The 62,091-nt window shown below is 48.1% G+C and overlaps 2 protein-coding genes across 4 annotated transcripts; one reads left to right on the plus strand and one right to left on the minus strand.

Moving 5' to 3' along the window:
- Window positions 1–457: 457 nt before the first annotated feature.
- MAFF (MAF bZIP transcription factor F) lies at window positions 458–10,265 on the plus strand. Of its 2 annotated transcripts, none has more exons than XM_074950134.1 (3): window positions 458–702; window positions 6,603–6,672; window positions 7,291–10,265. In XM_074950134.1, exons 2-3 carry the CDS (start codon window positions 6,637–6,639, stop codon window positions 7,702–7,704), a joined length of 450 nt encoding a protein of 149 aa, XP_074806235.1. In that variant the 5' UTR covers window positions 458–702; window positions 6,603–6,636; the 3' UTR covers window positions 7,705–10,265. The 2 variants fall into 2 exon arrangements, with proteins under 2 accessions (XP_074806235.1, XP_074806242.1); XM_074950141.1 differs by lacking the exon at window positions 458–702 and adding an exon at window positions 2,350–2,429.
- Window positions 10,266–17,168: 6,903 nt separating this feature from the next.
- TMEM184B (transmembrane protein 184B) lies at window positions 17,169–41,371 on the minus strand. Of its 2 annotated transcripts, XM_074941563.1 has the most exons (10): window positions 41,258–41,371; window positions 38,938–39,195; window positions 32,121–32,286; window positions 28,536–28,626; window positions 27,839–27,914; window positions 24,099–24,190; window positions 23,561–23,730; window positions 22,503–22,697; window positions 21,524–21,547; window positions 17,169–19,533 (listed from the first exon to the last, which is right to left on the minus strand). In XM_074941563.1, the coding sequence occupies exons 2-10, from the start codon at window positions 39,136–39,138 to the stop codon at window positions 19,292–19,294; spliced, it is 1,257 nt and encodes a 418-aa protein (XP_074797664.1). In that variant the 5' UTR covers window positions 39,139–39,195; window positions 41,258–41,371; the 3' UTR covers window positions 17,169–19,291. The 2 variants fall into 2 exon arrangements, with proteins under 2 accessions (XP_074797664.1, XP_074797665.1); XM_074941564.1 differs by lacking the exon at window positions 21,524–21,547.
- Between the last annotated feature and the right edge of the window lie 20,720 nt (window positions 41,372–62,091).

The following is a 62,091-nucleotide window of genomic DNA, read 5'->3' on the forward strand; positions in this document are numbered from 1 at the left end:
TAAATGGTTTGCCCAAGTGCGACAAGGTGGGTTTACCCAAGTGCGACAAGGTGAGGTAATGCTGTTAAGTTTCGCTTTTCTTTTTCTTCATGTTGTGGAGTTTCCATTTTGGATGGTAACATTCGATATCTTCCATTGTTGTATGCAGTGCAGTGCAGCCCTGCTGGTGCCAGGCTATTAGAGAGACAAGGCGGTTGAGGTAATATTGCCCAAATGACAAAGCCAGGACTACCACCTGCATCTTCTGATTCCCAGTGCTATGCTTTAACAACACAATCATCTCTCCCTAGAAAAGTACACATATCATTATTAATTATTAATGCCAAAAGTCATAATGGTTATTGATACACAGAAGAACAAAGGGACTTGGCCCTTTAAGAGTAATGCCCAGCACCAAGATGGCCGCTTCCTGTCGCTTCCAACGCTTGTGCTGTGCCCTTCGCTAAGATGGGGAGAGAGGGAGGGGAAACAATGATGTCATCGCATGACTGTGTTTTTATGAATGAAAAGAATCCTGTGAGTGAGTAATTCCAGGAAACTCATATTACAACTCAGCAGATCTCAGCCCAGAGTCCAGCTCCTCGCCAGACAACAACTTCAAACAAGCAGGTTACAGAGCAAAACCATAAAGAAAAAGGATCTCCAAGGGGATAAAGAAGGGAGGAGAGCACCAACAAAGACTCGAACCAACGCACACACGCAGTAAGTGAGAACTCTACTTATCTCTTTCCCACCCCTCCATAGGAGGGATGTTTACAGTCTTCAAAGAGCTTGGGGTGGAGTGTTTATGTTCCTGGCTGTGTATGTGTGCATCTCACCAGTGTGGGCTTTTTGTTTTCCTTGTGCCCAGAGAAGGATAAAAAGCCTGAATGATACAGCTCTTCTCTGTGGCGCGTTTATTTTAGGAGTGCGTGTGTACAGCTAAAGGGAGGGTTGATGTCAACTGAAATCAAGGCGGGTGAGAGTGTGGCTGGTGAAGGACATGGTTTTATCAGGTTGGGATATTAGGGGTTTATCTTCAGAGAAGCGTGTGGGGAGAGGTGCACTGGAGAGGATCAGAGTGTTCAAAATGCTCAAAAGCACAGAGTGTCTCTGTGAGTGTGCATTCATGTCTGTTTTATACACACCCATTGCTGAGCTTAGACAGCTGTGAAGGCAGGAAATCTCTCAATAACAGAGAAATTACTCATGGCGCAAATTAACTGTGTGTGGGGCATGTATGTGTGTGAGTGAAAGAGACGTACAACTGAGGCGCTGATCTATTGAGAATCCGCTGGCACATTTAATAAGACTAGAGATGTTAGCCCTTCTATCCTGGCCAAATCTAGGATTGCCATCTGTCCAGGTTTTCACAGGATGACCCCTTTTTTAAGGTAGTTGTCCTGGGAAATCGGTATGGGTGCTCAGTACACACTGCCCACTGTCCAGTTTTATGGGCTCAGGATCATCCCAGATATCCCATTTTTTTGTACCTCAGAGATACACAATCACAGCCAAATGCCACCTGGGGTAAACCACAAGGACCCCATCTTGTGTTCTTTGCTTCATCTTGAGCTCCCATTGACTTCATTGGTAGTGTTAGCTATGCAACAGTTGCAAAATTTAGCCCCTAAATTCCCTTTGAGGTTTCGGTTGGATAGATATTGTTCTTCGTTTGCCTTCTGTCCTGAATTATTGTGTAGTACTGTGCACTGTTGAGCAGCTGCTGTGTTTGAGCCCAGAGGTGACTGCATTTCAGTGGCAGGCGAAGTGATCATCCCTGTGTAAACAGCATAGCTTGGAAATGAATTTACAGAGCACTTTGAATTCTAGGGATAAAAGGCACTAGTTACATTTGCCAGCAGATGCCATACAAGTACCAGGCTTATTTCTTATTCTAAGGATATCTAGGGGTGAAATGACACTGTCACACATGCCAACATGTGATGACTTGTGGGCAAATGCTGCATTTTTAATGACTACCACTGAGTATACATTAAGCATAGGTCATACTTGTGTGGATATGTGTGTACTGTTTCTTTAAATCTCTAGCAGGAAGCCAGGCAGGAAGGGCAGGGGAAAGTTCGAGGCAGAAATTCTATAGGGAAGCAGAGAGAGTAGCTTAGGGTTAATACTTACTTCATGTTCAATGTTAGAATTAAGCGACTCATTATCACATGACAACTATTATATCAGATGCCACACAAATACTTGGAGGTAAGGTTGCTAGGCTGTGAATCCTGCTAATACAACCCATAAAAAGCAAGGAAATAGCAGTTAAGGCAGTCACACCCTCCCACTTCACTACACTCATTAGTTCCTCTTCTGAACCTCACTACCCCCTTCTACCACCCACAGGTCATACACTGGTATCTCCATCCTCCTCCAGTGTTTGGGACGCCGCTTAGCACCCAACATAATCAACATTGCTGGGATCTGCCTCGACTGAGGTAGGTTGGGGAGGGATTCCCTTTGGAATTCTCCCTCTCCCACAACACTGAATGGAGGTTTCTCCAGACAGATGCCTCCTTTCAGGTGCAGCTATTGCTCACCCTTCAAAACCTGGTGCAGAGTGAGGGGAAAAGGTCCAGTTTTCCCCTACTAGGACAGCCTAGTGCACTGTCCCAATGGGGAATCACTGCTAGAATTAGATGCTACTCGCAATAGTTTTACCCCATCCCCACACATTTGCCACCATTGCCACCTCCTCCCACGCAGTGTCAACCAGCTTATCTGCCTACTTCTAGTACATCCATCACAATGGTATCGAGGCACCTTTAGGTGCCAGGTCTCTTCTCTCCCCATCAAATCACAGAATTACAACCCTCCCGCCACCTCCAGATGGTAGTAAGGGAAGAGAAGACACTACCTAGGAAACCTCCTTTCCTCTTGGGGGGGGGACCTTTTTTATTTTTACTTTTTATTGCCTTATTCTAAGACCAGTGGAGCTACATGCGACAATGCTGGGCATGAATCAACACAGTGAGCCCAGTCTTGTTCCCAGTGGAGTCAATGGAAGTTTTGCCCCCGAGTTCAATGGGAGCAGCGTCCAGCTAAGTGGGGTTGCTGCTGGAACCATGAATATTGGAGCATGGGAGTTTGGCAGCTAAGTACCTTGGAGGGCTAGGCCTGAATTCCCTGTCCCTTGTGTGTGTTAAATCACGCCCCTAAAGCAGGGCGGACAGGAGGTAATTTATAGTCATTCCAAGATGTGGGAAAAGTCAGGGACTGAAAAACACTGATCAGCTAAATATGGCGTTTAATGTTCTGCGTTAGCGTGTGAGGCACAATGTAGCTGAGTTAATGCCACTGGGGTACCCAGATAATTGAATTTCCTGACATTTGTGCACGAGGTATCTTAGCTTTAACATCTCACCCAAGCTTCTTAAAGTAGCAGAAGACTGACTCTGGACAGACTCTGATATCCACGGGTGGGGGCCTGCTCCTGGTCTCTGATTCCATCTTCGCCAGATCAGGGAAGTTCTACCCCTGTCTCCAACTCCACAGTCTCCTGTCTCTGACAGTGGCATCTCAAGTTGCGCGTCTCAAGTGACTATTCTTGTGAATCTGAACTAAAGTCCTTTCACTTGTGACAATGGCAGACTGAGCCCGGACGAGCATTTCCGTACTCAGCTGCAATGAACTCAGGTTACATGAGGCTCTGATTTTTTTGTCTTAGTTACTGTAACCTCTTACAGTTTGGCCTCTGCCTCTAACAGTGCCTGCCCCCTCCAGACAATCAAATATTGCACTGTCCACCTCTCCTGTTGCTCTGACCATGTCACCCCATCCATGACCCCCATTTTTAGTGTATCTCTTATTGTATCTGATGCCAGCTCCTCACCCACATATCTAGGGGCCCTGCATACTCCACCCCCTGCTTCCAATTCTGCTCTTATTTCCCCTTCGTTCTCCCTCACTCCCTATACTTCTCCCAACCCTCTCTTCCTTAGGGCTCCTTCTCATGCTCTTGTCTCTCCACCTTCCCTTGTTCTGCTCCCTGCGGTTGGAGCAGTCTGCCTCTTCTCAACCATCAGGCAGCCTCTCTCTGCCTTCAAGGCCACCTCTTCCAACACCACCTCCTCTTTCTCTTATCACTAGCCCTCACACCCTCGCTTACCTGGTCTGTCGCCCCTGTCCTGTCTAGCTTACACTGGAAGCTCATTGGGACAGAGAACATGTCGTGCTGGGTGAATTCACAGCGCTGTATGGCTGCTGTTTCATGATAATCATGGTCACATTTCAGCCTTGCAAACCTTCCCCTCCCTGCCACCCTGCCGCAGGGGGAGAATTACGAGAAGGGGGCATGTATAGCCTTGGTGACCTTGCTGCTCTCTATGCTGAATCACAGTGAGATGGCTTTTCTCCCTCCCACACTCCTGCTGCCTCCCTCACTCCTGCTCCTCCTCCTCTGGGACTCTCCAGACATGTGATTCACTCAGCCACAGAGCAGAGGAGTCTTTGCCACCTACCTGTTCTGCGCCAGCCTCCAGCATGGGAGGGTGGGGCAGAAAGCATGGGGTGTCCATGAAATGAGGTGATTCCTGGCTCTGACACTGTTTCGTTTCTTTCGGTGTGTGTTTGAGGATGGGCTTTGTCAGAGCACCTGGCTTCATGGCTCTGCTCACGTTTCACAGGCAGGGCAGGTGGCAAACTTGTGCATGATTGTGCAGGTACATCTGGGCACATCCTTGTTCTGTATTAGACCCACGTGCATGTAGGTGGGACAAAAAAAGTGTCCGTATTTCTAGTGCCTTCTATCCCAAATGCTTTCTAGACAGGGCTCGCTCTGCCCCCCCCCGAGATGGAAGGTGGCTACTCTGCGGCAGTTTAGGGCAGGTAATGAGAATGATACCGCTCAGCCAGGTGGAAATCTGGATGGTGTTTCTACATGCAGGCCTACGTGAGTGCGTTGGCAGGAGTTGCCTGTATTTGTATTCTCATGGGGGAGGGGGGGGTGTCACAGTCTCACTCTGGTCCCCAGAAGAGGTCCCTGCCTGCCACAGGGCAGTCAGAGCAGCCCCTGAGGGAGCTGTCCCATTCCTGATGTGCCCTGGCAGTTGTTCCTAGCTCAGAACTGCCTCCTCCATCCCCTGTGGCATCTACATGAACTCCTGGGGTGACGTCCTGCTTGCTGCCAGGGCTCCGGTTGGCATTCAGGAGTGAAAGGGACATGCCTCAGTCCCCTACCACCTCCAGTGCTGGGCCCTTGTGGAGAGTGTTCTCCATGAGCCTGGTTTGCCCAGGTCGTGGGCTCAGTCGAGTATCATGTCTGGGCATGTCTCAGCAGAATAAAGCGAGTGACTCCTTCCCTCTGTGGCTGGCCTGTCCGTGGGAAAGACCCGTGGCTCACCTCTGCCAGCTCAGTCCCCAGGGGGTGGGGGAAGACGGCTCAGAAAGACACGTGCACCCTGAATGGCTCTTGAGGGGGACTAGGGAGGCTGAAAGAGCCCTTTGCGCTGCTTGTGACAGGGACTCCTCTGAAATCCTCTAACTCTAGGGCACAGGACTGGGGTATTTCAGACAAGTTTGTAAGTTTTGAATGGCCACCTGGTCTCCCCCACTCCTCCTGGCCAGACTCAAACATTGATTTTGGGTCCCCGGCTTGGGTCCCCTGGTGCTTGATCTTTTAGTGGGGCTGCCCTTCAGTTTTGTGGGGGCCTGTGCCACAGCAACACGCACAGCTCCCCCAGTGGATCCCTTCTCTTATGCCTGCCCCCGTCCCCCAAACCTGCCTGCATCCATCTGACTCTTGCCTTTGCCCCCGGCCCTCCCTCTCCTACACTCGTCTGTGGGGCTCTGTCAATCTGTCAGCAAAGCTTTCCTTCCCAACCCGAGATCCAGGGAGGGAGTTTAATCTCTTCCAGGGCCCACTGAGCCAGACAGGGCAGGCCAGGTGCCTACAGGTGAGAGGGGGGCCTGGAAGAACAGAGTCCCCAGGCAGTTTCCTGGGTTACGCCACAACCCTACCAGCCAAACACCCCTTTCCCCGGCCTCCCTGCTGATCTCTGGTCCTGCTGCCTGTGTTGCTTTTACTTTCCCTTTAGCCCTCCTTTCCAGGCAGGGACATTTCAATGACACTCCCACCAGCTGCCTCCCTACCACGGTTCCTGTCAGTCAGGAAACTTCTTGCCCTCCTGCAGTTTCTGGTGAAGGCAGGGCCCATCTATTTCATGGACGGATGGCGTGGGGCAGAGGGGAACCTGTCTATAACCTGCATTGGTGGGTGGGTGGGGGCTCTCAGAGGGAGCCCTGGGTTCTGGCTGCTGCTGGTCATTTGGGGGAAATAAGGGAGAGGAAGGAATTTTGGAATGTTTTGCTTTTAAAATGAAATAACCGATTAATTCAGTGCTGGGTCTCTGTGCTTCCCTAACCCCCATCTCTCTAGCGGGACAGAGGATGCACCCACACCCCCGTGAACATGTCCTTCTTGGGGAAGGGACCAAGTGATTTATGTTCCAGGCTTGTGGGGCTGGGGCAAGAAATGCTGGGTAGCAAAGAAAGGATGTGGGGGGAATTTGTAGGGCCAGGCTGTCTTCTCCCCTTCCCCTACTAAGGGAGCCTGAGGCATGAAATGAACAGGGATGGAGGGAAGTGACATGTTGCCTCTGGCTTGTTTGCAGGGTCCTCGTTTGGGGAGCACGACTGCAGGAGACAATGTCTACAGACAGTTTATCGAGCAAGGCCCTGAAGGTACGAGTGAGTTCGCACCGAAGAGCACAGCCAGCATCACCTCCTCTCTCCCTGCTCCCCCATCCCCATTCCCTCCATTCCTCAGGAGCAGCGGAAGGGCCCTAAAAGTGGGGGGGACACTGGCACCTGAACCATGGCCCCGACCCCCACACCACCCCTTCCCCGAGGCCCTGCCCCCACGCCGCCCCTTCTCCCCAAAGCCCCGCCCATGCCCCGCCCCTTCTCCCTGAAGCCCCACCCTCACCTTGCCCCTTCTTCCCGAGACCCCGCCCTCGTGCTGGCACTTCTCCCCGAGCCCCTGCCCTCACGCCGCCCCTTCTCCCCAAAGCCCTGCCCCCACACTGCGACTTCCCCCAAGGCCTCGCTCCTGTGCTGCCTCTCTTCCCCCCCAAGACCTCAGCCCCCTGTTCGCTCCTCTCTGCCCATCCCCCCATCACTCACCCTTACAGCCAGTAAAAATGGGGAGGGCATAGCCCTCCCACTTTTAAAAGTGATGGGCCATGGCCCCCTTGTCCCCCCTTCCAGCACCCCTGCCCACCTTGTACTCTCTTCTGTTCCCCCACCCCTTCCCCTCTCTCCAACGCACTCTTTGCTCACCCGCTGTCCTCTCGTGGCCAGATCAAGCGCGAGCTGGGGGAGAACACGCCCCACCTGTCGGACGAGGAGCTGATGGGGCTGTCAGTGCGGGAACTGAATCACCACCTGCGGGGCCTCTCCAAGGAGGAGGTGGCGCGGCTGAAGCAGCGCCGGCGCACGCTGAAGAACCGCGGTTACGCGGCCAGCTGCCGGGTCAAGCGGGTCTGCCAGAAGGAGGAGCTGCAGAAGCAGAAGACGGAGCTGGAGCGGGAGGTGGACAAGCTGGCCCGTGAGAACGCTGCCATGCGCCTGGAGCTGGACGCCCTGCGGGGCAAGTACGAGGCGCTGCAGGGGTTTGCCCGCACAGTCGCTGCCCATGGCTCTGCCGCCAAGGTGGCCACCGCCAGCGTCATCACCATCGTCAAATCTGGCACCAACCAGGCCACATACTCCTAGTGCCCACCCAACCCCTCCACGAACTGCGTCCTCCCTCCATGGCTGGGCCCAGCTCTTTACCCAGAATGGACAGCGGCTGCCCTGGCTTCTCCCACAATCCCTGCAGGAGACAGAATTGACTTGAAGACCTTAAAACAAGTGGTCCCTCGATTTCTCCCCACTGCTCCCATCTTCCTTGAACCAAGCAGTAGTTCAGCCCCCCCCCATAACTTGGCAAGCTGGGTGAAAATGTGACAACAGGAATCTCCTAGCTTAAATATTCCCTCCCCGACCAATTATGTACTGTTATAAAAAGTTTCCTCCTAGCTACTCCTGCTCATCGGTGCCTCCTCCCCGTATTTACACAAGGGGCTCAGAGACTGCTCCCATTTGTTATTGGTGGGGGTACAGCTCCCACTGATGCCAAGATCTGTGAGATTGTGCAGGGGGAGAGAATCAGGAGGCAGGCCAAGGACCTGTTCTGCTTTGTCAAGCACAGAGCAGGGGATGGGATACCCATCCAGAGAATAGCCAGGAGTTGCCAAAACCCTGCTGCCCTCTTTCCCTAACTCTGGCCCCTCTATTTCAGATTTTCTGTTGTGGCCTCCTGTGAGGGAGATAAACTGCAACCCTCCCTGCCCCCTTGTCAGTTGCATTCCGGGGGTCTTCACTTCCCCAAGCTGCTACAGAAACCCCTGGATCTCCTCCCCACACCTTTTTAGGAAGGCCCCGAAACAACTGCTATTGAGAGCAAATCGCAGAGGCTCTGCTAGCTGAGTTAAGCCTGTCCTCCAGGGATTGGGCATTAAGGGGAGCTAGGGTAGTGCTGGGGGAAAGAGAGGTTGCAGTTTAATGGAGAGGGGGGGGAAAAAGAGAGGACAAGCCTGTACGTGATGGAGAGACAACAGGCTCTCTGTAGCACGTGTCAGGACTGGCTCAGCTCCTGGCCATTACAACTCAGCTCTGGGCTAGACATCAGGGTGATGAGCACACTAGAAATACAAAGACTCAGCTGCAGGGGTGAATTTAAGTTTAGCAGGGGGGCTAAATTTCCAAGATCTCCTGCACGGCAAGGAAGTGGGTTTTGAGAGAGAGACCAGGATGGGAAAAAAAGAGGGAGAGAGAGAAGAGAGAGAGAGAGAGAGAGAGAGAGAAGGAAAGAGAGGGAGAGCAGAAACACTAGAAAGAGGAACAAAGCAAGTGAGGCAGATGGATAGAGAAGTAGCAGCAGCACTAGCTTTGAAATACAGGAGGGAGGAGAGACTGTTTCAATCACGTTTTGTGACCGCAGCATTTAGAAGACCTGAAAAGAACAAAGGAGGCACAGCGCGTTTCGGTCCTGGTTACGTAACTGGGAGCTGGCACAATTGCCAAATGAGCTGCAGAGATAAGCCACGCAGAAGGAAGTTGTAGGATCAATCTGGTTTTTGCTGGGCGGGCTCCATTCATACAAAAACCAGCACAGCCTGAAAAGGCAGATGGAGCCAGTAACCAGTTGAAATGGGTTGGCCGCTCACATTTGATTCTTTAGCTTTAAAGATGGAATTTTAGGGGTGGGGGGAGAGAGATGGGGGAGGAGAGCAGTGTTCTTTTATCTCTGTTTACACACATGCTCACACCCTTTCCTTCCAATGGTGACATTTCCTCCATGGCATGGTGGGACTCTTCAAAAGGCCAGCAGGAAGGAAATAAACACAGCTGTAGTGGAGATAAAATTACTAGTTACATGACAGTAGCACCTGGACATCCCCACCGAGACTGGCACCTTGTTGTGCTAGGCACTGTACAAACAGAGGGAGAGCAGGCTCCTGCCCCCAAGAGCATACCCTCTGGTGGGGGGGGGGAAGGGAGGGAGAAACAGAGGCACACAGGTGAAGTGACTAGCCCAATGTTACCCAGCAGGTTGGGGGCATGCCTGGGAATTGACAAGCCAGGTCTCCTGACTCCCAGTTTGGTGCCCTTTCCCCGGAACCAGGCTGGCTCAACCCCTTAGCTGAGGGAAAGCGGGAAGGTGGAGAGCCCAGGTGGTGGCTCAGGGAGCGGGGGATAGTTCCCCGCTCCCTATCAGTCACGGGCACCTTTTCCAGTATCATTCAAATAGGAGTTTGGGCACAGGAGGGAAGTGGATTCATAAATAAACACAGACAGCATAGAGGTCAGTAAAGGTAATGCCGGGCAGTCGCCATTCCGGCATCTGCTAGGTTAGGTAATTAACCCCTTCATTTCCCCCACATCGGGTTGGTGGGCCCTGCAGCTTGCCCTGCCACCCACCACAGTGCCGCAGCCAGCTCCAGAGAGGTGTGGCCAAACTTTCCCCTCCCCGCCTCAGTGTACTTTGTGAGAGGTTCCATGGTTAGCCTCTCCCTTCCCCTTCCCCACCTTTGGTTTATTTATTGCACGAATGTAAGTTATTTTCACGTCCTCTTTGCCATTCTGCCTCTCGGCACAGCCAGGATGTTGGTACAGAGCCGTACTTTATATTTTATATATGCAAATCACATTTTATCTTATACTTATATAGAGCAAAAAAAAGGTATTTATTTTCTGACGTACAGTAAGTGATCTACCCGACTCCTCTGTATTTTGTAACTTTACAAATAAAGCAAGTTTTTTTCCACAGCGAGGGTGTGAGTTTATTAAGCTGTAAAACAGATCTCTGGGCTTATCAAACTGAATAAGTATTGCCAACTCTTGTGGTGCTCTCAGTTGGCTGTTTTTCGCAAAGCCCCGCTTGTTGGAGTCAAGAGCTTGCGTGGAAAATATCATTTTCATTAAAGAAGTAAGTTACTAGCCCTGCCAGTTGACCAGAAAAGGTTTGGTACATGAACCAGCTGCACCCAAAGTGCTCAGAACCTAGAAGGTGAATAAGAAGAACTCGGGTTCTGTGCAATCACATGATTTGGGGGTCTGAGGTCTTTTAAAACACTTGGGTTGTAGATACTAGTGAATGTGGATCCTAGTGGCAGGAGTCAGAGTGACTGGCCTCAGGGTGGACTTCACTTTTATACACAGGACAGGTCCAACATGGAGGCAGCAACACAAATGCACACAATGCCTAGACAACATGTCTCAGCCCTAAGGTTACCACCTGGCTGGTATTCAACCAGCCTGGTCATTTTTTTTTTTTTTTTTTTATGGATTTGCCATTTCCCAGAAAAATAATTTAATCTGTCCTTTTTTTTTTTTTTTTTTTAAATGTGGGTCTAAAGATTTGCATTATCATTGCAATACACTGGGATAGCTAATGTTAAAAGTTTCTGTGTCTGGCTAAAGATGCGGCAGTGTTCCCACTTCTGCAGTTTAAGTCATAACAGATCAAAACTGGTGAAAATACAGCAGCTGTCCGCCCATCAACATGCAAGCACACCGCACGTGTGTGCGAGAGAGGGTTTGAGTCACGCGAGAGTGAGGAGACTGGTATGTAATCAATCTCTCTAGACCAGCGGTTCTCAACCCGTGTGGCCCAATTAGCTCAATGCTGCGGCCCAGCTGTGTGGTAGGTCTGGGTTCCCAGCTGCCTGATCGCCCAGCGTGGCAGGGGTCCAGGGCTGCCAGCCGTCCCAGGGTGTCCAAGGTCTGGGGCTGCCGCCCGACCCTGTAAAGTGAGCTGTAGCTCACGAAAGCTCATGCTCAAATAAATTGGTTAGTCTCTAAGGTGCCACAAGTACCCCTTTTCTTTTTGTGAATACAGACTAACACGGCTGTTACTCTGAAAACCTGTACAGTTTGAGGTCCAGAGCTGCCGGGCTGCCCCATGGGGTTGGGGCTGCTGCCTGGCCCTGTGGGGTCAAGGTCCAGCCTGCCACCCGGCCCCACAGAGAGGGACTGGGTCCCTGCCACCGTGCCCAGGGCTCCACTCCAGGCCCCACTCTGTGGAGGGGTCTCTGGGCAGGAGGCGCTGGGCATAGGGGTCCACCTGTGAGGGGAGGGGTGCACTGTGGTTCTCAACCTGAGGTCCAGCAGCCCACAATGATAAATAGGTTAAGAACCACTGCTCTACACACTGTAAGTGGCAGCTGAAGCGGGATGAGGGCATGTGGCAGAGTTGCCTTGGGGATTGGGGTTGCGGCAGGCTTGCCTTTTGTGTGTGGATGTGGGGGGGTGCCTTTTTTAATTTAAAAGTGGTAACCCTACTCAGCCCTGTCCTGCAGCAGCCACCCCTAGGGGCAAGACAACAATTTGGTCTCCTTGCCCCATTCAGTGCCCTTGCCTTCCTGCTGATTGTGCCAATGAAGGGGGCAATTAGTGCCAAGGGCTGCCAGGGTTCTCATCCTGCTAGGGATGGGCTGGAGCCTGATTGCAGCTAGGTAGCCTCTGGAAAATACAAGCAGGTCGCAACAACTTTCAGTAGTTTTTGAGGTGGAAGGATCTGGATACTAAGACCAGTGTGGCTGGTGTACATAGAGTCATGGGGGCTGTAGGGAGGGAAACACTGTGGGGTCCATTCTGCTGCCTACACAGGAGTCTTGCAGCCAGGAGACTACACTGCCTTACTAATTGACTAAAGGGTGGGGGGTGGGGATGGGAGAGGGCCCTTCGTGATGGGGAACCTACAAGGAGCTAGGAGGCCCCTGTGGCAGGAATGCAGCATGCAGCAGGAAAAGCAGGTCCACGGTGGAATTCCAGGAATGTTACCTAGAGGTCAATGACTGCTTGGTAGTAGGTCCCACCTGCTCCACATTCCACAGAGCTGCCATCACCACAGGAAAACAAGGATCCTCTTAACCTACATGGACAAACATGTGATGACTTTTGCTTGCCAGAGCCCAGGTGGGATGGATTACTACAGAGCTTTGCAATGTGCACGGGTAAGTTCCCAGCCTCCAGGCAATGTTGAATCCATACACCTGTTCTGCATTTGACATCCAGTCTCCATCTGCTTCCCACTGCAGCAGCCTCTAGTGCACTCCTGCCAGAATTCATGTTCTCAGCCCCGACCAGCCTACCAGGATCCCTCCTCTAGTGTAGTCTCACTATTGGTTGGGGCTGCTCCAATAAGTAGCATCTTGTTTCTTTGGGGATGCGTCCATACGAAGTAGAGAGGGGGCCCCCTGTAACCCAGCTACCACATTTATCACCAATTTCATGCTGGCTAGAAGCGCATGGCAAAAATACATCAGTAAGCCTATAACCAGAGTGCATAGGATTTTAAACTAAACTCAGTTAACCTACTGTAATACGTTGCACTTATATTTCCCTTTTCCCATAAACAGATAATCTCAAAGCATTTCGCATTATCATCCATTGTACGAACAGGGAAATGGAGGCATAGGAAGGTTAAGGCCTACATTTCCACATAGAAGTGTAGGACTGGAAGGGCTCTCGAGAGGTCATCTAATCCAGTCCCCTGCACTCATGGCAGGACTAGAAGTACTATCTAGAGAAACCATGATTTGAGGACTTCAATAGCTCAGGCATAGGTTAGAGGTTTCTCACAGGAGTGGGTGGGTGAGATTCTGTGGCCTGCATTGTGCAGGAGGTCAGACTAGACGATCATAATGGTCCCTTCTGACCTTAAAGTCTATGATTCTATGAAGTCACCATTAAATATATTGCAAGCAACACAGAGAAACTGACCGATTCATACCTAATCTCCTCATACTTATACACAACTAGAAAATATTCCCATTAGGTTTGATTTGGTTTTTAATGCAGAAAAGACCTGCAGAAGGAATCAATCAGCTGTTTGTGACACCTTACAGACCATGCAGGCTAGAGATAGTATTTAATAAGGTTAATGAAAAGGGAGAGGCAGGTTAGAGCTGAAGTATTGTTACTCCTGTGAAGCCACAGTTATAGAGGATTAATTTAATAACTACACCTAATGTTGCTTGGTACCTGAATTTAATTAAGGGCCAAATTCTGCTCGCAGTTATATGAGTGCATATCTGGAGTAAGTGCATGGGGATCAGTCCTTATCTACAAGGATGTGCCTGAGAGCAGACTTTGGCTGTATGTGAAAATGGCTGTAGGGATTGGACCATGTATCTGCACTAGTCATACGCGTCTCAAGGGCAAAGAGAGGTCTGGCCTCTGGTATAGCACAGAAAGCTGGGTGCCGCCCAAAGATCCCACCCTTGGCATGCCCCTCACAAGGGGCTTTCACACAATCCTCCCCTCCCCCAGAGACACACATTACCCCACAGGGGGTAAGGAGGAGGCAGGGCCATGGATCTGACCCCCCGCTGTGCCAGCCTCCCTGGAGTGTAATTCAGCTCACTGCTACCTCTGGGACAGTGCTGCAGCTCTGCACTGCCCCCCATAGGGCCCAGTGCCTTGAACGCACGATGGAGCCCTTGGTACATAAGCAATTTGACAGCAGCCACCCGCCTGAGGACAGTAAGATGCTGTATTCTAGACCATCCCTGACAGGCGTTTGTCTAACCTGCTCTTAAAAATCTCCAATGGACAGAGATTTCACAGTCTCCCTAGGCAATTTATTCCAGTGCTTAACCACCCTGACAGTTAGGAAGTTTTTCCTAATGTCCAAACTAAACCACTCTTGCTCCAATTTAAACCCATTGCTTCTTGTCCTATCCTCCGAGGTTAAGAAGAACAATTTTTCACCCTCCTCCTTGTAACAACCTTTTACGTACTTGAAAACTGTTATCATGTCCCCTCTCAGTCTTCTCCTCTCCAGACTAAACAAACCCAGTTTTTTCAATCTTCCCTCATAGGTCATGTTTTCTAGACCTTTAACCATTTTTGTTGCTCCTCTCTGGACCTTCTCCAACTTGTCCACATCTTTCCTTGGACACAAAACTCCAATTGAAGCCTAATCAGTGTGGAGTACAGCAAAATAATTACTTCTCATGTCTTGCTTACAACACTCCTGCTAATACATCCCAGAATGATGTTTACTTTTTTTTGCAACAGTGTTACACTGTTCACTCATATTTAGCTTGTGATTCACTATGCCCCCCAGATCCCTTTCCACAGTACTCCTTCCTAGGCAGTCATTTCCCATTTTGTATGTGTGCAACTGATTGTTCCTTCCTAAGTGCAGTACTTTGCATTTGTCCTTATTGAATTTCATCCTATTTACTTCAGATCATTTCTCCAGTTTGTCCAGATCATTTTGAATTTCAATCCTATCCTCAAAGCACTTGCAGCCCCTCCCAGCTTGGTATTGCCTGCAAACTTGTTAAGTGTACTCTCTATGCCATTATCTAAATCACTGATGAAGATATTGAACAGAAGTGGACCCAGGACCAATCCCTGCAGGACCCCACTCGATATGCCCTTCCAGCTTGCACCCACCTTATAGTAAGCCTCATCTAGGTTGTATTTCCCTAGTTTGTTTATGAGGTCATGCGAGACAGTACCAAAAGCCTTACTAAGTCAAGATATACCACATCTACCACTTCCCCCCTATCCACAAGGCTCATTACCCTGTCAAAGAAAATTATTAGGTTGGTTTGACATGATTTGTTCTTGACAAATCCATGCCAACATGTCCACTAATTTTGGGAGCCAGGTCTGGCAGCATGATTCTCAGAAGGGCTGACCTCCTGCAGCCCCCAATGCCTTAAATAGGACCTGTGGGTGCTCAGGATATCTGAAAATCAGATTCCACCTGTCTCACATTGGGCACCCAAAATTAGGGTCCATTTCTATTCCAAATGATTTGCCCAAGGAAACACCAGTCCCAGTGGCAGAGCCAGGAATAGAAAGGAGGTCTTCTACCATCCAGCCCTGTGCTCAGCTTGCTGAGGTACCGCTACTCTTCAGCGCTTGTGTTTAGACACACACACATCCCCATCACTTCTGGGTGCTGTCAGGACGAAGTGGAGATGGATGGATGCAGAGAGTGGTGAAGAGCTTTTGTCTTACGAAAGAGACTGACAGGATAGGAACTACCGACTGAGGCCATATCTACATCAGAGAGCTTACAGCTGTACCTCTGCAGCTGCGCCACTGTAAGATTGCTCGTGTAGCTGCTCTATGCCGGCAGGAGAGAGCTCTCCTGTTGACATAATAAAATCACCTCCATGAGTGGTGGTAGCTATATTGGTGGGAGCAGCTCTTCTGTCACCATAGCACTGTTCACACCGGTGCTTCTGCCAGTGTAACTTATGTCACCCGGGGTGTGGTTTTTTCACAACCCCAGAGCAACACAAGTTACACCGACAAAAGCGGGAGCGTAGACATGGCCTGAGTGGCTCAGGCCGCTGCGAGGGGCAAAAAGAGGTCTCAAGACCAGGGCAGGGAATGAAGGGGGAAAGTGGGGGGGAGGGAGGGGTGATTCCACACACCATGAGGCAGAGGCAGTTTAAGTACAATCTATATTATCTATATATTTTTATTTGTCATTGTATTTGCTTGTTTCTGCAGAGTATTATAACATCACAAAGACCAAAATAGAGAGCGGCTTGTTGCTGAGCTCACATCAGTTATACACGATAAGTACAAAACTAGGTGACTCTGTCTTATTTATCATACATTTTCCCCCCAGTCATTTATATACAAAGAACTACTCTATATGGAAAAATAATAAACAAATCCCATGGGTATGTTACATGGTAAAAAAGGGAAGGGGAGAGAGAGCAGGAGAGGGAGAGGGCAGCATTGAGGGCCTACTGGTGGGGCTGTCCTGGGTGCTAGGGTTCTGGGCTACCATTAGCTGGATACATGTGATCACTGGGCCAATTAGCCTAGACCTCCAGCACTGAGTTTTATTGAGTATTGTTTCTTATTAGCCAGCCAGTCATTGTCACGTTCCGGCACTTGCCCATCTTGAAGGAGAGCAGCAAGCTTTGCAGAGAGGTTTTCGTGTGGTGCTAAAAACAGATATATGGCAGCTGGCTGTGAGGCGGCTCAATTGTGTACCAAATTCCTTGGTTTTTCCAAAGGCGGCTAGTCCCAAAAGGGTTATACTTTAAACCACTAAGCACAGGAAGCTTCAAGAATATCCAGATCCTAAACACAGCATATGCAGCATCCGCTTTAAAATAAAACAAAATAAAAAACTACCCGTCCCCAAAGCTGGAACATCTCAGGGTCAAGGGCACCGCCCCAGGCCACTCCAAACTTCAACCACTTCCCTCCACCCAAGGGATGGACATCAGGAGACTCACCACAAATAAATTAAAGTGGGATGGGGGGTTGGGGACATGTGGCAGCTGGAAAAAGAGGGACCGGACAGCCCCGCAGAAACAGAGGCGGGGATGTGTGCGCCCAAAAAAGAGTTAATATAAGTAAGGAGAGAGATGAGGGGTGGCTGTGAAGTGAAGGTCGTTAGAAAGAAGGCCTGTGTGAACTTCAGCCCTGCGTCACAGTAGGATTGCAGGTGGAGAAAGGCCTGATAATTAGTGGTGTTTTTTTCAGTTTAGCAATGACTGATTTAAAAAAAAAAAAGCAGCACACTATATTGCATGGGATTAAAGTTGAGGGGAACCTAGTAGTTACAGAAGCCCATTTGCTTTTAGACCTCCTGTTCCTATCTCCCACCCCCTCAGAGAACCCACCCACCCCACATTGTCCCCAGGCCCTTTGGCAGCTTTGTGGTAGGGGAGCGGAAGGTGTTGCACTGAACAGACCCACCTCTCCTCTAGCATATTCTCAATAGCAAAAAGGGGAGCGCAAACCACCCCTGCACTGACATCCCAAAGAGAAACAGGCTCGCCTCCAGCCCGCATCCATTCTCCCCCAACCAGACAGGCCTCTGAATTGGTCGTTTCCGAGGGTGCTGCTGCTGGGGTCTTTGCGTGTGAAAATTAAGGCACAGACGAGAAAGGGAAGCCACATGCAAAAGAAGTCAAGCCCTAGTTCCTCCCATCAGGCCTCTCCAGCTGAGGGGCTAGACACACCATAACAGAGCGGGTGCTTGCTGACCCCAACTAGCCAAGGGGCCTCAAGCCATAATAGCAGCTTAGAACTTGTCCTAGCGATAGCGGAAGGAATGAACAGAGGCCCAGCTGGGAGAAAAGCAGCAGCTTAATGTTAACCTCCTGGTTTCAGTTCCCTTTCGGTGGGCTGTTTTAATGCAGGCACATGTAACCACAGCAGCAGGGAAGTCCAATAAGATGCATTTCTTGGTGCCTGGCAAGATTTTTGGCTCTTCCGGGGGACTTTTTCTCCTCACTCTGCTGGACCTTTAAGGCCAGAGTCACAGCCCACTGAAGTTAATGGAAAGAATATCATTGACTTCAATGGCCTTTGGTTCAAGCCTTTACTGCATCAGTTACGACAAGGATTATAGCGTGTGCAGTGGCAGCTTCACCCTGAGGGATCATGGGAAACCCAGATGCATGACAGACTGGCCGCAGTGTGTAAACAACTCCAACCAGTCAAGTTAAGCCCTGAACAACAAAGAGGAAGATGAGGAGGGAGTATTTAACATCCCATCCTAGCAGCAACATGCCTTCAATTCACAAGGCAAATCAATGGACAAGATTGGCAGAAGGCTACCTGTAAGAAGAGTGGGGAAGGTGCATGTTCTGGAATTTAACTGGAAGATACAGCTCTGGAAAGAAGAGATGGGGTGTCTAAGAGGGAGACTGTTCAGAGTTAAAATGTCCCCACTGCACAGAAATCCAGGAGGAGGAAATGAAGGGCCAGAATTCTGCAAATGAATATATATTATATTAACTTCTAACCACAAGTATTTAACTTCAGTTACTGAGTATGGCTGGTGCTAAGACTCACTAGGAGGGACAGCCAGACACTCCGAGGAGGAATCCTGCTTCTATAATGCAGGAGAGAGAGACGGAAAGCTTGACCATCCATGCGATCGTAGAACCCCTCACCCACAAAGGGAAAAAATGGTTCAAATCAGCCCACCCTGCAGGACTTACTTGATCACCAGCTGGGATCAGGAGGAAATTTCTCTCTCCCCCCACACCTCTAAAGTACAATATTGCATAATCAGGTGCACTGGGGGATGGGAGGGGGTTCCCTTCTGAGGCCTCCAACAGTGGCCATAGAGAACAGAGAAGCAGATTGGACTGATGGTCTGATACGGTCATCAGGAATTCGTACAGGTGTCTCTCTATCATGCTGCCCAAAAGGTACAGAGAAATTAATATTGAGGAGCTGGTAGAGAGGGGAACAAGGGGGGCAGGTTGTGTCCTCATCCACCACTACAGAAAAATGGAGCACAAAGTAATGTCGTTGTTCAGCTAGAAAGAAGCTTTTTTGGCCACTTCTTATTCCAGCCAATCATGTTCCACAAAGCTTGCCCAGTGGTGGGAGGATATGACCTCACTTCCTGGAGTTTTTCCTACACCCCTCCCCCGCTCCACAAAAAAGAAAACGAAAACAGGGTCCACTCTTTCCTAGGGCTCTGCTCCCCCTTCGCCACGTGTGTTTGGTGCTTTTTAAACACTTATTTGTGAAGGGGAAAAAACCTAGTCCAGTTGATCTTTGCTTTAGAAAATGGTTTGTGAGGATGAAATCCCAGCCAACACCCCCCCTCACTCCCAGTCATGACACTCACACCCACAAAAGCTACTGGGAAGTGGGGAAGTGCCCCATTCTGCACTGAGCACCATTCAGGAAGTGACATGACCTCTGATTCTGGTTCAATAAATAGAAGGAAGGTTCCAGGCTGCGCTGGGGTGGTTATAGCCATTGGCCTCAGGGAGGAACCCCGGGGAGGGGGCCTCTCTTAGAACTCGTCGTCAGAGCTCAGCAGGAGGGTCTTCTCATTGTCCCGGGCACCCGAGCAGCTGTGGGAGCGCGAGATGATGTGGCTGCCGTTACGCCAGGGAGGGCCGTGCTCCAGAGTTGACTGCTGGGTGTACTGCTGGTAGGCGGGGGAGAAGTTGTGGATGGCGTCTTGGACGATGTCATGAGGGTTCATGGTCTCCTTGAGGCTGCTGGAGATGCTCTTCATGGGGGCGCAGCGACCTGCCGGGCAAGATGGGAGAGTGCAGTGAGAAAAACAAAGCCTTAAATATCAGAGAAGGGAATTTTCACACAGTGACCCACAATCCCAGACACCCTAGCACCTTTTGCACAGGCTGTCTTCAAGTGGCTTCAAAAGAAGTGCCGTAAAAATGGTACAAGCTTTCAGGGGCATGCCCCCAGCATTTGGAAGAGGATTGGTCACAACTGGCCAAGCAATTCCACTTCAAAACAGCAGACTGGAGACATGCAGTAGGAATGGGCTACATACAAATTGCTGACAATCCTACCTTGCATCCTCACCCTGGCTGGTATGGGGGGTGTGATTGCAAGGCACAGATTGAGAAGCATTTCTGTAAGGGACTTGGAGACGGCACAAAAGAGCAAGAGGAAGGTTCTAGGAATTCGGGGGAGATATGGAGCTTGCATTTATTAGGAAGGAGATATGGGGCTTGCATTTATTAGTGGCTGCAGACAGGGCTAAGGGTTCACCGCTGTGATGGGAGGCAGAAAATGTTTACAAGGAGAAGGGAGATGGGAAGGAAGGGAGGGAGAAAGCAACAGAGAAGGGCCCTCTGCATGGAGCTAGGGATATGTGTGTGTCACACAGCAGCAGTGAGGGAAGCTACAGCTGGGCCAACTCCATCTGGGAGTCAGTCAGGCCTGAGCTATGTGGGAAATTACAGGGTGCAAGACAGACAGGTACACAGTGAAGGTGGCTGCCTCCTAACTTGGAATGCTACTAATCCCATTCCTCTCTGAACTGCCAGGGGCATCAGCACCCACATGAGCTTCTGAATTTGCTCCCTGCCTCAAAGGATGAACTCCCCAAACCACCAAGGCATGCTGCTTATTTTTGGCATTAAAAGGGGGACAGTGTCTCACACGTGAGGCTGATTGCTTCAATATACACAGCCCCACTCCCACCCTTAGACCTGTGTACAGAGCACGTGGCATTCTTCACAGGGCCCATGGTTTTAGCTAGAGCTAAAACAATTAAGTGTTTCAACGTGACTGATAAGACTCTCAACCTGCTAGCCCCACCAAAGGCACTCCAGGCTATGAAGTTATGCCACTGCCCTGTTAGGTGACCTTCGATACAGGCAGGGCCATTTCTACCCATACGCAAAGTACGCAGCTGCATAGGGCACCAGGAAATTTGGGGCACCACATTTCCTGGTGTCCTACACAGCTGCGTGCTGCTCCAACCACTGATCCTCCTCTTCCCCATGGCCCCCGTCCCTGCTCCATCCCAGCCCTGCCTCTTCCCACCCCTGCTCTGCCCCAGCCCCACCCCCACTTCACCCCTTCCCCAAAGCCCCCGCCCCTGCCTCGCCTCTTCCTGCCCCTGCTCTGCCCCCACTCCAGCCCTTCCCCTGAGGACTGCAGCAGGGGTCAGGCGCCCTGCACTCACCGGGCAGCAGTAAGTGGAGGAGCGACCCAGCCCCTGCCCCTTCTGTGCCGCTGGCTCCCAGCTGCGTCTCCGGTGAGTGCTGGGCGGGGGGGGGGCAGTTTCCCCTGTCCCCCAAGCCTGGGAGCCGGGGGAACAGAGTTGAGCGGGCTGGGGCCGGGTCACTCCATTCCCACTGCCCCGTGAGTGCAGGGTCAGGCCTGCCCTGAAATCACCAGGCGGCAGGAAGTGGGGAGACCTGGCCCCAATCTGCTATGCTACGTTGGCTCGTACTGGGGGGTGGTTTCCTCCCTGCCCCCCAAGCCTGCTTCTGCCCCCCTGCGGAGGCCTGGGTCCCCACACAGTCCCCCCACGGAGGGGATGCTTAGGGCACCAAAATGGCTAGGGACGGCCCTGGGTACAGGAACTCTCAAGAAGCTGCATTGAGGAAGGCAAGTTCCACACACGGGATGGCAGCAGGAATCTGCCAGCTAGTGCTTTGTAGGGAAGGATTAGGATATTGGTGGAGAGGGGTGGGAAACCAGTCTGAGCAGTATCCCGGATAAGAGTGACTGAAGAATACACAGAGAGCACGGCACCTACCGTATGGCCCATACGATGGAACGGCTGCATCAGAAACCAGTAGCCAAAGCAAGGGAGAGAAAGAGAGAAAGGAAAAAGAGAGAGAGAGATAGAAAGATGGGAAATAACAGGCTGAACAAGCAAGTTATTCTCAGACCCGCCACCAAAACATCCCCACAGTGCTGGGTAGGAATTTAACCATTCATTTAACACATGCAGGCTCTATAGCTGCGGAAGGACAGGACCCCTCTAATTTCCCCCCCAAGCCCCTCTATTGTTGGAGTGACCTGTCCTACCAGAGCCTCTAGGCTTGCTGGGATGGAGTGGTCATGCCACGACCTTTGCATGCCATCTGTGCATGATGCGGATCCCATCTGTAAAGGGAAGGAAGCCACACCCCTTTATTTAGGGAAGGAGGGAAAAAACACCATGACAGACTGGTACAGCAGTGGGCACAAGAACATCCTCTCTTTACTGGCCAGCTTCCAAGTCCCTCTGCTGATGCCCTTCCTCTTCCCAAGAGCTGGGTCTCTGACCCCTCTGTCCTCAGAATGTCTCTGCAGGAAGATCCCCCCCTCATGCCAAGGGCAGACACTTCCATCTCCCTCAGTCTGAGGGAAACAGGAGCTTCCTCAGACCTCTCCCCCGACTCCCTTGTGTCTGCTGCCCAACCTGACCATGTGGTGTTCCCGCACAGGAACACAGGAAAGAGGCCACTATGCCATCCTCTGACAGGAGACTAATTCTTACAGCCCTGAAGTCTGCAGCGAGCAGTCCTGGGTGGAATACTGGGGAATTGAAAAGGAAACACTGAAGATCAAATTATGTTCTGCCCAGTAGGGCCCTTGCACACTGTGTCTGTGCAAAGGTAACTGGGGAGAGAACACTTTCCTGAGTATCCAGAGCCTAGGACCCAAAAAAACAGCTAGGGTATTGATTGCCGCCCCCTCCTTGACACCAAAGTGTATGCATGCCCTCCCAGGGAGGCTGGCTCCTATACCTTGTGCGTCAAGACGCTTGTCTGCATAGACCTTGTAGGTGAAGGCATGGCGCAGGGCGAGGGCTGCGAAGAACATCTCCACGCAGATGATGAAGTCCTGGTAGCCGGCGGCCACAGTACCTTCGCCCACAGACACATTGGCTGAGTGGATCTTGGGAATGGCACCACACTTCTCAAGAATAGCCAGCAGCATCCCTGAGCAGGGCAACAGATTCAAACAAAAGTGAGGGGGGGGGGGGGAAAAAAAAGCTGACCTCACAACTCCCCACAGAATAAGCATCGCCAGTTGTCTGTGCACATGTCCAGGCAAACTTGTTTAACAAAATGACTGCTACAGGAAGTTAGCTGGATGCTCCCATTCATCCTGTTTTGTAGTACAAGAGAAAAGCAGCACCTCGTGAAATTAAATAGCAACAAACCTGAGCACAGATAGCACTTAAATAGATACATTTTTCTAATGACAACATATAAATGAATCGCACAAGTATCGCGCAAGTACATGAATTGAGTTTTCTGCTTTCTCTGTAGCACGTGACAACGTTGCTAATGCCATAGCAATATAGTAGACTACACAGACTATTAGTTTGTTCTGATGGAGTATCTCCTTGTTTCTATGTATCTTGCCCTGATCCACTGGGGGTTCTGAAGCTATATGACATGTGTTTCAGTTGATGTGTCATTTAGCAAAAAGGTATATGAGCTTGTGACTGAAGATTGTTGATAATCTTTAAAGGAGACCCATGATTTCAGGTTTGTCACTTTAAACAATACAATTGCAATATGCAAATGAACTCATGCCAGCTGCATCTTGCCACTGGCAGAGCTGCCCAAGGCCACCATGAAACAAGCAGCTGGTTTGTGAGGCAGGTGTGTGTCAAAGACAGTGGGGGAGGTACAAAGATGACAAAGGGGGAGAGAGTTTCTCCTGGGACGAGCAACAACATACTAAAGGACCACAAGAGAGACTCGGTGGCTACTCAACAATTGTTCCATCAGTTTTTACTTCCCCGGGGACCTCTCTAATGAGATCTGCAGGGTAGGGAGAGGAGGTGCCTCACCTTGCCAGAAGGACAGGAAGATGACGGACTTGACCATGAAGAACTTGAGAACAGGGCTGTAGGGGCTGAGCAGCTCGCGTGTGGCAAAGTAGAAGAGGAAGAGGGCGTAGAGCGCCAGGCTGACTGAAATATTGTAGATGATCGTCACATAGAGGTAGCCGCGGGTGACACTGAAATGAGAGGAAACACAAACCCTCTGCAGTTCACAAATATCTTCCATCCCTCGCCTCTTTGAGACAAGGGTACAACCTTCCTCTCCCATCCGGCACCCCCAACCCCACTCAACTCCCTTCCCTGAGGTAACATGAAACTCATCTGCTCCACTCTCAAATGCCTCTTTTCCCCTCCACGCTGCCCTCCCTCTTCTCATGCACAGCCCAAGAACCCCCTTTCTCCACACATCCCCTCGCCCCACCATGACCCTGTGCACTCCAACCCCAAGGCAGTCAGACTCTTTCCTTCACAAACGCATGGAACGTCAGGCATGTGACAGGCTTGCTTGCTGAAGAAATCCCATGATGATAAACAGTTTGCTTACTCGAAGTCACCATCCCGGTACTTGCCAAAGGCCTGGAGGATGACGGTGCTGATTGCCATAAGGGGCTTCACAACACAGAACTGCAGGGTGGCCTAAGGGAAAGAGGAATGAGATGGAGAAGGAGAGAGAACAAGTGCCACATACATACACACAGGCTTTGATCCAGAGGCAACCAATACCATACATCAGTCACCATCAGAGCAGTTCAACAGCATAGTGTGGTTCCAGTCCTAACAATTACACTGGTCCCACTGGTCCTTAACTGCAGTTCTCCAGGAGCAGAAGGTGAGAAAGAGTCAGATTGTGTGCATCCATCTGGCTGCCCTTCCTCCACCACGACAGATGAAGCCCACCCCCAGGCTGGAGGTGGCAAAAGACTGCTCACTGACAGAGTCAGTTCAAAGGCTGGGTTGCACTAGAGGTAGGGAGACCACCCATCCTGTATTTTAAGTGAAGGTCCTTAACTGGGGCCTAACGTTCCGTGACCAAGTCCAATGAGGAGCTACTGAGAAACGTTTGATCAGATAAAAATGCACGTTTCCAGGTGATAACCATACATGATCCTACCCTGGGACATGGTACACACACGATTCTGTATAATGAACAAAATGTGTCCTGGGATATGGGCAGGGAGGGGAAGAAAGGACTCTGGTCCATATTTTTCATCACCATATTCTCTGTCTGCTTGCAATGCAGGTGGTCACCTTAGATGGGAGAAAAGAGGAAGCAACTCCAGACTCTTCTTAGAAAGGGATATCTCAGCAAATGAAACTGAGTAAGGTGGTTTCAGATACCACAGTGACGAGGGCTGTCTAAATGCCTAGCTAGGTTAGATTCGTTCTGCTTTCACTCGCACGAGCTTAGAGTCAATCTGGAAGGGAGAATCGCCCTGGAGGCTCTCTAGGACTTGAGAGCAGTTCTGTCTGCTCCATCAGGTGTCCCAGGACTGAGCATGGCCTCTGAACCTCCACCCCCTCACAATTCCCTCCCACCCCAAACCTCACAGTAAGAAACATTTAACTTTGGTGAGAGAGACGAAGCTGAACTTCAAACCGGTCAGAGGTGGGGGGAAGGGGGAAGACCCTAAAATTTTCACTGGAGTCTCCCTGAAGTAGACCAGGTAAGAGTTTTGCAAGGTGCTGAGGCGGGTAGAAGGAAGGCAAAACCAAAAGGAAGGTTGCTGTTGGTAAGACACAATTTGCTAGTGGTCATAAGACTTCAAGGAGATAAAAATCCCAACACAAGCCAGTGGGTGAGTCACCAAGATGAGAACTGAAAAAGGTCAAGCTAATTGGTATACAACAAATCTGTGCTTCCTCTCCCTCCAGTCCAGGGATTGTTTAACTATTTCCCTGCAATCCAAACCACACACTTTGTTTTTAGGCACTTCCTGGGGAAGAAAGCATTAAGACATATGGGAAATGCACTGAGGATGCATAACCCAGACATCATGAAGGTCACTGGGCACAAGTCGGGAAAGAACCTCTGCATAATACCCTACTGTGGAGATAAGTGTCTGCCCAGGCTTTTAGACCACACCCACCGCTGTGGCCTCTGAGGGTATCTACAGTGCAACACAAAATCCACAGCATCAAGTCTCAGAGGCCAAGTCAACTGATTTAGACTAACGGGATTCAGGCTGCGGGGCTAAAAATTGCAGTGTAGACATTTGGGCTCAGGCTGGAGCCCGGGCTCTGAAACTCCACAAGGGGGGGTGGGTCTCAGAGCCTGGGCTCCAACCCAAATGACTACACTGCAGTTTTTAGCCCCACAGCCTGAGTAAGCTGCATCTGTGCCACAGGTCTTTTATTGCAGTGTAGCTGTACCCTGAGTGCTCAAGATACACATGGCTGATACAGACGGATACAGCAGACGCCTGTCTGAGAACAGCCCAGTACAAGAGAAAGGAGGGGAAGGATAGTTGGGCGCTGAAGAGGCCTTCTGCACTAACAAGGCTGACGAGAACCGACAGGGCGACACCACTACCAGACAGGCTCAGAGTGGAGCTGAGAACAGCCAAGATGTTCCTTTTAACAGGGTTTCCCCTCAGTGGGTCATCATGGAGATAAACTTGGCAGTCAGGTGGCCCTGGAAGTTTTCCTGCTCCAACAGTGCTGGAATCCCAAGGAGGTCCCAGAGGCTGGGCTTGGTGCCACAGATTGCCCATTGAGCTGCTGTCAGCCCAACTTCCATGGAGTGAGAGGGAAGTGCTTCACATCCCTCTGGCAGGCTAGAAAGCAGTGCTACCAGTTTGCAAAGAGCAGTCTCATCTGGAAGAACTGCTACCACGATGCGGGGAAGTGAGGGAGCCTAGAAAAATATCCATCCAAGACAGAACTGTCAAACCCTTGGCCCGCTTGATCCATTTGTGGAACCTGCGCAACATACTCAGAGTTCACAGAACTTCAGCTTTCATTAAACAAACCAAAAAGTTGCTAGTCCTCATGGTTGAGAAGAAAACCTTCCAGATATGAACTGAGTGTTACTCACGTAGTGATGTCGGCCTAAGTCTGCAGACGGACTGACACAACGGCGCTAAGAGGAGTGAACTACCCTATGCCCTATTAATCTCACTGAGGTGTTACTCGAAAGCCAGTTGAGGACACTTTAAGTGTCAACATTAGCTATTTCATTGCTCACAATTTTAATGGGGGAAAATGGAGAATGGGGTGGGAGTGAAGCCCAGGTGAGGAAGGAATTAGGAGTTCCTTAGGGAAGGAAAAAACAGAGGGAAGAATGGAAATACATAAAGGCAGGAAAGAGCGAGAAGAACAAATAAAGGAGGATAAGGAAGGAAGAAATAGCCATAACCCTAAAGGTCACTAAGCTTCCCAGGGAGTAATGCTGAATGCAATAATCACGCTCTTTTCACTCTTGATCTTAATGCAAACTTTTCTTTGAGATCAGCTGGAGCTCTGGTGTGGAGTAAGGGTAGCAAATGGACCTAAATTCATAGTGAGACCCAAAGACTATAATTAAAAATGGAATTCAGCCCTTTTTCAGAGAATGAAAGCAATGCCCCAATCTAACCAAACCTGTTTCAGTCACTATCTACAGAGAGATCCTGCATGTCACTTTCAGCAGCTTAGCAAATCTCTACCTTTACTGCTACATTGTGACAGCCAGCAGTGACAGCCTCCTGGACCCCATAACCGCACGCATGATGGATTTGTCGTCATTTAGATTTCTCTCTCTTCCTGACATACCCACTTCATCATGCACCCCCCCCCCCCCAGAGTGAGCAATATGCTGGAGAAGTTCCTCCTGCAAAGTGTTGTGTCACGATGATCAGACTCCAGACTCCCACTCCTAACCACACTGACAAAGCTGGGAACTCAAGAGACACTTACACAACTACTGGGGGTGTCTGGGACCCAAGAAGGCACCAAGTTCTCATAGGGGATCTGGGACCTGCCCATCCCAGGAGGGGAAGAGGAAACATCCATCAGCTCCCAGGAACTCCTGGGGCTTGGAGTAGATCCTGTAGAGAAGACATGTCATTTCCCTTGCTAAGAGCCTTTCTAGTTTTTGGGTGGGCAGAGTAACATGGTATATCTGCTTCAGCGCTATTACAACATGATAACAGATTTATTCTCTCCCAGCCTTTCTCAGCTTGATCTCATAAACCCACTGAACAGAGGTTGGTCCAAAGGAACCCTCATCTCAGAAACTCCACGGGCCAGGCATTACTGCCTCCTCTCCCGCTTCTTGCGCACAGCCCAGCTTTCCTCAGCCCGTACCTGTTTGCAGAACCTCAGGAATCCGATGGAATACGTCTTCCCCCAGAGGCAGCAAGTCCCATACATGCAACTGGACCTGAAAATGCAACACAGCAGGACAGCCAGAGAAAGAGGAATCAGAGGGCAGAGCTCAGGATATGGCAAGCAGTGAGATGCAGGCCCTTGCCTGCCCATTGTCTTCTGATGAAAATGTAAGATTCTTCCTTTCACCAGGCCAAATTAGTCATTGCCATAGCGACAACAGCCTTAGTCTCCTTCAGAGATGCAGACCGAATAGAGATGTGGTTTTGCACTCCTATCTCTGCCCCCCAAAACCGATTTTTGGCAAGGAAGTTGTTGGCTAGCATGGTACGGCACGAGAAAAGGAGGGCAGGCAGCCACAACCAGCATCGGCTAGAGAAAGGAAACACATACTGGGGGGAGGGGAGAAGAAACTACAGGGGAGCCAGGTGAACATGAAAGCTCTACATAGGCTCGGTTCACACGTAATGATCTGAATGACAAGCACCCACTTGCACTGGATGAGGCAAGTCCATTTGAGTCTTCTGTGTAATGAGCTAGGTGGTATCATCCAGTTCCAGGGTACACTTGTTGCCCCACACAGTTTCCAGTGGCAGGGGTTAAAACAAACCCTGTGCCACACAAACCCCCAGGGAAGGATGGGGTAGAGTGCTGTAAACAGACTCGGAGTACTCACTCGATAGATTTCCCTCTGATCTCAGACATGATGGAGCTCTCCCCCCCAAGGTACTCATAGCAGAGGCTGAGGAAATTGTAGATTACGAAGGCTGCAAAGACAGATTAACCAGATCAAAATCATGACACCCACTGAATGGGGACAAGCAGCTGGGGTGCAGGGGAGAAGCAAAGCCAGCAGCAATGACAATCTGTGCAGCGCCTTTCATTCTGAGAACCCCAGACTGTTTTTACAAGGTGCACTCCTCCTCCTGCTTCAGCAGTTACACAACAATCAGCGTCAAAACTCAGCATGGGCACCCAGGCTAATGCCCCTACTCTTCCCCAAAAAGTGCCATGGGACCTTTAGCCACCATCTCTCTGGTCAAGGCCTCTGTTTTATATCTCCTCCAAGACCGGGATAGCTCAGTGGTTTGAGCATTGGCCTGCTAAACCCAAGGTTGTGAGTTCAATCCTTGAGGGGGCCATTCAGGGATCTAGGGCAAAAATTGGGGATTGGTCCTGCTTTGAGCAGGGGGTTGGACTAGATGATCTCCTGAGGTCCCTTCCAACTCTCATATTCTATGAGATGTCATTCCCAGACTTGCAGCGCTCCCTCGCACTATTCTGGGGCATGAGCCTAGTACTCACTCACATGGAAAAGCATCCCTAATGAATCATTCACCTCACTTCTTTCCGCACCCTCCATTCATCTGGCTCTCAGGCACCCCTGCCCAGCCTTACTTCTGCACTGCTTCTAGAGCTGGGTGCCTGGCCAGCAGCCGCCAGTCTCTCTGCTCTGCCATCAGAGCTGGGCAGCCAGAGAGCAGCAGCTGCTACGGGGTGGCTACAGGGGGGTAAGTCAAATTTTGGGGGTGGCTATAGCCCCCCACATCCCGCCTCAGCACCGCCCCATAAATGACTGGTAGGGACTTTCATTTATCATAGATAATGTAATAAATAAATACATGACAAGCATTTAGCAATGCACATGGCTAGCCTATGTTAACCTGTTCTCATTCCTTTATTCTAGTCCTCCCACCTCTCTCCTACTGTTACAGCCACTCTTATATCCTGATTTAAATTAGACTGTAAGCTCCCTGGGGCAGGGTCTGTCCTACTCTATGTTTGTACAGCACCTAGCACAACGGGGCTCAAATCCTGACTGTATTACGGTAACATCAACTTGCCCTGAACAAATAATAAACTCAGGAGAGAGACACTGTACCCAGGGAATTTCAAGACAAGAACAAAACAAAATCAAATGCATAAAGCCAAGAATCTGACCTCAGCAAGGAGCTGGATACCAGACATCAAGGAGGTTAACCCACTTGAAAAGACATCCATGATTGGAGACAGCTCGTGGACTTTTACCTCCTCTGGGCCCTTGTAATCACCCAACTATGCCCTTACACAAAGGGATACACAGATCCCATGAGGAAACACCCCCTCAAAGATCTAACAAAAGGATTAGACACAACGGAAGCACTTCCAGACATTTCTAGCACAACAGAATAGTACAGTGCATAAATGGCCATAATCTACTTGCTTCTATTTATACAATAAGGCAAACTTGTATTCCACCTGTAATCCTGGTTATTGAACAGGCCCATTGATTATATTTCTGTAATGATTTGGGGTATTGGTATCAATTAAATAATCAATTAAAAAGACACAACACAAAAAACATTTATTAAAAAAACCTGTGGTAAACTACCTGGTCTGCAAACTTCCTTAACTTTAGGCCTATGGAGGCAGCTCTCAGCTGCTGGGGGAGGAGAAGCTTAGCTTCTCATATTGTTCTCCAGTGGTGCCCTCCACTACTCTCCGATGCGGTCACTGCAACACCAGCTGCCCATCCAACAGCGTTGGGCAGGAGATGAAATCAGAGGGAGAAGAATGGGGACATTTGCCCCCACTCTCCCTCTACATTCCCCAAAAGAAACAAGTACTAATTATTAAAGATGGCTGCACTAGAATAACAGTGCTTCCCCTCCTAGCTCATATTTGCCTTTGTCATCAAAAGTGCTTATCACACATCACCACAAAAGAACACAAACTCTTATGTCACAGACAGAGGCCCCAGATTTCATGTGTGTGGAGGCAGGATAAAAGAGCAGGACCAAAAAAGTATACCCCACCTGCCAAAAGACACACCACAGAGAACCACCCATGATTGGTACAACACAGATTTCAAGTTTAGTTATGGATTTTTTAATTCGTTACTATTTTTATTGTTTTCAAGTGGACCTATTCCCCAAGAGTAAAAATCTCCACTGAAAGCGAGAAAGATATCCCTCCCGTCCTCTCCAATCTCCTGCTTTTCCTAGGCATAGTTTTGAAATTGTTCAGAGAATAGACGGGGGCAAGGGACGCACCTCCACACAGCACAACAAGTGGGCCAAGCAGGTGAACTTCAGAATGCAGGCTGACCCCTTGAGCAGATGTTGTGATGTTTGCAAACTCCCTAGGCAAGGCGGAGGGGATAATAACCGTTGCTAGGAGAGGAGTTTCTCAGAGCAGCAGGCTTCCTGCTAGGCCTTTACACACAAACACAGGGAGAGCAGGGGAGAGAAAAAGTGGCCTCTGGATTGTGTGCATGAGTTTGCCATCTGCTATTGCATCTCAGTGCATTGTCACTGGTCCCTTGAGCAGATTAACTTGTTGACACACTCAGGGGCCTTTCTTCCAGAAACACAGATCTCACTAACAACAAACCCTACAAACAAGGAGCAGTTTAGTCAGGACAGACAGACAGACACAAACACACACAATAATAGTGATCCAACAGGATATTCTGCCACAGTGTACAGCCTCTCCCAGGATGCTGTTGGGGGCAGGGGGGAGAGGCTCCTTTTTTGAATGGGGTGAGGGGGCAGATTTTAGGAGAAGTGTTTATTTCAGAGACTGACCGTTTCTTTCTCATATGCCCCAAGGGTGAGTTTTCCTTTGCTAGCCAGGTGGGTCACATCCTTAGAAAAGTGCAATAAATAACCGATACTAATCCTCACTCCTTTCTGCCAGTGGGATCCCAAAGCACATTCCAGCTCTCTCACATACCACTGGACCACAGTGGCGACTGTAGTGGAATGCAGCAGCCATTCTGTGCCAGGGAAACGATGCAAACAGTTACCGGACGGGAAGAGAGTAAGTAACATTGCCAACAGAAACTGCCATGGGGATTTAGGGGCCACATGAGGAGGGGCAGCATACAATTGGCCTGCCTGAAGTCTGCTCGGGTGTTTGGGAGACCTTTGGGACCTTTAACATCGATGGGTGTTCAGACCTTCGGCTTTACACCTCCTCTGAAAGAATGAATACAAGTCTGCCACGTGAGAAAATCTCTTCAGAAGCTGCGTGTCTTTCTAAACCGTATCCTAGGGGAATCCCAATATACCCTGCCACTCCTATAGCAGCCAGGAGGACAGAAGACCTTGTTCCCCAGTCACTAAGCCAGGCTTCAAACAATGGATCTAGTTTGATATCAGTACAAATCGTAGCCATATGACAGAGGTACGCCCTCCACACTTCCTGTACACATGCAGGACCAGTCCCTGCACTCCAGCCTGCAGCAGAAAAACCCCATACTCCGCCATCCCCGCCTTACCTTCGTAGCAGTCCCGGACAGTGCCGAAGTAAACATAGTATTGGTCATTGGTGAAGAAAAGGAGGCTGAGCCATGAGTCGAAGGCATAAATGGGCACAATGAAGAGGATCCGGACGATGTAGCGCTGCTCATTGGGGCAGCTGTAACAGCGCAGATGCATGTAGATCTGAATGGAGGAAGATGAAGAACAGGGTCAGTGACAATCAAACAGAGGAAAGGATGGGACTGGATGGCAGTGGGGGACTGAGAATGGAACACAGAACTCCTCACTGGAGCAGGTGATCTAACGCAGCCTTATGACGGCAGGAATAAAAAATTGTTTCTTTCTTATGGTCACTCGCAGTGGCCTGTGTGAAGTGAATTGGGGGCTGCAGTCCAGTTTCTAATGAGATGGGATTAAATTCATTTTTATTATTTTTTGCTAATTACTACCAAGTGTGGCCTCATATTCTCTTGTTCATACTTAATTCCCAGATAGTCCATCCCAAGACTCTGCTATCTCCTTTCAGGCACTTAAGATTCCCAACCCTGCAACCTCCTCTTTTCCTCAACCATATAGAACTGAGCACATCAGGCTGTCACCATGGTTAAGGCCCTCTTTCCTCAGAGCAGTTTTATATACTTTCCCATGACTTTTTCAATGAAAGAACCCCAGAAAATTCATTCACATAAGTTTTAAGTAGATGGATAAGCCCCAAACCCCACTGCCTGCTGGCAAGAGTCATACTACTGCTTTAACAGTAAAGCCATAAAATGCCAGCCTCTTGCCCTCCTACCAGAGCAGTACATTTCACAGCTCTGAAATTGGACTCTCTTCTGAGCAATAAAGTCATAAAACGTGTGCAGCCTGATAAACAATAGAAATGCAAATTCTCTACTCACCCAAGAACACGGGCTGAGACAACTACGATGTCACAATCCTACCCACTCCCTCCAAAAATCAGGGCGCTCATTAATCATCTCAAAATTAAACTGTCATACCCTTAAAAAATTTCTTCCCCAGAATATCCATCTTCTAACAACAAAGTTCACCTTTACCAAAAAATACACACCGGGAACACTGAATTTGTCAACTTGAAATACACAATCAACCTTCCTTAATGGCCAGGACAATTAAAGGACTCCAGGCAAAAGCCTGCATAAAGAAAGAGGCCTGACAGCATGTCCTGATGGTCAGTGGACACAGGTTTGGTTGAACCAGCAAGGAACATGTTCTCCAGAGGCAAAGTCTTTTACATGTAGTTTTAATTTAAACAACAAAAACCAGAACACACACAACCAACTGGCGTGATTTTTTCTTCTTACAATCCAGTTACACTCCTTCAAATTCCTCTCCTCCCATTCCATATCTCACCCTCTCCAATGTGGCTCCCACCCCTTGCACTCAACTGAAACTGATCTCAAAGTTTTTAATGACCTCTTCCTAGCCAAAGCTAAAAATGCATCCTCATTCTCCTTGACCTGTCAGGCACCTTCAACACAGTCAACCACACTCTTCTTGAAATCATGTCCCTTCCTTGGCCCCCATGACTGTCCTCTCCTGGTTCTCCTCCTACCTCTCTAATTGCTCCTTCAGTGTCTCCTCCTCATCCCTCCTTCCAGCTTTCTGTAAGGGTTCCACAGGACTTTGTCCTTGTTCCCATCTCTTCTCCCTTTACACCTTGTCTATAAGCAATCTCAACCAGAAACTCAAACTGAACTACCACTTTCATGCAGCTGATTCATAGATCTACCTCTCTACTCCAGACCTGTCTCCTTCTGTCCAATCAAAAATCTCAGCCTCTCTCTCTGACCTCTCCTCATGGATGACTAGCTGCCAGTTCAAACTCAACAGGGCTAAAAGAGAGTTCTTCATCTTCACCCACAATCCCTCCTTGCTACCTCCTTTTTGGATGACTGCAGACACCACTACCATGCTGCCCATAACTTGGGTGTCTGTCATCTTTGACTCAGACCAACACCCTCACATCCAGGCTATTTCTAAATCATGCAGATTCTTTCTGCATAACATCTCAGATACAGCCTTTCCTATCTGTCCACATGGCTAAAACTCCTCCACGTTCTCATCACCTCATATCTCAATTACCGCAACATCCTTTTCTCTGGCCTTGACAAATGCAATCTTCCCCATTCATCCATTCAGAATGCTGCTGCAAAGATCATTTTCCTAGCTCGTCACTTGGACCACGTCACCTCTCTCCTTGAATCCCTTCACTGGCTCCCTCTTTTCTACCATATCAAACATAAGCTATTTGCATTCACTTTTGAGGCTCTTTATGACCTAACCCCACACCAGCTATCATCTTTCATTCAGTATCAAAAGGTAAGCTCTCACCTCCAGCCCCCACTTGTTAAATTCTGAAACAAGCACCTTCGTGCTCTGTGCCTCTCACACTTGGCAGAAGCTGCCCATGAACATTCACAAAGCTACCTTGTTATCCACCTTCAAATCCTTCCTCAAAACTCTCCTCTGCTATGACACCTATAAAATACTTGATGGTGAGGCAGCTGGTGTGCTAAAACCACTGCCTGTCATACTGACCAACATTGTCTCATTGTTTCTTGTACTCCCATCTCTCATCTTATACTTAGATTGTCAGCTCCTTGGGGCAGGGACCATCTCTTTGTTTGCACAGCACCTGGCACAATGGGGTCCTGGTCCAGGCCTGGGGCTCCTAGGCTCTATGATAATACAAATGATACATAATACCTACCCACCCCCAGGGATACTGAGTGTCACAGTTCAAGTGACTCCAGGTTTCCCTCTCAGAGTTACAGGGATGTCCCTAGAGCCTTTCACTGTGTGCACAATCACAAGAGCACATCAGGCAGGGAATGCCATATGGCAGACCAATGACACATTTAATCCAGTCCCCTGCCTCTCACATTTAGCAACACTGGATTCTGAAGAGCAGCAATTCTCAAACTGGGGGTCCCTGAGGGTACCCCAGGGGGTCCGCAGGCCTCACTGATCAACTCCTTCCCCTCCCTCCACTCCTCCCGCTCCCTCCCAGTGCCTCCTGCATGCTAAAAGTCCAGTGGCGCAGCAGGGCTAAGGCAGGCTCCCTACCTGCCCCAGCTCCGTGACACTCCCGGAAACGGCTGGCACATCCCTGTGGGGCAAGGGGTCTTCGCACACTGCCCCCGCCCCAAGTGCCAACTGTGCAGCTCCCATTGGCCACGAACTGCTGCCAATGGGAGCTGCAGGGATGGTGCCTGCGGGCAGGGGCAGCGCGCGGAGACTCCTTGATCTCCCGCCCACCTAGGAGCCTCTGTCAGAGAGATGTGCTGGTGGCTTTCGGGAGTTGCCCGAGGTAAGCGCCACCTGGCTGGAGCCCATACCCCTCACCTCCTCCTGCACCCCAACCCCCTGCCCCAGCCCAGAGCCCACACCCAAACTCCCACCCAGAGCCTGCACCCCTCCCACCCTCCCGCACCCAAACTCCCTCCCAGAGCCCGCACCCCCTCCTGCACCCAAACTCCCTCCCAGAGCCCGCACCCCGCACCCCCTCCTGCACCCAAACTCTCTCCCACAGCCCACCCCCAAATTCCCTCCCAGAGACTGCACCCGCTCCTGTACCCCAACCCTCTGCCCCAGCCTGGTGAAAGTGAATGAGAGTGGGGGAGAGCGAGAGACAGAAGGAGGGGGGATGGAGTGAGGGGGGGTGGGGCCCCAAAAGAAGGGCTGGGGCCTCAGGGAAGGGGGCATGGCAAGGGCTGAGTGGGGGGGGGGGCGGCGCTGGGGGTCCTCAAATTTTTTTTAATCCAAATATGGTTCCTCGGGTTGCTAAAAAGTTTGAGAACCGCTGTGGTAGAGAACAGCAGAAAACCCTAGCTGTGCAATGCTATACCAGGGAGAAGAATTTTTCCCTACTCCCAGCAGGTGATCAATGCGCACCCTGAAGCAGGAGGATGATAGCGCTTATTGTTCCCTAAGCTAGTGGCACTACAGGTGTTACTCTTATTCATCAGTGACTAATCTCTTTTCAAACCTCCCTAGACTATTTGCCTCTGCAATACACTGTCATTTTCCAGCTCCTACTCAGCTCTCTGGAATCCAACAACACAGAGATACGGAACACAGGTTGACACATTTCAGGGCATGTATTTCCCACTGTGTTACAGTCCACATGATGATTACATTAGAGAAGAGGATGTTGGATTGGACTTGTGCTGGCACCCAGAGAATACTGGATGAGATAGGGTGGCCAGGCGTTGCCCCAGAAAGAAAAGGAGAAAAAGCAAAACAAACATTTCCTGCTACTCCTTTCCGTAGCAGAATTCAGCTAGTGGAATTCACTGGCACGGAAGGTCATCAAGGCAGGTACTGTAGGCTGGATGATTTAAAATAATAAATGGCTGATCATTTAATGAACTAACAGCTGACATAACTATAAAATGGCCAGCTAAGAATAGAGAGTAATTAAGCCTCATAAATCATGGCACAATCTCATCACCTACATATCCTGCCCTGTGACGGGATGTGCACCCCACACTGGCCCTGCAAAAGAGCTGAGTTGGACCCAACCAGCTAATTAGGCAGCAAAGGAGGGGGGAGCGTTAGGCTGGAGGCAGCTAATTAGAGAGAAGCTCACCTGTGAGAGACAGGCAGGGTTCTTACAAAAGACAGGAAAATGGAGACAGAAAGAGCAGTAGGCTACATCACTTTCTGGGAGATGTGTTTGAGTTGCTGCAGAAATAAGTTACCTACAATTACTCCCTGGGAGGAGAAAGTGAAGAGACTGCCAAACCCAGAGGAGTGGGGAGGGCAAGGAGGTAAAGTAGCAGCTCAGGGAATGGACCTTGGCTGCTGGGTATAGGGTCCCTGAGCAGGAACCTGGAGTAGAGAGTGGGCTGGGGTTCCCTGCCAGCCACTGCAGTAGTGGTACTGTGAAGCAGAAGACTGCCTAAGCCTGCTGGAAAGCAGGAACCTTGATGCACTCCACTTGTAGAGGGGAAACCACAATCGTGACCTGACTGGAGGGCTGAGTCAGGAAGAGGACAGCTGGGGCTCCTGGGAGTGAGAGAGGAGCTGAAGAGGAGAAATGGATGGGGGTGTAACGGCTGGAAGGGCCTGACTGAGCTAATCTCCAGAAATTCCAGGAGGTGACAGTATCCAGTGGTGAGTAGAGCCCACTATCACATGCCCCCACCTCCACTTACAGCACTACTCAAAAGGCCAAGTGTATTCTTGAGGGGGAGGTGGGTGTTCACATGCCTCTGAAAGAACAGGTGTGATGGATTTGGAGCAACTCTGTAATAACTTATGAAGACCATATGGTGGCCTGGTAATTGGGGTGTTTTCTGTGTGATTATATTGGTTTAACACAATAGAGGCTGTCAGAAAAACAGGCAGGAAGGAAAACAGCAGCTTGGGATAAGCCACCTCTCTGCAAACACTTAAAGTGTTAAGGGACAACGGCAGGACTACTTGCTTTGACGATTTTGGCTCCTCTCCAGGTAGCCATATAAAACAGGCCTTTTCCTCTCCTGATTCAAGCCAGCAAAACACAGAAGATTGATAGGACTCTAGCAGGTTTAAAAAGGAACACTCGAGAGGGGAGGATTTTGTCCAGCGTCTTAGTTTGTTTCTTCTGAAAAACTGCTGTAGGTGTCTGAAGAAGTGTGGCAGGCCAGTAGGTAAGAGATGCATGAAGACTGTTTAAATCCTTGTTCTCTAAATTCCTTTTTCTGTTAAACTAAACAATACCTTCGCTTTAAGAAGCTGACTGGTCACAGACTCTCCAAGTGAAGAACTGCAGGTGCCAGAACTCCATCAGACCCCCTAGGCAATAATGGTAAGGAGAACTTTGGCCTAAGAGTAGGGGAGTTGCAGAATTCCTCTCCGGAACAGGTAAGACATGAAGGGGTACACTCAGAGACCAGAAGGGGGACAGATTTGCAGCTAGCCCAGTAACTGTGACAACAGGTATTAGCTGCTGCCAAAGGCAGGATACCAGACTGACTGGGCTAATGGCCTTACCTGATACAGCTATCCCCTTGTGCCTCTGCTAATGAGAGCCAGGCAGAAAGGTGCTTGATCCTTTATAATGCCCTCCCTGTCCTCACCTGCCAGTACCCTGGGGCTCCTTGCTAGGCAAAGTTTGATTATTACAAGCCTGAAGACAAAGGGAAAGATGCGACATTGTGTAAGCAGCTAGCTGGCCACTACAATCTTAGGCACAGAATGGTGCCATCTGCACCAAGCCTCAGACTCACATGTTTCTCTTCCCCAAACACACAGAAACACTGCTCCTCTCCAGGGAGGTGGAGTTCTGTTTCTCCTGATGCTTCCTCCCTATATATTAGCCTACTCCCAGGGAACAGAGCTGATCATTAAGCAACAAGGAGTAAACCTCCCCAACTCTCATACTGCCCTTCTACCAAACCCCTGGATCCACCTGAAGCAAAAGAACCCCTCAAACATTCCCTTGGTACAGTTTTGTGCAGTACTGAGCACAGCTCCCTTTGAGTTATAGGTGGTGAATAACTTGCTAGGGTGACCAGACAACAAGTGTGAAAAGTTAGGGGTGGAGGGTAATAGGAGCCTATATAAGAAAGACCCTAAAAATCAGGACTGTCCCTATAGAACTGGAACATCTGGTCACCCTACCCCTCGCCAAGATGCAAAATTAGCTCACACCGCAACTCCTCAAAGTGGAGGGGTGAGAGTCATAAGCTGAGCCAGTGACAACAGCAGGAATGATTCTAACAAACCCGCACAGCTGGCAGAGACACCCCTCACACCATGTGTATTCACCCAGTTTGGGGGAGGGGGGTAGACTGTTACAGGGATCAAACACCAAGAGATTCTTACCTGATGGCAGGTGATGAGCAAAGCAGTCCACACAAAGAAACCTGAGATGGCCTGAGCAGCAGTGGTCATTAGGAATATCGGCTGCTCCATAGCCGTGGGGCTGCCATCATCAGACATCCAGGAGAAGTTTGGGGCTGCAACTGGGGTGGTGGCAGTGGAACCCAGCTCGGGCGCTGACATGACTCCAGTCACCACTATCATTGTGCCTTTTGGGAAGCGGTTCCACCTGGGTTAATAGAGCTGCCTCCAAGCTGAGCCCTGTCAGACCCAAAGGGGAGATACAAAAAGGCAGATTAATCTCAACCAAATGGATGCAAAGGTAAGAACATTCTGCATTTATACCATGCTTTTCACGTGGGATTTTAGAATGCTGTCCAAATAGAACTCCGTTAAGAATTCATAGCACCCTGTGAGCTGGTTAGGTAAGGACATAAGGATCACTCTCGCCCACCTGTGAAACACAACCACCTCTAGGGTGAAACCCAGCAGCTGTTTAACAGCACAAACACCACCACCCTCCTCCTACAAAGCAGCTTAGGCAGGAAGTGAAGAATACTGCATCCATCTGGCACTACAGAGGAATTCAGGTAGGCAGAATTTAAATTACGCAGGTTGGAATGTGGTCGGGACACCCCAGTTTAACACCCACCCTTTAGAGAGGTGTCTGAGTCCTTTTACAGGGAATGGCCAGAGCCTTAGATTTACATCTGAAACAGCACCACAAGCAGCCCAACATGTAGTAATGCAGAGGGGAACTTGTTCAGCACCAGCTCCAAAGGCAAGTGTCCTTTATTAATTACCAACACCACTTCAGGTGTGTGTACACATGCCAAATGCACATACTCCTAGGGTCACATTGTTAAGGCCACACTGCTTCCAAATCAGAGACTTGCATGTGTGACCAATAATGTTCCTGATGTAACCTATGGCAATAATTCTACCTGCTTTCTTCCCACTTTGCAAGGAGAAGGAAAACAAGGTAAGTTGGGGGAAATAGCTGGGTTCCTTTTAATTAGTTTATTCATGAATATAGGTCACCAACATTTGCAGGAACTTTAATTTATTATTCTCTCTAATGAAATGCACCGACCACTGGCTGAGAAGAAAATGTAGTACATGGATCTGCAGAAAGGCCAGAGTTGGTTTGTGTTTTTTTTTTTTTTTTTTTTTCCCCCCCCTCTTCCAGTTGCTGCACTTTTTCTGACACATTCCCCTTCTGGGCTGAAATTTTCTATGCTTGGTCTCTGCCCAAGGGGGTGTGTGTGTGTGTGGGTGGTTTGTTTTTTTTTTTTTTAAAGGGAAAACAGTTCAGCTATTTTTGAGCATGAGAACACACTTTTTTTAATAAATGGGAAAAGAAATTCTTATTACTTGTTCAAACAACCCTGCAGGAAAAAATGGCCAAAGGTTTGAACACAAACTTGAACGGAAGCTGTCCTCATTAAGCAGCAGGGCCGTTGCTGATTCTGGAGGAAACTGGTTTTGATTTGACAGTGTTCTAAGCCTTTGATAAGCCCATATGAAGACAAGCAATAAATATTTCTACAAAGCTCATAAGGTGCCTATCTAGAAAGGGTTCACAGCAGATGCATCCACAGTTAACTCTGTGAAAAGTCCCATCAGCCATGATATTGCAAATCCAGAGGGACAGAAGGGGCAAGTACTTCTGCAGATCTTGTAAGATGTGAAGGGGTTGAAAGAGGGCTCCTGCACATCAGTGCAGTCTACGCTAGGAAACTTGTACCAAAAAATTCCTACCCTAGTTAACACCGATGCAGCTGCACCAGTATTAGCAACACTGGGAATCCTAGTACAGATAACGTTTTAATTCCCTCCCCCCAGCCTTTTAAAAGCCCCATGTCTCCTGCAGGGATCAAGTTCAACCATAATGGTACTAAAAACCATATTGGCAGCCTTAACCACATCCATGCTAGGGATTCCAACATTGCTAATGCTGACACAGCCGAGCTTGTGTCAGCCGCAGTGTAGAAGTTCAGACGTTCACCTAGTGTAAAAGGACAATTGCAAAATGAACTAGGACCACAATAAGAACTGCTGCCACCCCTGCAGACCTTAAGCCATGCAAGTGTTGAGGGAGGGTCTGTAGACTTCACAAGTTGTGAAGTAGGGATCCTTGTTCCAATGCACCTCATGGGCTCTGCAGATGAGGAAGATGCTAAGCACCCTTCCAACCTACAGCACTCCTAAAGGGCATGGGACTGGCTCTCCATTGTGGACCTTGAGGCATGCAGGAATGGGGGCAGGGGTTTCCATTATCTAACCAAATTGTAAATTCTGTGATCTGCAACACACTACTTACAATTTTTTGCAAGCCAGCAGAAGTTCAAAGGCCTGGAAAGTGAAAATTCTCCTTTTGATTTCTCGCCCGCCCTTCTGTAAGGGGGGAGGGAACGGAGTGTTTTCCTCAAATTTCCTATTATAACAGAATATAAAGGTTGTATAGTTAAGCACTCAAAAGTCAGGAAAATGCTCAAGTTGAGGCTGTATGTGCAATCTTAATACTGCCCCCTTGTGATTATACATTACAGTACAGTCTAATTATGATTAGCTACTATTTTTCAAATTGCATTTTGTAATCCTTTTTTCCCTACAGCTTTAAACACATGTAACGTTTTGGAGTAGTGTGTTCTACTGTGTAGACTAGAGTCCAGGAAAGTCATTTATATGAAAAGTGTGCAGTAAGTTGGAGAACTGACTACAGATTAAGAAATAGTACAATGCTGATTGCATATGTAGGTCCCATATTTGCAGGTAAACTAGCTTCACAGCTAACTTTCTCTCTACTGAAATGCACCAAAGGCAGGCTGTGCTGCTGGTTGAGAAGAAAACATAGCGTATGGATCTTGAAAAATTAACAGAATACATAATTTAGAGGGAAGAAGTTTATCCTGTCTAACTTAGTAAAGGCATAGAGGATTGTTACAATGATATTAGCATGAATAGAAAAGAATGAGAGAACCACTATCAGTCTGATGTACATATTTGCTTGTAGCAAAAATTGATTATATTGTGTTTGAGAAGTAGGAGGTGATCATGTAATTCAAGACTTAATTGTAATGTATACACGAGGGGGCAATCTTAACTTTGGAACTACTTCCAAAGTCTGCTCAGTCTTCTGCTCTTGTCTGCCCATCCTTCTGTAACTCTCAATCACTCTAGGGTGAAGGGGGGCAGATTTGCTCTTGCATATTCTGGTCCACCTATCAGGAATTCTCCCCCATTTCCTGCCTCCGAGTCACTTCCCCTCTTTAAATCTCACCATAAAAACCTTCTCTGTTTTCAATTCACAGCTACACTCTCGCTGGAAAGTGTCTTTGCAATACAATGTGTGATGAACACTATAGAAAAATATGTACATTTCCTGGTAAATGGAAAATCCAATTTCTTTAACAAGAATTCATCTAGGTGGGTGTCTGGGCCTCAGTCTGACAGGGATGTAATCTATAATTCCTAACCCTCATACAGGATTCTTCAGACAACTGCTCTGAGACTCACTGCCACGTAACTATCTAGGGAATCTCTCAAGCAGCACAAGGGAGGGGGGGAAGGAGTAGGATGTTCTTTCCTGGACACCATTGCCCTCTACCCACTAATGTATTCTTTGCAATGGGATAGGAACCATTTCACTTCTCAGGCACTGGTTTAGATACAAACCAAATTGGTAGTGGCTGAAGTTATCATCTAACATCTACATGAAGTCAGTTTGGGAATATCTGGCTATGCTTTCACTATAGGAAAAGTGGGTTTGCATCAATCTCACTGTAAAATCCTACTGGAAACAATGCAATGTAGTTTTACCTGCATGCAGCTAACCAAGGTAAATCCTGGGTGGGTGGGTGGGTGTGGGTGTGTGTGTGTGTGTGTGTGTGTAAGTAAATATAGGGGTAGAAGGGATCTTGAGAGGTGATCAAATCCAGCCCCCTGTGCTGAGGTAGAACCAAGTAAACCTAGACCATCCCTGTCAGGTGTTTGTCCAACCTGTTCTTAAAAACCTCTAGTAATAGCAATTCCACAACCTCCCTTGGAAGCACGTTCCAAAGCTTACCTGCCTTTATAATCAAAGTTTTTCCTAATATCTAACCTAATCTGCAGCAAGAAAGCTTTAAGTCCATTAATTCTTGTCCTGCCCTCAGTAGACATGGAGAACTATTGATCCCTGGGGTCTTTATAATATCCCTTAACATAGTTGAAGACTCATCAGGTTCCCCCCACCTCAGTCTTCTTTTCTCAAGACTAAACATGCCCAGGGTTTTTGTTTTTTTAATAGGTTTTTTTTAATACCTTTTATCATTTTTGTTGCTCAAGGGTTGACTTTGACAACACGGAGGTAAAACTACCTGTTCCCATCTACACTAGGATTTTACATCAGGATAACATGTCAGGGCTTAGGAACATATATGCTTTGCTACTGTCAATCCCATGCCATTTCTGGAAACGGGGGGGCCTTCACTCTAACACCATCAAACCAGCATCTTTCACCAAATGCAAGTTTAGAATTCAAAACAGTTAACTAAAAGGGGCATTCATTACACAAAGCGCACTTCTGGTGCAGCAGCCTAGCAAAACAAGTGCAACAGGAAGGAGGAATCTGAGCTCAGACACACGTCACCCAGCAGACTTCCTCAAGCCAACCAGGCATGCACAGGGTCCTGCAGAACTTAACTCTGTCCTTGTAAGTATCTATGTCCCATTTGCCCTGCTCTGAACTGGACACAGTTTGTACCAAGAGTAGCTGTATTCTAATCACCATGGAGAGCTAACTTTGCCCCTGAAGTAATTAGAAAAAAGGGAACAGGGAATTATATGTGGTTCTTTGCCAACTGCAAATGCAATCTGTGTTTTTAAAATAGATCGTCTCAGCTGAGGTTAAAGCACTTCCCCCTCAAGGAGCGATATTCAAAGCTAGGCTGAAAAGGGAATGCATTAGCTAAGCCTCCTTCCAGCAAGCGAAACTTGATCTAAGAAGATACTCCCACCCCATCAATATTATTATCCTGGAAACTCCATATGGGATTCCTTGTGGGTCAAATTCCACATTTCAATCTTGCCCATATTATAAATTTGGACATGTCTGAGTATACACACAAACACCTGTGGTGATGTTGAGGGGACAAACAGAACCTCTCATGCACTTGTCTCACCTGTCCTCTGTCCACTAATCCATCTCCACAGCATTCCAAACTTCTAAACAGCTTCAAACCACCATCACAGTTAATTTATTTAAATTCACCTGCCACAAAAAATGTTTCCTTCCCTCTCTCCTTCCCGCCCCAGCTAGTGGGATTTCTCCCTAAAATTACCCTGGTCAGAGGCCCAGGAGAGACCATACTCAGTCCAAGGTCTGAATTCTTGTAATTAACCTAAAACTGAGAACTTTATACCACTGGAAAAGGGTGCTTTACAGCTTCCCAATGGGGAGAGTGGATTGATTTACATCAGGGTGATTTAAATCACTGTTTTAAAAATGATCAAGTGGAAAGCCTTGATTAAAACTGATGATTTAAGTCAACTTTTCCATTTGTACTTCAGTTACCTTAAAAGGTGCACTCATTAGTTGATATAACTGTTAAAACATGTCGATTTACAGTCAAATACACCTTTTACCCAAGAATTGATACACCTTTCTGCTAGGAGGGTACATTAAAGATATACATTTGAGCAATTTTATAGCTTAATATTTTCAGATTCTTATTAATTGCACATTTTAGTATGTTAGAAAATGGTGAATGATACATTGCTTATTTACTAGATCATTTTTGCTCGTGATTTGTGTCAAGCTGCATTAGGATGGTAGCTAGAATTTAATTAAACACACAACAGCATACATTTATTTTTATTAAACAAAACGAGCCCTTAATACATAACGTGACCTACTGTGCCAAATTTATAAAGCTTGACCTCAAAAGTTAGTTGCATCCCTCCACCGATTCTTTCTTTATACAGAAAAACAGCCTTTAACTCAGTTTTTGATAAAGGCTTATGGATTCAGCATTTTTAAAATTTAAATGTTTCAAGAGAGTACGTTTAGCCTTAATGTATTTTATTATATTCAGATTTCATTTCAAACAGATTTTAAAAAATTTTTTTTTTAAATCTACCCTGCCAATAGGTCACACAAATCCACTTTTACCTCTGGATGATCCTCAGAATTTGGAATTTAAAAAGATTATTTTTATATAAATAACTAACTTCTAAAAATTACCTAAGAGGTTTTTTTATTTTCATTATAGTAGTTGCCTAGAGTTGCCCATGGGTATCAGGGCCTCATTGTGCTAGGTACTGTACAAATACAGAGTAAATGACAGTCTTTGTCCCAAAGAGCTTACACTTTAAAAAGACAAGACATAATCAGTGGATCAGACAAATGAGCAGACCGGAACGAGGGAGGAAAACATAACAAGAGGAGGTTTTAGTACAAACTAGCTGTGCGTACATTTCATAGGCGGAGGCCTTGTCTACATGGCAAGTTCCTGTATTGCTAGCCAAGGTGTGAATCTATAATATACCTGCTTGCCATGCAGTAACGGCCTGGACTTTCACTGTGCAGTGGCAGTGTCCACATGGGACGTTTACTGCAAGGCAAGCCGGTACACTGTAGTTTCACCCTCATAGACTTCAAGGTCAGGAGGGACCATTATGATCATATTGTCTGACCTCTTGCATGTTACAGGCCACAAAACCTCGCCCTCCCACTCCTGTAATAGATCTAGGCCGACCAGATGTTCCCTGTAGACAAGCCCAAAGTCAGCCAAATAGATAGCAGCAATCAAAGAAATCAAGAGTTTTAAACTTTACTAGTTTTAATTTTTCTCCCTCTGAGACCTGTACAACTGGACTCACAACAAAAGCACCTGGCTTTACAAGTGGTGAGATACAAGACAGTTTCAATAATATTACTTAAAACTCTCTAAAATAGTGTCAGTTAAATATATGGTCTACGCAGACTACTTGATCGCATGGTATAAAAGTTTGATTGGGATGACCCATGTAACTCACTCATTGATTCATCACTCACAAGAAATAAAGCCATTCGAACCTCAGGCCAATAAGAGTCATACCACATCATTTATTACACATACTTTGGAATTCACAGGTGTCCGAAAATTCTCACACACACACACACACACACACACACACACTCTGAACTCCACCCAAGCATATGTACTTAAATACATAACTTGCATAAACATATAAGAATTCTGTGGTTCCTAACTGCGTAACAAATAGATGTCCAAATGTGGCTTTTTACATTGTTAGCACTCTGGGGGACTGAACAGTCTGAATTCTCATGAGATTCTGTCCATTCATCATTTCCTTTCTAAACAGCTATCAGTACATGCAGTAAAACAAAAGACAGAAAAAACATGGTTGGAACATGAGCATTTTTTCTATAAGGGTGAGATGAATGAGCAAAACCTTAACCTTAGCAGAGAGAACATACAACTGTTCAGTCCTCTAAATGCCAGACTTCAGGTAGTGGCATTATTCCCACTAAGTGCACATTCACGGGATGTTCCCATGGCTATGCACATAAACCGAGTACATTGTACACAAACAATTTAATCTTCTACAAAGTGACAATTTCTTTCCTGATTTCAATTAATCTTAAACTCAGAACAAGCAAATCCTACCTCCCTCCACCTAACACACTAAAGTTCCCCCCTCCCCCATTTGCCCACCCTATTGGTCGTACCTCAATTACTCTTTCTGCTATTAATCTCCCCCCACTTCTTACTAATCAAATACACAGTCATCCTGAAAAAGAGCTCCCACTATTCCCACCTCAGAAACTCAGGATCGACAATAAATCCCTTTTACCCGAAGCCACGCTCTCATCCTCCCACAGAGTTTTTTCTGCTCTATTAATTTCTGTTGTCTCTCTCCCTGCCTTTTTTTTTTGGTGGACTGACCCACATTATAATAGGTCAGCATCCCACAACCAGTCCCCTTTTTGGAAGGAGACAGGAAACAAGAGAGGAGGAGGGGATATTCCCGCAGCCTTCCAGTCCCTGTTTTCAAACGGGATAAAAACCACATTTGTGTGGTGCGGATATCCCCCCAGCCCCAACCCACATATACACTCCAGTCCTGTCCTCTCCCCCTCCGCCCCCACAAGGAGACAACAAAGTGGAGGTTCCATGATAGCAGGTGGGAAGACTGAATTCAAGGGGGTGGTGTTTCAAATGAGTATTTACAAAACATGACAGGAGGTTTCTGTTCAATTTTCCAAATTCTCACAAACAAAAGATGTGACAGGAACTTGTAATCCAGATTTCCTTTCACTTGTATCATATGCCCTTCCACCTTGCTCCCATTCATTTCTGAGAAGCAAGATGAAGGGACCAGGGAGAGGGTTGAATAAAATGGTCAATTGCATTTAAACAGGCCAGTGCACTATCAAAAGTGAAACCGATCAGTAGCAGGCAACTAGTGGCAGCCACACATCAAGTTGCACAAGGCAGTAACTTTTTCATACTAGACCAGGCGTTTACTCCAATTGCCACACAGGATCTGCCATACGAGATCCAGCCATCATTTTATCAAACAGCTTCCGATGCCTCAGAACAAGCTGGACACCTCATTATGCACCTAGTCAACTGTGTAGTGATGTACATGGAGGAGAGCAGGGGCACGAACACCCCTTCTGACTTCTGTGGCATGAGATTCCCTGATGCAAAGATGCTCAGATACTACAGTGATATGCACTATAAACATGCCTACAAATAAATTCAAAAGCCCTTTTCTTAGCACACACAGCTTCAAACATTACTACTAACCATAAAATCATCTTGTTATTTTTAATTCAGCATTTGAGGTGGTTGAGCCCTGTTGTCCTAAAGTCCTCAGGAGAAGAGTACATCCACTCGGTAATTGCCAGGAACACTGGGCTCCACCAATTTCTTCAGTCCTGTTCCCCCCTCCTCCATCTCTCCCTCACTTGATCAAGAACAATGAAAAAGATCAAACTGTATTATAATCGATGTAAGTTTCTAATAGCAGAATCAGGACTCACTGGGCTCTTAGACGGGAAGTTCTTTCCCCTTAGAGATGAACAAGGCTAGATGTGTCTGACACACTTTAGCTATTTAAAAGATAAGCCAGTGGCCCGTCGCTGTAGGATGTCATCCTTTAAATACTTAAGTTCAGACGTTCAAAAACAGAACAACTCTTGAAGGCAGAAGCTATTCTCATATCTCAACAAGGAAAACAGAGAAAGACAGTACCAGTGGGCCAACCACAGCCAAACATTCAACAAAAAGTCCTAGGCCCAACCCCTCCTTCCCAGGGCTACTTGTGCTGTCCGAGTGGCTAGAAGCAATTTAATCTTTCCTGCCAGCCACAGCATGGGAGACTAGAGAGGTTGCAGATCTGTGAAAAAGTCAAAGATATTGTTTTTCAAGCTGACAGACACCAACAGATAGAGTAATATATTCCAAAGCAATTCTACATCCCCCACTATGCCAGACTTAAGTAATAATAATCCATTTGCTAGCCACAGAAACTATATGCTGGGACGGGGAGACATTTAAAAAAAAATTAAGTTCAACATTTTCAAACATGGGTGCCTCATCAGACCCCCGCCCTTGATGTATGCACCTAAACAGGAATTTAAGTGACTAACTTTAGGCAGTCAAATTTGAAAATTTCAGCCTAAAGTTATTGCCATTTGATAGACTGAGCGAAAGTAGCAGGGCAGGTGGCCACATGTCTAAACAACCCTCACAATTAGCATTAACTTATACCCTTGTTGACAAAGGCAAACAGAGGCAACAAGGACTGGATAAGCCATTGAGTCAAACACCTGCCTCATCTGTCATAGGAAATGGTTCATCCAGAGCCATTTGAGGTGCACTGGCTGGAGGCAACTTGGGCGTAGCTTACAGATAAACAGACAACTGCTACTGTAGACTCTTGAGCAATCAACCCAGCAGCTTCAAACAGTGCTAATTTCAAGTTTTTAAAACCCCACAAGTGGAGTGGAGGGCATCAGTCCTTAAGAAGGAGAAGGGGCTGACCAACATCCTAAGGCTTTACTGCAACTCTAGACAACACACTGCAATTATTCATTCATTCCTAAACTGTGAAGACTGCCCTTTGCCACCAAATCCAGGTGGGGATGCAATAACAACAACATCCCTAGAAGGAGGGGAGTCTCTTTAACTTGGAATCAGGAAGTCGAGACAATGACACTGTCACTCCCTGCTCTTGGTCACCCTCTATTATTCAGCAGTTCCTGCTGGCTGATCATAGAAAGGTCATCTACTCCACCTTCCCCTTTCTCACCCCCACATGCTGAAGCAGGACCAAGTAAACCTAGACCATCCCTGATAGGTGTTTGTCTAACCTGTTCTTAAAAACCTCCAGTGACGAAGATTCCACAACCTCCCTTGGTAACCTCTTCCAATACTTACCTAACCTTACAGCTGGAAAGTTTTTCCTAATATTTAACCTACCTCTCCCTTATTGCCAGGGTGGATTGATTTAAATCACCAAGAGGCAAGCCTCAAGTTAAAATCAATTGTAATAAACTTTTCTATTTGTACTCATTTTCTAAGAAAGGTGCATTTTCATTGGTTGATATAACCATTAAAACATGATGATTTACACTAAAGAGAGCCTTTTAACTAGATTTTATAGATCTTTTGCTATCTCGAAGGGTTAGCTAAATATAATTGCTTAAATAAACGTATAGCTTAATATTTTCAGATTCTTATTAATGGTACATTTTAGTATGTTAGAAAATAGTGAAAGATATATTGCTTATTTACTAGATAATTTTTGCTCATGATTTGTGTCAAGCTGCACTGGGAACATAACTGGAATTTAATTAAATATTATATGATACAGTATTTAATTTGTTTTTTTATTAAATGAAACAACCTTAAATGTTTTGGCTACATACACTTCTCTTATCAAAACATGTTCCACATTTACAAATAAATGATTTATTAAAGGAACACAGGGATTAACTGTAGTCCATGAATTAAACTGATTATTTCAGGTCATCATGGGAAAATTTTCATATATATCTAAGTGAAACTGACTGGAGTTTAAAGTTCCTACTTGCCTATGTCTCTTGAAAATGAGACAGTCTCCCAAATTACTTACGCTATCCTTCGAACTTTAAAAACTAACAGATCTCATTCCCTCCCTCACTTTTATTCATTTTAAAACAGGTCTACTTTTAAAACAGAAAAAATTATAATTTAAACAATAAAAAGACTGATTTTTATCCACTCTGATTAATATTAAGCCAACTGCTTCTAGTAATACCTTCTGTGGAAATGAAGAACAACTGATCCTGTCCTCTTTATAATAGCTCTTAACATATTTGAAGACTTATCGAGTTCCCTGCCTCAGCCTTCTTTTCAAGACTAAATGTGCCCAGTTTTTTTAACCTTTCCTCACAGGTCAGGTTTTCTAAACCTTTTATCATTTTTGTTGCTCTCCTCTGGAGTCTCTGCAATTTGCTCACATCTTTCTTAAAGTGTGGTGCTCAGAACTGGACACAGTACTCCACTGAAGTCTCACCAGTGCCAAGCAGAGTGGGACAACTACCGCCCATGTCTTACATAGCACACTCCTGGTCCCTCAAATATTGCTGCTGTCACTGCTGAATGACAGCCTTGAGTGTGTGTGGCGGGAGAGGAGACAGGGAGAAATAAAAATTCAACACCACCCATTGTGTGGCTTAAAGAACATTTGATGCTGCAGACAGAATGTGTTAGTTATTCTCCCTTTCAAGTTTCCTGTAAATTATGCACCTCAGGGGTTAAAAAGGCATTGTTATGCCCAGCTGCAGTGAGGTTCTCAGGGACTTGTCTGCACAATGCATCATCCCTGGATACAGGTTGCTCCATTGCCTACTCAGCCACTTCACTTGCACTATAATAAAAAACAAAACAAACAAAAACACCCAGTTGGTTTTTAAATAGTGAAAGACCTAGATATAACCAAGATCTTCTCCTTGAACCTCATCCCAACTGATACTGGTGGGTGTTATGAAACACTGCTTACTTTTCAGAAGTCCCACTATCATTGCTTAAACTGATTGAGTTCATGCTGCAATGACCTTCAGGGGGTGGAACATGCAGCATCTAGATATGGGCCTCAATCTCTCCCTCCCAATTTTTAGACTATAACTGGAAAAGCTTTACTAAGTGATGGTTTTTAGTCACAACTGCTGTTATGTTTTAATGGGATTTTAGCTAAATATTTTGTTTAAACTATGTTATGACTATAATCAGTTTCAGATTACTTTAACCAAGTCCCAAGTGCTTTGGCAGGACGCTGGTCTTCCAGCACAGGGCTCATGAGAGAAGAGATGTAGCACCTAAAGTCAACACAAAAGGTAAAACCAATGGGTGGGGAAGACAGTAGAACACTACTCCCTAGAACACCCAGACCTTCAAGAGGCTGATATCAGAGTGCAGTCACTATAGCCCTCAAAAGGCAAAGAGGCTTTCGTTTCTAAACCTCCATGTACAATTACACACAGAAGCTTCGTTATAAGAGTAGTCAGTGATGTTCATATGCACAAGGAAGCTTCTATAGCAGGAGTGGCCAAACTGTGGCTCCCAAGCCACATGTGACTCTTTTACTGTTAAAGTTCAGCTCACGGCGCTCCCCACATTCTCCACCCACCAGGTGGGGAGCGGGGGGTGAGCCTGGGACCTCTGCCTTGCAGCGGGGTGGTGGGGTAGGGGCTTCTGCCCCGCAGGCAGCGGGGGTCTCAGGGCTCCTGCCCCGCAGGGTGCACCTGCCAGGGCTCGGGGCTTCAGCACGAGCAGGGCTGAAGCCCTGAGGCCCATCAGGTGCCTTCCACGGGGCTGAAGCTCCAAGCCCCAGCAATGCACCCTGGCTTTCAAACTTTTTTAAGATTGTTATATGCGGCTCCAAGGCTCAGTAAGTTTGGCCACCCCTATTCTATAGCACAGCAGCAAAGTACAATTACTCAGTGAGGGGATGTTATGTAATCCATGCTTGCACAGACCAAACTGAAGCCTCAGACAAGAGAAATAGGTAGTGCTTCATAGCCTCAGTGCTATGAAACATTCACAGAGCAGTCAGAAAGGAGGTGAAGGGCAGCGGGAGTGGAAAAGCAGCATTCACATTTCACTTTTTGAAAGGTCGTCTTCGTCATGCCACTTTTCCTGGTGGGGGTCGCGGCAACAGCATGGAGTTGGAAGGAACAGACCTCCCTTACATCCGCAACAGGTTCCAGCTCCTCCTGCGGCGTTCTCAGGCCAGCTGGGAGATATAATCCCTCTGGCGTGTCCTGGGTCAGCCTCGGGGCCTTCTCCCAGTGGGACGTGCCCAGTAGAGTTCCAAAAGAAGCCTCCTTGTCAGGTACCGGAACCACCTCAGATGGCTCCTCTCAATCTGGAGGAGTATGGGCTCTACTCCGGGCTCTACTCCAGGCTCTCCCGAATAGCCGAGCCCCTCACCCTGTCTCGGAGAATAAGCCCAGCCACTCTGTGGAGAAACCTCATTTCCACCATTTGTACCTGCAACCTCATCCTTTAAGTCATTACCCAAAGTTCATGACCACAGGTGAGGATGGGGACATAGACTGGCCTGTCAACAGAGAGCTTCGGCCAAGAGCTTCCACCTTACCACCACAGATCAGTACAGCGCCTGCATCATTGCTGCCACTGCAGCAATCCGCCAGTCAATCTCCCACTCCCGATCACTTGTGAACAAGACTCCTAGATTCCTGAACTCTTCCACTAAGGGCAGCTGCTCCCCATTCACCTGGAGAGAACAGTCCACTTTCTTCCGAGAGAGGACCAAGACCTCTGATTTGGAGGTACTGATTCTCACTCCAGCAGCTTCATACTCAGAAGTTAAATGTCCTAACTTTAAATGAAACAGATCCCTTAAAAAAAAAAAAAAATCACAGGTAGGTGGGAAAAGGCCTATTGTCAGTGTGTCATTTTACCCCCCCTCCCACACACACATACCTAATTGTTCCATGCAGCACATTCTCCAGTGCTCAGTCTAGTCTTAATGACTTGAAAGACATTTGAGAAGCAGCCACAGTAGATTCCTGCATAACTGACACATGTGAGAATGCTTGTCTTACCTGACTTCAATATATAACCATTACAAGGATAGGGTTGTGGGTTATGGCACTGACCAGAGACTTGGGACACCTGAGTTTAATTCTCTGCTCTGCCACAGACTTCCTGTGTGATCCTGGGCAAGTCACTTAGGGCTTCTCTATACGAAGAATTAATGCGCAGCAAGCTGGGGTATAAATCTTCCTCACACTAGTTTGCTGTGCACTGTCAGTGTGGACCTTGCTGCCACGCACTAAAAGCTCTGGAATATGCTTTGCTCTACTCCACTTCAAAAAGTGCACAGGCAGAGGGTGGCTATGGCTAGAGGCGGCTCAGCCCTCCCCAATCAATCTCTGCCTTGCCATTTTCTGACCCACCCAGGTTGGCAGACGAAGTCCCACATCTGGTGATGCCAGAGCCAGGAAGGGGGCAGAGTGGGATGGGGTAGTGGTTCTCAACTAGGGGTCCGTGGCACCCTGGGGGGCTGCGAGCAGGGTTCAGGGGGCCCGTCAAGCAGGGTCAGCATCAGACTCACTGGGGCCCAGGGCAGAAAGCCAAAACCTCACTGCATGGGGCTGAAGCCCTGGGCCCTGAGCCCTGCCACCTGGGGCTGAAGCTGAAGCCTGAGCAGCTTAGCTTCATGGGACTCCCTGTGGCATGGGTCCCCAAGCAATTTCCCTGTTTGCTACGCCCTAACGCCGGCCCTGGCTTTTATATGCAGAAAATCAGTTGTTGTGATGACACAGGTGGGCCGTGGAGGTTTTATAGCATGCTGGGGGGGCCCTCAGAAAGAAAAAGGGTGAGAACCCTCGGGATGGAGCATTGCAAAGGGAGGGCCCTGCCTGTGGGCTGGATTGCCAGCAAGTTCAGCTCGATACCTCAATCTCAACAGGGGGTGCTGGCTCCTGGCTCTCAGCAGCACTTCCCTGGAAGGTTGAAGTTTCAAGAGTGCCATTTGCAGAAGGCTCTGCCAGGCAGGGAGGCTCAGGAGCAGTGTCTGGATCAGACCAGGAGGAAGAGGAACTGTGGTGTCTGGGGAGCCGCGGCAGGTGAGCCGGAGAGACCTGTGCAATGGGATCCTGGGAGGGGGGGCAGGGTTCAAAGAAGAGGAATTGGGGGTTGGCATGGAGTAGAGTCCCCTATTGAGGACTGGGATGAGGTTTGCTGTGACAAGGCAAGAGTCCCACGGGAAGAGAGGAAATCTGAGGCCCCACATTCACCACCAGGACCAGGAAAGGGGCAGGGTGGGTGGGATATTGCTGGGGAGGGGTCCTACCTGCATGCAAATTGCACGTCAAGTGACACTGTTAGGCTCTTTCAAACTTGCGAGCAGTGAGAGCCAATGGGTTGAAACGGGGAGCTGAACCCAGCCCTGCGGGACAGGAGCTGCCACTGTGGGTGAGTGCAGGCAGGAAGCCTCCACCAAAAAATATTTTAACAAGCTGCCTATGGAAACTGGAGTAGATCAAAGCGCACTAGAGAACTTTTAGTGTTCAGCAGCAGGGTTCATACAGTCAGTCACTGTATGGCAGGCCAGCATGACGTAAATTTACACCCCAGCTTGCCATGCACTAACTGTTCATGTAGACAAGCCCTTACCCTGCTGTACGTTAGTTCCCCATCTATAAATGGGAATACTCACTCTCACCAGTCTTGTGTATTTAGACTGTATACTCTTCTGGGCAGGGACTCTCTCCCTTGCTATGTGTTTGTGCAGCTCCTAGCACAGTGGGATCCTGAACTAAGCTGGTGCTAAATAGCAATAAAAATGCAAAATAAAATTCATTTCTCCTACCAGCCATTTCTGTCACTAGCAAGAGCTTTATCACTTCCTCTGAACTGCTGGGAATAGAAACAGACCCCTCTACTAAGAGGAATATGCAGGTAAAGAAAGGGGCCCATCTCCATATCCATCAGTGCAAATATAAACTATTTAAAATGAGGACATGAAATGAAAGAATAAGCCCCCCAATCACAGAACTCAAAAGGCCATTGGTTTAAGACTAGCATAGCTAGTAAAGTGCTTTACTAAATCAACAAAGAAGAACGGGGCAGAGAAAGGTAATTCCATTTCACAGAGGACTAGCATCTTGAAATTTGGTTTTATTCTGATTAGGGAACAAATATTTCAAATTCTCTGCAAAAGGGAAAGAAATCCTGGCCCTGTAGTAGTCTGCGTGGCAGGCAGCTCCAGTGCCATAGACCCTGAAAAGCCCAGGCTCACCACGCTGCTAGGCAGGTTGCAGAGTAGCTGGACAGGCCGACGGGCAGAAAATTTGGTGAAACTGAACTGTCTCCACAGAGTGTTTTGATTTTTCCAGCCAGCTCCACACACATCATTTTCATTGCTCCTCTCGAGTCCCCTCTATTTTTACTGTGTCCTTTTGTTAGTATTCCATATGATCACGTATATTGATTTATACCAGCACTACATTTTCAATGTTTTCCTTAATTGTCCCAGCTCGCCTTCTTCCCACACCTGTTTTGCTGCATGCAGACTAGAGGTTTTTATGGAGCTGTCCACAGTGCTCAGCTCCTTTTCCTGAGTTACAGTTAACACATGAGTTTTTCAAATTATTCTTTCCAAAGTACATCACCTTGCATCGGCCAGCACTGAATTTCATCTTACATAGGAACCGAAGTCCTAAGAACACAGTAGTGCTCCACTAGATTTGTTACGTTACACAGGCAATACGAGTACCATTACCACAGGTCCATACTACTGCTTCTCTAACTGCATGTTATAGACCAGACAGCACACATACAATGCATTCTCCAGTGTTTGTCACATTGTATATCACCCCCATATGCCACAAGCACACCTCACACTGTATAGTGTACACTACATAAGCTACATACATATACGCTTCACATACACAGCCCCCTTATTGTTCTAAATACACACCTTCTAAATCTACAACTCATCATATAAACATACACGTGACTAATAATACAGTTTACATCCTGTTCCACAGACCACTCAGCATTGTCATGCCACACTGCCCCATGCCTCTATACACAGCTCAGTGCAGTTCAGAACCAAGCTGTGCCACAGAGCACCGTGCTATGTAATTCAGTGTCACCCGGCACCACGCCATGGGTCACCCCCACGAGCCAATCGCTACCACTCAGGGCCAACCCAGTACCACACACACCGTGCCACCCAGCCCCTGAGTATCCAACCTCACATTTTGCAACTCAGCACTCTGTGCCACACCAACCAGTACCACACTGTACCCCCCAGCACCACGCCATCCAGCACCTTCGTATCCAGCATCACACCGTGCCACCCAGCACCCCTTCACACGTACTGTTCCGCACCACGCCATCCTGCACCACCCAGCACCATGCCAACCAGTGCTACCCAGCACCACCCTGTACAACCCAGCAGCTTACCAGCCAGCACCCTATTGTGCCACGCAACACCACTCTACCCCGTGCCAGCCAGCCCCACTCTACACCCCCCACCACCCCGCCACAGCGTAGCGCCCAGCCCCGTGCTACCCGGTGCCCTATGGTGCCAGCCGGCGCCGCGTCCCGCCCGCAGCGCCCCGGCTCACCGTGCGGCGGGGCCGGGCTCTCTCCGGCGCCGCCGCGCCCCGCGGGGCCGCTCTGTCCCGCTCGCTCGCTGGCTCGCTCGGGGGGGAGGGGAGGGGAGGGGCCCTCACGAGCCCATGCCGCGGCCGCGCGCCCCCGGTAGGTCCCCGGCTGCCCCTGGCGCTGCCCGGCGTCCGTGCCTGTGTCTGCGCCTCGACCCGGGGGAAGGTGGGAGCCGGGTCTCTCGGGGAGGCAACACGGCGCAAGCGCAGAGAGCGCGCGAGGCCCCGCCCAGCCCGGGGGGGGGGCGGAGCGAAAGGATGACCTAACCAGCGCGCTCTTAAAGGGGTAGCGCCTCCTTCCCCGCGCTCTCTTCCCCACCCGGGGGCTCTTAAAGGGGCAGGGCCTCCTTCCCCTGCGCTACCCCCCCCCACAGCCCCCAGCTGGCGGCAGCGGTGTGACGTTATGGGGCCCCCTGCCTTCCTGACAGAGGCGGGTTTGTGTTCACGCGCCCAGGGCGCGTAAGGGAGGACCCCAGGGTTCGAGCCCGACGCCTGGGAGGCTGGGCTGGGCCGGGCCACCCCTGCCCTGCCCCCCAGGGGAGCCTCACGCGGCTTTGCGGCTGGAGCTCGCGGGCGGGCTCCTCCCACCCAGGCTGCAGGTCGCGCCCCGAGCCTCCCCCGTCTAGCCCCGGCGCTGGGCCAGCCCGGGCTGCCCGCTTTCTCGTGCCAGAAACCCCCCCCTTGCCCCGGCCCCCGAGGCTTTATTGGGTACAGGACGCGAGAGGGGGCAGCAAAATAGTCAGAAAGGGTCATTTAAAAAAAAATTCACAAAGCTTTTTATGATTCTTTCCCCTCCCCTCTTCCCATTTTTCATACCCAGCTTCATGGTTTTTGTTCACTAAAGTTACTGTAATTGTAGGTGGGCTGGAGGGGGGAAAAGATGGGGCTGGGGGTAGAGGAGAGAGAATGGGGAGGGAAAGAGGGCCAGGACAAGAGCAGGGGGAGGAAGGGGGTAGGGAAGGAGAGGGGATGCAGTGAGGGGGATGAGGGTGCAGGGGGTTGGGACAGGGAGGGATGCAGTGCGGGGAGTGGGGGGGGTGCAGCTCCATTCCCAGCACTGGAAGACAGGGATACACATACCTCCAACTCCTGGGTGCCAGCGATGGGGCGACAGGCCGCGGTTCACAGCAGGGCACAGGCTGCAGCTCGAGCCCAGGCCCCGCGAGGAGCATAGGGCCGGGCAGCAGCAGGAGAGGCACCCCTCAATAGCTGCCTGCTGAGTGCTCGCGTGTGGCACTAGTTCCTCCCCTGCCCTGACCCAGCCCATGGAAGCTGTGCCTGAGGGCAGGGCAGCATGCAGCCCCCCTAGCAGCTCCTAAGGCTAGGAGCCGGACATGCTGTCTGCTTCCAGATTCGGGAGCAGCGGCACGGTACTAGTAGGGAGCCCGCCAGCCCCACTATGGCACCGCAAACTGGTCATTCAATGGCCTGGTCAGCAGTGCTGACCAGAGCGGTCAGGATTCCTTTTCAACTGGGTGGTCTAGTTGAAGCATCACCAGGACAAAACCGGACACCTGGTCACCCTAGGTCCAGTAGCCCTCACTCCAGCAGCTTATTTGCAAGCCACCAGTCACATACTGGTTTCCAGCCACCTTGGTTACTAGTTGCAGGGTTATTTCAATGTACTCTCACTACTGGATTTTCCCCAGCCCTCTTCTGGACAGTCTGGATATATTAGGTCTGTTATTCCTAAAGGAGTCAATATACAAACAGTCTGCTACCCTAAGTGGAGTTACCCACATAATTCTACATTTGTAAATTCAACTTTCATGACAAAAGAGATTTCACTACAGTACTTGTATTAGGTGAAAAATACTATTTCTTTTGGTTTATTACAGTGCAAATATTTGTAATAAAAATATAAAGTGAGCACCGTACACTTTGTATTCTGTGTTGTAACTGAAATTAATACATTTGAAAATATAGAAAATATCCAAAATATTTAAATAAATGGTATTCTATTATTAATAGCACAATGAAGCGAGATTAATTTTTTTTTTAAAATCGCTTGACAGCCCTAAACTAGATACATGTTAATACAAAAAATGCCAAGAATTTCAAGCAGTCTAAGATTCCCTACCTCTCATCATAGCTGTTTTAACTCTTAACTCTTGAGATATCATTGCACTACTTCTGTCAAGTTAATTGACCATCCTGACCAGGACCTGAATTTCTAATATAAAACAAGCAACCGATAAATTAAAAACCCTTCTAGTTTCTATATTTCATAAAGTACAAGCCCAACTTTTTGTAAGTTTTATCTTTAAAGAGGCAGTTCCTCCTCATGCCCTGGGCAACCAGATGACCACAACTGCTGCTTAAGAGGGACATCCCCCTAATTACACCCTGCAACCAGATGTCACCAGTGGCTTCACTATAAAAGGAAGTTACCCCAATAACTCTCTCTCTCTCTCTCTCTCTCTCTCCAGAATCAGCTGAGCTATTTGACTACACCTTGGTACCTCTCTCCCTGCAAAAGCAGGCAGCCACTACTTAAAGAGCCAGTTCACCAATTCCTATTTTAAGAGGTACCCTTCCTAATCCATTCAGCTGTAAACAGGCACTTCTTAAAAGGATAGCATACCCTTCTCCCAAGACTACAATACACGAAATACCTCTAAAGTTATTTTATCCAGACTTGTCCAGATATCAACACCATCCTCTGCCTGCTGAAAACATGTTTGGTCCCTTGTCTATTTCTGTTCATCTCTCTCCCTTTGACAAAGTATTTTGAGATAATTGAACTCTGTACAAATTTTTTTTTTGTATATAAAACAGCTGTGTCTCAAGAGACAATAGGATCCCCACTAACCAAATACTCCCTCCAATCCATGCACACATAACTAGCTGATCTTTAATAAGGCGGTGCACACACCTCTTTTTTTTTTTTCATATTCACCAACCAGAGAAGGAATGTGCAAGAAATACCTAAAGAGAAACTCAGCCATGCTGGACACAGAGCAAGAATGCAGCAGTCTCCCAACCACTACAGCATCAATGGCAGAGGGAACAAGCAGAGCACAAGCTGCTGGGCCTGAAGATTTTGGGAAGGGAATATTTAGCTCCATGGTCTGAAATCAGCATTGGTTATAGCATGTGCAACTGAATCAAGCATCACCTAGATGTTGGATTCTTTTGAGATGTGTGTGTTTTAATGTCTAGAAAGTGTGTAAAGTGTTTTGGGATTCTCCAGAAAGACTGGATTTCCAATACCTTATGCCCAAGCTCTTAGCATATAGATCCTCTCTTTTCCCGCCCCACCCAATCTAACGAAGATTTACTTCCAGAATAATCCATCAGAATACCTACTGCTGGATTACTGGGATAGCACAGGCATCAAAATACACATACATGAAGGATGTGACAGTGTATACAATTTCTATAAAAGAATGTAAATGGTGTGTGTGTGTGTACACACACACACACACACTTCAGATGCTCTTTACATATACCATCAAGTAATAGAATTACTTCATGGAACTCCTTAGTAGCCTTTAATAAACCTGTGGAACTCACCACCACATGAAATTATTGAAGTAAGATTCTAACAAGGATTAGTTGTTTCTTTGACTAAGAATAGCATTGGCAATGATATATGACAGGATAGCAATTACAAAGGCTATCAATCCACCCATTCCATGGCATACACTGATGAGCAGCTGATGTCAGGAAGAAACTCACCTCCTCCACTTCAGCAATATAACATTGCCCTTTTAGGTGCATTGAGACTGGAAGTAATTTTCCTCTGAAGCAGTCTGCATTGTCATCATCAGAGACAGGCCAGTGGACTAGAAAGATCATTGGTTTGGTCTCATGTGGTGTTCCCTATGTTCCTAATAAATTTTAAAAATTAAAGCTAATGTTTAAAATCAAGTTTACACAAGTTAAAAAGGAAGGTACTATACATCTGGGATCAGGCTTGAGTTATAAGAGATTACAAGTATCAGTTACAAGGTTCACAAGATACATACATAGTACATAAGCAGCATAGACCTAGCTTAGGGTGGGTGCTGGAGTTTTTTACTACACAAATGGGAGACCATTTGCCTGTCTCGCCATCTTAGCCTTCCCCTGCCACCTTCAGTTGTTTTTACTCTTAATACATAAAGAAAAGGAATAAACACTGTCTCACCACTCAGCCCTGCCCTCCCTGATTTCCCTGCACACATGTAAATTTTTAGTTAGAAATAGCAGGTCTTCCCTTCCTGTTTCCTGGAGGACCTTGGGGATATTATTGGAGGACCTAGATTGTGATGAGGCTGCAACGTGAACCACAGCTCTTGCACTACAACCAAAGACTCAGCATCCGCTCTGCCCTCAGCTAGGAGAGTGGCAGCTCCACTCCAGGGGCAGCCTTGGGCCAAACCACTATTCTCATCCTCCAAGGATCTGACCAAGGTCCTTCCAGCCAAGAGAGGGATACAAGAACCCCACTGTGGAATTCTACATCTTTACAGAAACAGTAAGAGAAAACTGTTTTTTTCTTTGCACTTCACCTTTAACACTTTCCGCAAGCTGATTAGCTGTGCTTTATTGCTGGTGAGAGCAAACAAGCCCATTTCTAACCTAGTCCTCTAACAAGGATGATAGATCCCTAAGCAAATACTGTGGTTGTGTTTATTTTTGATTTTAAATTGCAAATTGGTAAGCAATTCAGGGCAGCAGCTGGCCCTCAGCTCCCTACTGTCACAGAGCTCTCTCAGCTCTTTTGCACAGCGGGTGAATACTACAGACATCTAGGTAATTTTAATTAAACATCTGTAAAATTTACTAGCATTTATTACACTGCTCTAAGTTTCAGTTACATTAAGAACGGCAACCTCCGAGTGAGACCTTCCCATTTGCGTCAGATTAATTCTTTCCACGAGCAGGTGGGGGTGGGCAAATCTGAAAGACAAAGTTACAAGAGAACAGTAGGAAAAGAGGATCCTCCGCCCAAGCGATAAAGTATAAACAGATTTTGATCCATCCCTGTGGGAAAAAATATGGTGCTGGGCCCCAGGACTGGACTAGCAGGAAATGCTCCACGTCAGGACTGAGGTGCAGTGACAGTGCTTTCTGCTGCTGCTTTTTGAGACTGGTCCTTGTCACCAGCAAGACAGAGGTGAACTTTACAGATATATTCTTATTATCCAAATAATTATCTGAAAATTGGAAGTGCCCCCACAGAATGAGAATTGCGATTGTCCAAGCTGTGGCACTGCCCTCCAAGCCATTCAGACAAGATGTACCACCACCACATGTCCAGGTAGTGCTTTTCATCGGTAGATCAAGGGACTTCACTGAGGGAGGCAAGTATCATTATCCCCACACAGCCTCAGTTTTCAGGAATAGAGGACATGCAGAAAGGCAGCAATCTGGGGCTAAGTTACCTCTGAGCCCCCACCGGCCTTCCACAGGAAACAGAAGTTAGAAAAAGAAGGAGACAAGTTTCACTCCATTACCTTGGAAAGCACAGGGAGGGATGTTAC

This window comes from Natator depressus, chromosome 1 (assembly GCF_965152275.1).
Source record: "Natator depressus isolate rNatDep1 chromosome 1, rNatDep2.hap1, whole genome shotgun sequence".
NCBI classification, from domain to species: domain Eukaryota; kingdom Metazoa; phylum Chordata; order Testudines; family Cheloniidae; genus Natator; species Natator depressus.

Coding starts and splice junctions, on each gene's coding strand:
- MAFF (XM_074950134.1), top strand. CDS start 6,637: ATGTCTACAGACAGTTTATCGAGCAAGGCCCTGAAG. Junction 6,673..7,290: donor TATCGAGCAAGGCCCTGAAG/GTACGAGTGAGT, acceptor TCTCGTGGCCAG/ATCAAGCGCGAGCTGGGGGA.
- TMEM184B (XM_074941563.1), bottom strand. CDS start 39,138: ATGATAGTGGTGACTGGAGTCATGTCAGCGCCCGAGCTGGGTTCCACT. Junction 27,915..28,535: donor ATCAGAGGGAAATCTATCGA/GTGAGTACTCCG, acceptor TTGCATTTTCAG/GTCCAGTTGCATGTATGGGA. Junction 21,548..22,502: donor CAAGCGTCTTGACGCACAAG/GTATAGGAGCCA, acceptor TTTCTGATGCAG/CCGTTCCATCGTATGGGCCA.